The sequence below is a fragment of the Petromyzon marinus genome, chromosome 61 (genome assembly GCF_048934315.1).
Source record: "Petromyzon marinus isolate PM22_M1 ecotype Great Lakes invasive population chromosome 61, UKy_Petmar_22M1.pri1.0, whole genome shotgun sequence".
Lineage (NCBI taxonomy): Eukaryota > Metazoa > Chordata > Hyperoartia > Petromyzontiformes > Petromyzontidae > Petromyzon > Petromyzon marinus.
Genome location: NC_133727.1, coordinates 11,420,577 through 11,492,665, shown reverse-complemented (window position 1 = coordinate 11,492,665; position 72,089 = coordinate 11,420,577). Strand labels below are relative to the sequence as shown.

The following is a 72,089-nucleotide window of genomic DNA, read 5'->3' as shown; positions in this document are numbered from 1 at the left end:
TCCTGCATACCAGGCGAGCGAGTTAACATCTCACCACCGTGGCACCCACTGTGGCGCCCATTAGCACGGTTGGCTCTGTACGGTACAATAGAAGTTCAACGTACATATATACTGCCCATCGACTAACACGACCCATAGACTCAATGCTGCACATTGATTAGCATGGTTCGTTACGTACGGTGCAAAAGAAGTTAAACGTACATACTACGTGGAGAGTATTCCTTGGATGTGAACTGCGTGCGACGGTCAAGTGCTCATGCACTCAAAGCACAATGCACAGCACGGCCCACAGGTGGCATTCACCTCCTAAGTTTATGCTGATCTGGTAATCATAATACTTTCATTTTACACTAGTTAATTAAGCCTGTCTTCGCCAGGCAAATGTTTTCATAAAATATAATTAACCTGATATGATATATATATTATTTCAACAATTTTTTTTATCTACGATCAGACCACGAACAACTACTTCAAACAATTGGATTTTTCTTCGCAAAAAAACACTAATTGTTGACAACTTAACTCAACTTTAATTCTAGATTTAAAGCTTTCGTGACTGCAAGGATTCATACTCTTTGGTTTTTTCGGTAAAGTCACGTAGGTAAAATTAAAATAAAATAAATGAAAACAACTAAATTAAATCACGACGTTTCGGAGGCAACACAAGCTTCCGTCTTCAGGTGGAACAGTGACAGCAGAATAGCTGTATCGTGTCCACGATCAACTCCCCTACCTACAAGCTAGCCCGTTCTTTATCGGACACTCTGCTTCTCTTCACTGGCAAGACCACCTCAGCAGTACTTAACTCAACCCAATTGGTTTCTATGGTCAAGGACATTGTACTGTCTTCTGACGATATCCTCTTCAGCTTTGATGTGGTCTCTCTGTTCACCAAGGTCCCAGTGCCTGACACCATAACAATAATTGAAGATTTGGTCCAACATGACCTGAACCCTGATGTTCCTGCGCTGGTTAGGCACTGCCTCACCAACACTTACTTTACCTGGAATGGTACCGTCTACAAACAAAATGAGGGTACCCCTATGGGTTCCCCCCTGTCACAAGTGATAGCCAATGTTATCATGGAGAAATTTGAATCAGACGCCATCCAGACATCTACCCTTCGTCCTTCCCTATGGAAGAGATATGTGGATGACACTTTCGTCATTTGGCCACATGGCCTCCCAGCATTGAACCACATCAATTCCAGACACCCATCCATCAAAATCACCATGGAAGTGGAGAAAGATGGCAAGCTGCCATTCTTGGATGTTCTGTTTGAGAGGAGGACTGATGGCTCTTTGGGACATTCTGTTTACAGGAAGTCCACCCACACAGACTCCTACTTGAAGCCTGATTCCCACCACCACCAGTTCAAAAGAATTATCTCATCAAAACATTATGCCATAGGGCTCATTGCATTTCTGACCAACACCACCTGGCCAGTGAATTAAAACATGTACATCTGGCCCTCAAGATGAACGGATACTCTGACCGTACTATCCGCCAAGCTGTTTCTCCCACCATACAGAAACAACCACCTGATACTCCAATCAAAATCATCACGTTACCATACTTAGCAGGCGTTACCAAAAATATTTCCAAAATTCTAAACAAACACAAGATCCTGGTCCGGTTCAATACAGTACACAAAATCCGTGATCTGATCCCATCCGTAAAGGATGTCATTCCTGACTTACAGTACCCCGGTGTTTACAAATTGAGTTGTACCTGTGGTGACTGCTATATCGGGGAGACGAAGCGACATATCTCTGACCGAATTCGCGAGCACAAATCAGATTTGAAACATGGCAGAGCGAATTCTTCGGCCGTGGCTGATCATTGTTTCAACACAGCGGGTTCTCATGACATTGTTTTCTCCGATACCAAAGTACTATGCAAACCTCCCGGTTATTACCAAAGATTTGTTCATGAAGCCATCCAGATATCCAAACGTAGACACAACTTCAACCGAGAGGATGGTTTCAAATTGAGCAACCATTGGAAAGATGTTATAAACCAAGTCAAACTTTAGCTGTCTTATAATTGTACAGCCATTGCCATTTCTTCCAGTGGGTTGTGTGTACTCATGCATCTCTCCCCCCGAACCCCCTGCAGCATAACAAAAGACGGCTTAACTTAGCCCTCCCCCCCACCCATGTCCCTTCTTGGCTCCCCCCCCCCTTAACCTGTATATAATCTCGGTTGTCTCAGAGCTCTCCACTTGATACAGCTATTCTGCTGTGACTGTTCCACTTAACTCAACTTGTTATATGGAAAGACGTACCAAACGGAAACCGCTCAATTTAAAGATTCCGTTATGTTTTTACGATAAAGAACAAAAAATATGAACTTAATACTCTGAGAGGGGAAGCTCCTATCTTTGACCGTTTTCAGATTTGAACATCATAAAATGCGTATTTTTTTCGTTCAAAACCGCTTGAATCCGAAATATGTCAAAAAATAACCTAGAAGAATGGTTCCCGCTTTAATATTATTTGCTGTTTAACGCTCTATCAAACGAACCAAACTCAACCTTATATTTTGAACGGTTTTTGAATGACACGCACGCACATGTTTATGCGGCACTTAAAATCGAGATTAAGAGGCCTTAAAATGAAAAGTCTCGGATGTTTTTTTATTTCCCTGTTTGTGTCCTAAAAGCGTTTTACATACCAAATTTCAGTTTTCTGCCTTGTCGGGAATTACTATTGAGGTTTTTGAGAATACAGATTAAGGTATTTATTTGTACAGATTTATATTGATATCAGCGTCATTCATGCTTAAAGCATCCCACGACGCTGTACGTCAAAATTTTATAGAATGACCATAATCCCGTATACCCGGTTGGCTACGTACAGCGCGAAAGAAGCCCAACACACACAAACACACAAATTAATAAACGCCACCAAAACAAAAATCACAAACAACAACAAAAGTTATGACAACAAAGAAAGCCGAGGTGCCTTGTGTACAACATTACCCAGGGCGAAGGGCAACTTGCCCCAAGGAAAAACACTCACAATCAGAATATTTATTTAGACTGGAGGAATCCGATGAGCTATACAGCTCTTTTTCACAGATGTCCAGTAGGGGTAGGTCAGAAAGTACAACAACAAACAGTACAAAAACACGATAGGAGGTGCAAAATATCGGAAAGGTAAATAAATCACGTAAAAAATAAACAAATAGAAATAAAACTTATTTTGTTATTTTACCCACTGAGCTATTAGCTTCTTTTTCAGAAGCGACCTGGCCACAAATGATAGCTCAACAAAGTGACTTTTAACGTGGAAATTGATTGCAGCAAAATTATATAAATAATATTAACGCACTGACCCTGGCACTGCGTGAGAAATAGTTATCCAAAGTATATAAAACAACAAAATAATCACTTACAATGCCAGCCACTGTGGCGTCACGGTCAGCATGCTGGACCTGCAAGGTCGCTAGTTCGATTCGATGCCCTGGCCCATCAAAGCACTGTCCAGCAACAGCTTCCCACAGAGCCCTTAATGAGCACAACATCTATAGCTGTCAAAGAGCTCGCAGCATATTTTACCAGACTGGTGGTGAAACATGAGAGTGGAAATGTAATCGGCTACAGGAGGCCCACCATGATAATAAAACAGTATTAATACATGCGATGTGTGCCGTGTAAAAATAAACAGCGTGAGAGCTGCTAAGTGAGACATTTGATGACAGTCCAAACAAATGAAAGCCAATCGGATAAAAAAAAACACAAAGGAAATGTAAATGTGTGTGTACACTGTGAAATTGTATGCTCTTCTAGACGGTGTACGTATTTATGTAGAATTTATTTCGCACCGTACAGAGCCAACTGTGCTAATCGGAGGTGCAGTTTTGGGTCTGTGGGCACTGTTGAGTATATGGGTAGTGTTTGTCTATGATAAGTATGTATGAATGTTGAACTTATTTCGCATGGGACGTAGCCAACCGTGTTAACCGGGGGTGCAGTATTGAGTCTATGGGCAGTGTTGAGTCTGTGGGTCGTGTTAGTCTATGAGAAGTATGTTTGTGTAGTGGGTTCAACTGAGTCGCAGACATAGACTTTGGAGGCAACGCATTTTATTTAGTTCCAACACATGGGGTAACTTCCCCTTAACAGAATAACAACCTGAGGTGGTGAATACCCGGCTAACTACACTAGTTACTATGTAACTGTTACTACGGACCCGGGACCAACAACATCTGCCCGGGTCCACGTGCTGGAAGACTCGTTGAACGGAGATCATAGACGAAGGGTTTCTTTCCCGGGATGAACAACCCTGGTCCCTCTTGGGACCCAGCTGTGGCTCCGGCCTTGGCCACATCCACCTTCCAGAATCCTCGGGAAGGATCTGGGTCCCAATCACGTGACCCCCCTAGGCCCCTCTTGTGTCCTCCTGGGTCGGCCAGAGTGCCATTTCCTCACACAACCTTACCCTTCGGTCGACACCCACATACTATTTCCTGTAGGGCCGGCACTGGACTTACAGCCTGGTGCCATCCTGCGATATTATCCAGTGGACACCGTGCCTCTATAGGGCCGGTACTACACCCACGACATGGTGGTATCCAGCGATGTTGTTACATCGCACACCGTGCCCTTCTAGGGCTGGTACTGCACCCACAGGATGGTGACATCCAGCGATGTCACTACATCACGCCCCTCACCCTTCGTAAAACTCAGCCGTCCCGGCTTTCAACTCCCCCTCAACAAAGCAAAGCCCCCTAGCGTGCCTCAACAAAAAAATACCCCATCCCATATATACCATATTTACAATATATACAGTGACGGACGGGGGAATGGAACAGAGGTAGAGAACCCAACAATAGGCAACAACACAATGGAAGAGAGAAAAGGAGAGAGAGAGAAGAGTGAGAAAAAAATATGCGGTAAAACGCAAAACCTCAGGACCCCCTCCAAAACCAGCATCACCCATCCTCAAAGTGTAACAACACCCGCAAGCACAATAAAGGCCAGGTTCAGCCAATGGCCAGTACGACATGACGAGTGTGACAACCAACTGACGGCGTGGGAGTGTGTGTGTATGGGGGTCACGAAAACCGAACAGTCTTGGAACAAGTCCTTGTAGCCGGGCACCCAGGCTAGGTGGGCATAAGCTCCCTGGAGGTCCTGGGGGGAATTTGAAAATGTCCCGACGAGCCCGGCTCCTCACAAAGAGCAGTCGGAGGGGCAGGCGGGCCCTCCGCTCCCGATGCTTTCGGGGACGGCGCAGGCGGCGGCTTGGAGGAAGTTAAACACGCAGAACCTGAGGACGGGATCACATAACTCCCCTGAGGGCCAACCTCAGCGGGTACACACCTCAGCTCGCCGACACACCTGACACTCGGCCCCTGTATAGTGGAGATGAGATTAATTCACGCGGCACGATAAAATGTTTTAGGCGAGAGGGATGTACAAATCAACTCCGTCGACCCCAGCGAATTTGAACACACTGAGGCTGAACAGCCCGAATCACATTAACCGGCCCCCTCCAAGGTTCAAACAATTTGGGTAATACTCTTTGGTTCTATTCGGTAAAGTCACGTAGGTAAAAATAAAATAACAAAAATCACGACGTTTTGGCCACAACACAAGTGGCCTTCATCAGGTGAAGGGACTGGACTGTCCAGTACTGGACTGTCATCATCAGGTGAAGGGACTGGACTGTCCAGTACTGGACTGTCCAGTCTCTTCACCTGATGAAGGCCACTTGTGTTGTGGCCAAAACGTCGTGATTTTTGTTATTTTATTTTTACCTACGTGACTTTACCGAATAGAACCAAAGAGTATGGATCCTTGCAGTCACGAAAGCTTCAAATCTAGAATTTGGGTAATGTACCCACCGGTACCTGAGGACAGTGCAGCCAGGCTCTGTCACCTGGAGCCCACTTATGTCTGGACAGATGGAGACCCCTCAGCCGCTCATTTGCCAATTGGTGTGAATTCGAATTTTCTCTGGAAGCCTCACGCGCTTCCGAAAGCTTCTGAAGGGTAAGGCGCATGGGCTCAGAAATGTTAGATTTAATCCTGTTTCGCTCACTTTGTAATTGGACATCAATCGGGGGATCGTGTTCTCTCCCTGTACATAAAAAAAAAATGTTGAGTAGCCGGTGGACGCGTGAGGGGCCATTCTATAGGCAGCCAAGACCCTGGGAACATGCAAGTCCCAGTCAAGCTGGGAATCGCTGATCTGATGGCTCAACATGGAAGTCAGAGTCCCGTGCAACCGCTGCACAATCCCATCCGTCTGGGGATGGTAGGGCGACGTACGTACTTTATTTGTTTCCAACAAATCACACACCTCCCGCAGCAATTTAGAAGAAAATGTTTTACCCTGATTGGTCAAAAGATGCTCAGGGGCACCCTTGTCCATCACATAGCCATCGAGGAATGCCTCAGTGATGGCCACCGCCAACTGGTTGGGAAGCAGAAAGGCCATCGGCGATTGTGAAAAATATTTTACGCCCACCAGTAAATACTTATGCCCACAACGGGTGGTAGGAAATGGACCGAGCACATCAAGAGCGACCAACTCATTTATGCAGGAGACTCAAATGGATTGCAACCGTGGACAACAGGGTTTAGATGGGGGTTTCCGCCGAGCACACTGCACACACCCCTTCAATACATTAGCGACATCTTCTGCCATACTGGGCCAGAAGAAGTCGAGCTTAAGTGTGGTCAGCATATTAGGCACACCCAGGTGCAGCAGTCGCTCATGCACTGTCCAAATGATTTTACCCGGCAGGGCAGTGAGCATGACGATGTTTTCACGGCACAACCTTCCGTCCCAACGCATAAGCAACCCGCCTTTGAGGATGACAGAGGCTATTCACCATCGATCCCCACCCCTGTCCGCCCGCTTGATACGGCGTCGTAATTTTAACAGGGAAGCTTCCTCATCCTGGAGGCGTCCCCACTGCGCATGGTCCAAGCCAATAACAGCGTCACGCATCTCAGGACCGTCGGCTTCTTCAGGGGTATCAACCTTGACCGATGCCGCAAGGGGAGGCGGGCGAGACCTCGGCAGCTGCCTTACAGCGCCCCGAGTCCGAGGTAAAATAATAGTCCTGCAGGACTTCCAAACAACGTGAAAGTTGGCCAGACGGCTGTTCAATATGCAGCACGTACTGCAGGGCTGCATGATCAGAGTGCACCTCAAAGTGTCTGCCATAAAGATAGGGGCGATACTGTGGCACGAAAAAAGGTATAGCCAAAATTTCCCGGCGTGTGACACAATACCGTTGTTCGGCTGAAAACAGCACTTGGCTGCCATATGCTACGACACTCTCCACGCCATCCACGACTTGAGACAGAACAGTGCCAATTCCGGTGATGCTAGCGTCCATATCAAGGATGAACGGCAAGGAAAAGTCGGGGTATCGGAGGGGAGGGGCATTCACCAAGCCATCCCGGAGCGCAACAAATGAGGCCTCCTCCTCCTCCCCCCAATGGAACTTCTGACCCTTTGCTGTCAGGGCATGGAGATGTTTGGCAATAGTGGCGAACCTGGCGACAAAACGGCGGTAATAGGATGCAAAAACCAATGAAACTCCGCACCTCTCTCACCGACTTCGGGGTCGGCCAAGAACGCATGCACGTAGTTTTGTCTGGGTCCGTCACTATCCCTGACTTACTGGCTATATGGCCAAGGTACCTAACTGATTTTGGAGCAGGTGACACTTCTGTGGTTTAAATTTGAGGTTTGCCGCACACATTTTAATAAAGACAGCACGTAACCATTCCAGGTGATCTTTAAACGTACGGCTAAAAACAATAACATTGTCAATATATATCAGGCACGAATCCTACTGGAGGCCAGCCAGAACCAGTTCCATCAATTGCTGGAACGTAGCCGGAGCAAAGTGAAGACCCATCGGAAGCTGATTAAATTCAAATAAGCCTTGTGGTGTACGAAAGTCTGTCTTGGGCTTAGAAGACTCATCCAGGGGCAACTGCCAACATCCCGATAGGTCAAGTGTCGAAAAATAATGTGCTTCTGTCAGAGCATCCAGGGAATCGTCCATTCGAGGAAAGGGGTTTGCATCAGCCACAAAGATCTTATTAAGTTTGCAGAAGTCAACACAGAAGTGCAAACTACCCTCCTGCTTTTTAACAAGAACAATCAGGGCTCCCCATGGGCTGTTGGATGGTGAGATAATATCGGCAGCCAACTTCTCATCAACCGCCAGCCATACGTGGTCTTTTTCTGTGGGGCTCAGCTGGTAGGGGTTCTGCCCAATGGGAGCGGCGTCGCCCGTATCGATGTGGTGACTCACAAGGGTAGAGCGGCCAATGTCGAATTTGCCTATGCTAAACACGTCAGAGAATTCACGCAAAAGCATTCTCAACTCCCCCCTCTGAAACTCGGACAATTCAGAGTTTTTAGAACAAAGCGCATCCATCCACATCGGGAAACTGTTGCGGCTCTGCATTCGACGCGACCCCCACCAACGATGTTTCCCTCGCAAAGCGCAGGTGATGCGTGGGCTAGCACGGTGCCCTGCTGTATGACAGACGCAACCAACCCTGCATTGAGGACCTGAATGAACGGTTCCTGGTCATTGGACACCAGAGTCTTGGCCCCCACTAACGTTAACCCACGAATAGCTTTGTTTGAGGGTCCTAGAAGGATTCCGCCCGCAGTCGCCTCCTGGTCAAGCGGCTTCTGCAACATTTGCACGTCGGGAGTAATCTCTACGGTCTTACTCGCAAGCGCTTGTACAGTAGCGTTGGCCATGTGCAATTGAGTGGGAGGAGGCAAAAAGGCCATGCGTCGGCCCAATGGCGACTCGAGACAACCTTGGTCTACTCAATTTTCAATGGCATCTTCCCCAGGAAGTCAGTCCTGAGCAAGCAAGGAACAGCAAGGGACGTTGACACAAGAATTGGTCCCGTCAATTTGATATCTCCAATACACACCTCTGCCGTTATCTGTCCAATTATGCCCAATGAGCTGCCATTTGCGGCAAAGCACGGAACCCTGACAGGACATAGGGAACGACACTTATAGGGTTAGAATTAAAAAAATCTACTCAGAAATGATAGTCACTGATGCACCAGTTCGACGAGCATTCTAATTTCAACCCCCTCTATCATTCCGATAACAGCGGATGAACCCACGGCCACGACAACCACTCTATGGGCAACTCTGACCACTGACCCGGTCGGAGTGGCCAGCCAGCCCGAGCAAAATCTGAACCCTCATGCCCCCGACACACGACGGAAATGAAAACCATCTGAACGTGGTGAGTGAGGTGGATTCAAGGGCCGAGTGTGTGGTATGTCGCGACTTGCCTTGGGGTATAGTGGAGTTGAGGACGGTCGGGCGGATGACAGCGGTGGTCCGGGGAGGCGTTGTCATGGCACTTGTAGCACACGATGGGCCCACTCCCAGGACAAGGAAAGGTCTTCCGCCGTTGATGTTGTTCATCCCATCGCACCATGCCATCCCCCCACCAGCCTCCGCCTTGGGCCGAAGTGCAGGCTTGGACGAGCTCCACGTCTTCGGGTGTATCACACGTCTCAAGATGCGCAGTACACGCCGCCAAACCCTTATGTCGTTTCAAAATCAGGTGCGCCTGTATGCACCTTGTGACTTTGAGAGAAGATAACTCATCTTCCTCCATGGCTGGCAGGATGATGTTGAGGTCCTTCACCAGCATCAGCAATCTTTCGAGGACCAGCGAGTCGACTCCATCGTGGTCCATCTTCAGGAAGGCAGCCTTTGCTAGCGCCAATAGTGCACTGCAGAAGGCAAGGGGCATCTTGGCCTAACCCCTCCGCGCACCGAACTTATGGCAAACATTCGATGGCGGGTCGTAAATTGCCGCCATTTGGGCAAAGGCTTGATGAAGCGTGGCCCTCTGTGATGGTGGGATGCTGCAAAACGCCTCCGTCCATTATGCAAAGTCGCAGTTTGTCTGGAAACGGCACCTGAAGGCCACCCAGTCGCCTCCCGCGGCTGAAAATTATTTAACAAATGGTAGACGTCGCCTGAGGGATGGAATCTCGACAGGCGAACTCGGCGAACGTTCAGACTGGTGGGGTCTCCATCCTGCTCCGTGAACAAAATGGTGGCCGCGTGCGCGGGCTGGGCCACGGAGCGTTCCCGCTGGTATGTAGTCTACCTCGCGTAAGCATAACCTAACTTCGCCTATCTTCCTGAAAAAATAACGTTTGGCCACTCCTGATGCCAGTTGTAGTGGGTTCAACTGAGTCGCAGATGTAGACTTTGGAGGCAACGCATGTTATTTAGTTCTAACACACGGGGTAACTTCCCTTTAACAGAATAACAACCTGAGGTGGTGACCACCCGGCTAACTCCACTAGTTACTACGTAACTGTTACTATGAACCCGGGACCAACAACATCTGGCCGGGTCAACATGCTGGAAGACTTGTTGAACCGAGATCGTAGACGAAGGGTTTCTTTCCCGGGATGAACAACCCTGGTCCCTCTTGGGACCTGGCTTATATTCTCTGTGGCATGGCAGGCTCCGCCCTTGGCCACGTCCACCTTCCAGAATCCTTGGGAAGGTTCTGGGTCCCAATCACGTGACCCCTCCTCGCCCCCTCTTGGGGCTCCGCTGTCAACTTAACCGGTCTCGTGTCCTCCCGGGTCAACCAGAGTACCTTGGCTTTACACAACCTTACCCTTCGGTCGGCATCCACACACCCTGTCCTGTAGGGCCGGCACTGCACTTACAGCATGGTGCCATCCAGCGCTATTATCCAGCGCACACCGTGTCCCTCTAGGGCCGGTACTGCACCCAGAGCATGGTGACATCACTACATATGTATCTTGAACTTATTTTCGCACCATACGAAGCCAACCGTGCTGATCGGAAGTGCGGGAGGGGGGAAGGACGAGAACCATTTCATACTTGCCTGAGAGTCACCTCTGGAAGATCATATGCCTTACTTTATTGGCGCGTTTATAATCCGGGCCAGACGGCTCGAGTAGAAGAGCCATCGGCAACGCAATACGCAGAGGAAGGTTGGGTGTTCAAATCCCCTGGCTGAGGGATCATGGGTTGACGATTCAGGCCCATCATCCTTTCCAGTGGTAATACAACATAATAAGTATAGTCTCATGATCGCCAAGGAACCGCAGACCTAGCTGAAAGTCAGCAGCCAGGTGGTGAACCGGTGCTCCCAACAATTCTCCAAGCTCTGCGGTCCTCTATATATTAAGATGCCTTCAGTCAACCAATGAAGCATTTATACACGTTGGAGGAAACCGGGGCACTTGGAGAAAACTCCACGCGCGCAAGGGGGGGGGGGGGGTGGGGGGACGACGAAAACACTCTTATCCCATACAGAAGGGACAGGATACAGGGTGCTTCAAAAAATGTTAACCTTTCTGAGAATTTGCAACAATACCACATGAAATGTGCATCTGGGCTCTGGAGACCACCTGGAGTAGATTCCAGGCGTGTGTTGAAAATGATGGCGAACAAATGGAAACTCTTTGACTTTTAGAAGCTATTAACATTTTTTTGTTATAATCTAACAGTGTATTATCCGTTATTTTTCCATTCAATTTCGATAGTCCCATATAAGTGTTAACATTTTTTAAGCACCCTGCATATGTATTAGTCTGCACTTCGCTTTTTCCTGGTGGGCCAGGGGGGCACGGCACCTCCTCGACGCCCACGGGGAAGTTGAGTTTCATAATAACGTCTGTGTATGGTGATCCACCAACCCCTCTCTGCTGGTGCTGCTACTGCTGCCTCCATGGTGCCAGGCCGCCACCTGGCAATGTTTCTTTCACTATGGTTATTGTTATCCTTTTAGCTTGTTTGCTATGTCCCCACTTGTTATGTCAAATGAACCGCTGCCTTGTGACAATGCATTCTCTTGTCATAAGATATACTGTGCATAGTGTTTCGAGGAGAAATTCACACAGCTAAGGCCCATTCATTGTTGTGAAATGTCAATTGTCCAGACAGATGTAAGGTGAGGATTCAGCATTGTCATCATCAGCAGCATCAGCAGCAGCCATTCTCTATCCACTGCTGTATCCATGACTCCCCGTGCCATAGCCAACTCCGATTAGCATGGTTGGCTACGTATGGTGCAAAAGAAGTTCCACATACATACTGTCCCATAGACTAACACTACCCATGGACTCAACACTGCCATATACTCAACACTGCACCTCCGATTAGCGTGATTGGCTGCGTATGGTGCGAAATAAGTTCTAAACACATACCGGCAAATCTCATGGTCCATTTCTGGTGCCATCCATCCTAGCGACGAGGCCTAACAAATTATAACATAACAATCAACCGGCTCTTCGCCAATCCACTGCCGGATGAAGGCCTCCCCATGCATGCTACATCAGACATGGGGGTTGTTTAACCATACTTCACTGTGCTTTTCACTGCAGGTTTTGTGAGCCCACGGCCGTTATTTGTACTCGGGCCGTTGGGTTCAGTGGTGTGCGCGAAACCGCCGCTGCTCCCGCCACTCCACCCAAGCAAATAATAATTTAGCACAACGCTGAATAATTTAGAGCCCTTTTGTATCCATTAGAGGATGAAACAACACAGGGATACTTTATAACATTGCATTGGCACTGTATTAGAATATCTGTTGATTTACATAGGACAGGGGTCGGCAAACCTGCGGCTCCAGAGCCGCGTGTGGTCCTTTAAGGACGGCAGTGCGGATCTTGAAATTCGAAAAAATAGCTATTCTTGTTATTTTGGTTGCCGGCCCAGTTCACCGTGGAAGTCCAGTTTACCATGGAAATCCAGTTCACCATGGAAATCCAGTTCACCATGGAAATCCAGTTTACTGTGGGAATCCAGTTCACCATGGAAATCCAGTTCACCGTAGAAATCCAGTTCACCGTGGAAGTCCAGTTCACCATGGAAATCCAGTTCACCATGGAAATCCAGTTCACCATGGAAATCCAGTTCACCGTAGAAATCCAGTTCACCATGGAAGTCAGGTTCACCATGGAAATCCAGTTCACCATGGAAATCCAGTTCACCATGGAAGTCAAGTTCACCATGGAAATCCAGTTCACCATGGAAATCCAGTTCACCGTGGAAGTCCAGTTCACCATGGAAATCCAGTTCACCGTGGAAGTCCAGTTCACCATGGAAATCCAGTTCACCATGGAAATCCAGTTCACCATGGAAATCCAGTTCACCATGGGAATCCAGTTCACCATGGAAATCCAGTTCACCATGGGAATCCAGTTCACCATGGGAGCAGGGCTCGGCAACCCGCAGCTCCGGAGCCGCGTGTGGCTCATTGAGGACAGCTGCTTCGTGACGTCATGTGTTAAGGACCCACCGTCTCGTATTCACCACCACAGTGCATTGCGGCTCTTGAAATAGCGTGCTATTTAATTATTTATTTACCGAATAATTAAAAAAGGCTTAGAAGGAGATTACAAAAGAAATTGTCGTAAAAAAACAAATTGCATTAAAATTTTACTGACCAGGAGAAATCTTCAACAGGTCTTCTCTTGAAGTGCTGGAACTATTTTTCAGATTATTCATGACCCCTTCAACGATTTTCGCTGCCACAACCTATAAGGCAAAACGTCAGCTCGCATGAACGATACTAAAACAGCGCAACGCCATCAATATTACAGGGCGGTCCGTTTATAGATACCCCGCTGGTTCCTCTTGGTCCTACCCTTACTCTGTTCCCAACGGCTGATTGGATATTGCGAAAGCGACGGTTCACGTGTCTTACCGAGGAGGAGTGTTCAAAATATTCAACAAAACGAATTGAGAATCCGTGGGAGGCGCGTGCGGTCAATTCGATTTCAAATATCGTTCTCTCGATAACACTGCCGTTGTTTCAGTGGGGCATCTGTAAATGGGTCACCCTCGGACAATAACGAGACAACATTCTGCACTGCGTTACAATTCAAGCGATGGCGTTGTAGTTCATCATCTGTTGCTGCCAGGGCCGTCTCTGCAGTGACAATAATCGAAGGGACAGAGCTCGCACACTGCAACATAAATTGTAATTGAGGTCGGTCTCTCCGCCTCGATCATTCAACAGCTGATGCCTCCACCACCAAGTGTGTACCAATCAGGGCTGGACTTGGGAATAAATTACTGGTGGAACTCGTAAATGATTCCCCCCACCCCCCACTAGGTCTGAGGAGGACAGGGAGGAGCTTTGCTCCGTGTGTGGGTCTCTGTGCGTGTCTGTGGGTCTCTGAGCGTGCCTGTGGGTCTCTGAGCGTGTCTGTGGGTCTCTGTGCGTGTCTGTGGGTCTCTGTGCGTGTCTGTGGGTCTCTGAGCGTGCCTGTGGGTCTCTGAGCGTGCCTGTGGGTCTCTGAGCGTGTCTGTGGGTCTCTGTGCGTGTCTGTGGGTCTCTGTGCGTGTCTGTGGGTCTCTGAGCGTGCCTGTGGGTCTCTGAGCGTGTCTGTGGGTCTCTGTGCGTGTCTGTGGGTCTCTGTGCGTGTCTGTGGGTCTCTGAGCGTGTCTGTCGGTCTCTGAGCGTGTCTGTGGGTCTCTGTGCGTGTCTGTGGGTCTCTGAGCGTGCCTGTGGGTCTCTGAGCGTGTCTGTGGGTCTCTGAGCGTGTCTGTGGGTCTCTGGGCGTGTCTGTGGGTCTCTGAGTGTGTCTGTGGGTCTCTGGGCGTGTCTGTGGGTCTCTGAGCGTGTCTGTGGGTCTCTGAGCGTGTGTGTGGGTCTCTGGGCGTGTCTGTGGGCCTCTGAGCGTGCCTGTGGGTCTCTGGGCGTGTCTGTGGGTCTCTGTGCGTGTCTGTGGGTCTCTGAGCGTGTCTGTGGGTCTCTGAGCGTGTGGGTCTCTGGGCGTGTCTGTGGGCCTCTGAGCGTGCCTGTGGGTCTCTGGGCGTGTCTGTGGGTCTCTGTGCGTGTCTGTGGGTCTCTGAGCGTGTCTGTCGGTCTCTGGGCGTGTCTGTCGGTCTCTGGGCGTGTCTGTCGGTCTCTGGGCGTGTCTGTGGGTCTCCGAGCGTGTCTGTGGGTCTCTGTGCGTGTCTGTGGGTCTCTGTGCGTGTCTGTGGGTCTCTGTGCGTGTCTGTGGGTCTCTGAGCGTGTCTGTGGGTCTCTGAGCGTGTCTGTGGGTCTCTGTGCGTGTCTGTGGGTCTCTGTGCGTGTCTGTGGGTCTCTGAGCGTGTCTGTGGGCCTCTGAGCGTGTCTGTGGGTCTCTGAGCGTGTCTGTGGGCCTCTGAGCGTGTCTGTGGGTCTCTGTGCGTGTCTGTGGGTCTCTGAGCGTGTCTGTGGGTCTCTGTGCGTGTCTGTGGGTCTCTGTGCGTGTCTGTGGGTCTCTGTGCGTGTCTGTGGGTCTCTGTGCGTGTCTGTGGGCCTCTGAGCGTGTCTGTGGGTCTCTGTGCGTGTCTGTGGGTCTCTGTGCGTGTCTGTGGGCCTCTGAGCGTGTCTGTGGGTCTCTGTGCGTGTCTGTGGGCCTCTGAGCGTGCCTGTGCGTCTCTGTGCGTGTCTGTGGGTCTCTGTGCGTGTCTGTGGGCCTCTGAGCGTGCCTGTGCGTCTCTGTGCGTGTCTGTGGGTCTCTGTGCGTGTCTGTCGGTCTCTGTGCGTGTCTGTGGGCCTCTGAGCGTGCCTGTGCGTCTCTGTGCGTGTCTGTGGGTCTCTGTGCGTGTCTGTGGGTCTCTGTGCGTGTCTGTGGGTCTCTGTGCGTGTCTGTGGGTCTCTGTGCGTGTCTGTCGGTCTCTGTGCGTGTCTGTGGGCCTCTGAGCGTGCCTGTGCGTCTCTGTGCGTGTCTGTGGGTCTCTGTGCGTGTCTGTGGGTCTCTGTGCGTGTCTGTGGGTCTCTGTGCGTGTCTGTGGGTCTCTGTGCGTGTCTGTGGGTATTTTTTGCGTGTCTGTGGGCCTCTGAGCGTGCCTGTGGGTCTCTGTGCGTGTCTTTGGGTCTCTGTGCGTGTCTGTGGGTCTCTGAGCGTGCCTGTGGGCCTCTGAGCGTGTCTGTCGGTCTCTGGGCGTGTCTGTGGGTCTCTGTGCGTGTCTGTGGGTATTTTTTGCGTGTCTGTCGGTCTCTGAGCGTGTCTGTGGGTCTCTGAGCGTGTCTGTGGGTCTCTGAGCGTGTCTGTGGGTCTCTGAGCGTGTGGGTCTCTGGGCGTGTCTGTGGGCCTCTGAGCGTGCCTGTGGGTCTCTGGGCGTGTCTGTGGGTCTCTGTGCGTGTCTGTGGGTCTCTGAGCGTGTCTGTCGGTCTCTGGGCGTGTCTGTCGGTCTCTGGGCGTGTCTGTCGGTCTCTGGGCGTGTCTGTGGGTCTCCGAGCGTGTCTGTGGGTCTCTGTGCGTGTCTGTGGGTCTCTGTGCGTGTCTGTGGGTCTCTGTGCGTGTCTGTGGGTCTCTGAGCGTGTCTGTGGGTCTCTGAGCGTGTCTGTGGGTCTCTGTGCGTGTCTGTGGGTCTCTGTGCGTGTCTGTGGGTCTCTGAGCGTGCCTGTGGGTCTCTGGGCGTGTCTGTGGGTCTCTGTGCGTGTCTGTGGGTCTCTGAGCGTGTCTGTGGGCCTCTGAGCGTGCCTGTGGGTCTCTGGGCGTGTCTGTGGGTCTCTGTGCGTGTCTGTGGGTCTCTGAGCGTGTCTGTGGGCCTTTGAGCGTGTCTGTGGGTCTCTGTGCGTGTCTGTGGGTCTCTGAGCGTGTCTGTGGGTCTCTGTGCGTGTCTGTAGGTCTCTGTGCGTGTCTGTGGGTCTCTGTGCGTGTCTGTGGGTCTCTGTGCGTGTCTGTGGGCCTCTGAGCGTGTCTGTGGGTCTCTGTGCGTGTCTGTGGGTCTCTGTGCGTGTCTGTGGGTCTCTGTGCGTGTCTGTGGGCCTCTGAGCGTGCCTGTGCGTCTCTGTGCGTGTCTGTGGGTCCCTGTGCGTGTCTGTGGGTCTCTGTGCGTGTCTGTGGGCCTCTGAGCGTGCCTTGTGCGTCTCTGTGCGTGTCTGTGGGTCTCTGTGCGTGTCTGTCGGTCTCTGTGCGTGTCTGTGTGCCTCTGAGCGTGCCTGTGCGTCTCTGTGCGTGTCTGTGGGTCTCTGTGCGTGTCTGTGGGTCTCTGTGTGTGTCTGTGGGTCTCTGTGCGTGTCTGTGGGTCTCTGTGCGTGTCTGTGGGCCTCTGAGTGTGCCTGTGGGTCTCTGTGCGTGTCTGTGGGTCTCTGTGCGTGTCTGTGGGTCTCTGAGCGTGCCTGTGGGCCTCTGAGCGTGTCTGTCGGTCTCTGGGCGTGTCTGTGGGTCTCTGTGCGTGTCTGTGGGTATTTTTTGCGTGTCTGTCGGTCTCTGAGCGTGTCTGTGGGTCTCTGAGCGTGTCTGTGGGTCTCTGAGCGTGTCTGTGGGTCTCTGAGCGTGTCTGTGGGTCTCTGAGCGTGTCTGTGGGTCTCTGAGCGTGTCTGTGGGTCTCTGAGCGTGCCTGTGGGTCTCTGTTAGTCCACCACTGGTAGCTGTATAACTTGTATTGTCTGCGTCTGGCTTGGGATAAAATAGGAAGCCTCACGAGAGATTCGGTGCTCATTCACGCATTTTAACCAGCGACGATGTGAGATAGCTGGACGGCTCCGAGGTCAGAGCGCTGAGCCAGCACCGCTGAGCACTTGACGTTTGAACCCAGATGTCAGCCACTCGTGGTTAGAAACCAGCTTCTCAAGTATAGCTATTTATTATTTATTTATTTCACCAGGTATGGCCCAATGAGCTATATAGCGACGTGGCCACAAATTATATCTCAATGAAGTTGCATATCATGTGGAAATGTATAGGAGCCAAATACTCTAAATGCACGTTTAGTCTAAATGTGGAAGGAAAAACCGGCGGACTCGAAGAAAAATCCACATGGCCATGGAGAAAACACGCAAACTCCAAATATACAGCCATTAGGGTCGGGATATAACCCACGACCTCCTGTATAGCAGGCGAGGTAGTTAACATCAAAATGATTGCCTTAGCCCATTTACCAATTACGGCACAAAAAGCCATTACATTAACTCAGGTTTTTCACCTATTGGAACTGAGTCCCATCTCTGACACTAAGCAAAAAGAAAATCAATATGCGATGAGCAAACACTATTTTGCTGGCCAATTAAAATGCGTGCCTCTAGTGTGGCTAATGAAGCCCCTCGATGGGACTTCAGATGCACTTCTTCTTTCGTGCGGCTCATGCAGATGCAGATCAACGACTTTCAATTTCACATTCAGGCGGTCAGGCCAGATAACCGCGTCAGGAGCAGCGGAGTGTATAATCACTGTGATGTCTCCTTCATATTTGCGGATTGGGCATTGCATGGTTATAGGATTCTATTAGCATGAATGATGCTATATAAAATTATTAAAGTATTATTATTGTTGTACGGTCTGTTCTGGATGACCACAGTCGCACACTGGAGAGGTTTTTTTATTTTCCAGTTGTGCATGAGGTATCTGCATCTGCTGCTGGTTTGTACAGTGGATGCGGTTTAGGGCGGACCATGAGCTTCGTGGATGATCAAACCCAGGGATCTTCTGCGTTGGGTATTTCATAAGGTATTCAGACGTACTGTAGTTCTTTGACGTACTATTCCGTGATGCACCTCCAGTTACAGACACCTGAACGGAAATGCACATCTCCCTTGGCGACGTGAACACCGATAGCACAACCGCAATCGAGAGGGAACAAGCCAATGGAGAAGCGCCATACCTGTGAGTTCAGGTCAAGGTCCTGCTGGTCAGACGTCAAGTCGTGCACCGAATTTAAAACCTCAACGGCGTCGTTCGCCGTGTGGATCTGGGAGGAGGCGTTGTAGATCACTTGCAGCAAGGCGTATGTCATCTGCAAAAATAAAGACACGTAGACCCAGGCTCGGACTGCCCGTTCACAAACACAAGACAGCACTTTCGATTTAAAGCTTTCGTGACTGCAAGGATTCATCTGCTTTGGTTCTTTCGGTAAAGTCACGTAGAATGAGAATAAAATAATAAAATAAAATAAGACAATAAAATTCTCACGACGACAGTCGCCCCGACAGTTCTGTTCTTTCACCTGATGAAGGCTACTTGTGTTGTGGCCGAAACGTCGTGAGAATTTTATCGTCTTATTTTATTATTTTATTCTCATTCTACTTGTCTTTACCGAAAGAACCAAAGAACAAGAGAGCACCTCTACCGGTTACAGGGTGCTGCGGTGGTTAGGATATGTTATCTCCCTCGCCTTGTATGCAGGAGGTCGCCGGTTCGATCCCGACCCCTGGACGCCTGTGTATTTGGAGTTTGCGTGTTCTCACTCCGTGGTCGTCGCATGTTCCTTCGCCAAACGGAAGCCAATGCAGCTCGGCGAGCGGACCGGGCGGGATGCGGAATTGAAACGGCGACCTCTGCATCCGCAAATCGCATTGCGGTAGCATCCACACGCGAGACTTGAAACGTGAAAACATTATCCCATTGTCCTGTTTAATACGCCGGGGTGTGTGTTTGTCTATCTGCCTGCCCGTCTGTTTTTAACTCACTTGTTGCTTGTGTCCCGGTGAGACGTCCTGACTCAATGAGACGCCTGCCACACGCACCAGCTGCAGGGTCCTCTGGACGTCCTGATCGGCCACGAGCGTGTCTAGAGTCCCGCCCGGGGACACCAGCTCACGCAGAGTGACCTCTAGCTGATCTTGCGGCAGCGCTGACACCTAAAGCAATCACAAAACAAAGATTCCCCCGCATAGCCTTGAACAGACTGTTGGGGTAAGTGCTGTAAGCGAGTAGCGCCGATGAAGGCTGGCAACGGCACACGAGGGGGTGGGTAGCCAAACGCCACGCCCGGCCGCCTTTCTCTCCTTAAGTGGCGATGTTTACACACCGCACCAGGTTCTCATTTTAGGCTGAGTCGACCTAGGGAAGTAGGTCCAGGACCGGTTCAGACAATTGTCACTGGTGTTGGCCGTGAGTGGCCGGGTTCGTAGCGCAGCGTGGCGCCAACGATGCTACACTACCGCTCTAGTGGCAGAGCCACCACCTAAAGCGATCACACGCATGTGCGCACACGCGATTTGCATCGCGATGCAATCACGTGCCGATGTAAGATGCGGCTGCACCCGAGTCAAGAGCCGCATGGCTCACAGGGTTATCTCTCTATATAAGGGAAATTTGTGATTATGTGCGTATGTTCAAAATGTTTAGCGTACTTCCCGACATGCAACAAACTTGAAATTTGCCATGTGGGTACTTTCCAGACTGTACACCATGGGCCTCCCCTAGGTCGACTCAACCTCAAACGAGTAACTGGTGTGGTGCGTGAACATCGCCACTGGGGAGACAAAGGCGGCCGGGCGTGGTGAATCCAAGTCCCGGGCGAAGCCGGGTAGTCAAGCTCCCACCTAATAAATGAAACTGAAATGTGCCGGCTATCTGCGCGCGTTGCGGTTGCGCGTTACGGCTCTCCGGTGCGTTGTTTGGACCGGGCGGGGAGTTCAACTCGCGTGCGTCGCTCGGCCACGACGTCCGACGTTTTTCGCTTCCGAGTGCTGCGAGCTTCTTCAGCTGGGCCGCGCGATACGTGGCGGCGCGGCTCAAGGTCGGGCGCCGTGCCGTGCGAACCGGCATGGGGGCAACCCCGCGGAAAACGCCACCCCAGAGAATGCGACGCAGCGCTCTGCCATTGTTCTCGATCCGCTGCTGGACGGGGGCCTCTCTACACACGGCCCACGTCGTGCGGGGGCGGGGGGGGGGGTTATGTGGCCATACTTCGCCACGTTAGGTCAGTGCGGACCGGTGAATGCAGGGAGTGCAGCCCCACAGCAGCCTTTAACAATGTGCTATGAACGTCGGTCGCCTTACCAAACACCATCCGTGAGGCTAAGACGGGGTTTGTTAAACAATACGCAATGTTATAGTTCTCCAGCAGCGGTTCTTAACATTTTTTTGCAGCCTTGCACCCCTTTGGTTCATAAATACATAGGGGTTTGATGAAACAAAGTACGTTGTGATTACGTGCTGCGCGCTTAGGGGCCGTCCATAAATGACGTCACGCTATTTTTTACCCCCCCCCCCCATCGTCACACGGCGTCACAAAAAGTCAGACCCCCCCACAAATATGACGTCACAAAGCTCTGCCCCCCCCCCAAAAAAAAATAAAACATGCTTCAAATCGCTTTAAACTATTGTCATTGTAGTGCGTATTTAATGTGGCGCTGCACTCTGATGTAGTTGGAGAAAACATTTATTAAAAAGTATATTTTATTAAGTAGAACGTGTTTTCTATATTTATTTAAAGTTGCGCATTTTGATGTGACGTCACATTTATGAAACCCCCCCCCCCTCGTAACACATCGTCACAAAGGTCTGACCACCCCCCCCCAGGTGCGTGACGTCATTTATGGACGGCCCCTTAATTTGTTTTTCGGTGATTTGCCTTCTAAAAAAATCTGGCCATGTCTCGCATCCCCAGAAAGGGCATCTCGCATCCCCAGGGTATGCGTGCATCCTAGATTAAGAACCACTGCTCTAGAGGAATAACTTAATTCCCAGTTCTCACAGCCACAATGAAGCTCTGATCTCCAGATTGAGGACTATTATAATTATTTGTCATTCTGTTTGTCCCCAACATGAGACTGACACTCTTAGGGTTCTGGGTCAATGCCGGATGATGAAAGCGCTAGACTGATCTATAATTAGAAATTGCTTCAGTACATTGAAAAAAAAAACATCTTCCAGAGAGGAGTGATGTTATTGCTCACACAAATTTGCGGTTGTCTTGATGGATTGGCTGTCGGCTTGTGTTATACTCGGGACAATAGCAGCCGCTCAAGAGATGGATAAGAAGACATTGCCACCTAATTTCTAGTATAATAATATTAATCATAACAGTGGCCCTTATTTAAGCTAAACTATGTTTTATTTTACCAGGTAAGGCCCACTGAGCTGTACAGCTCTTTTTCAGAAGCAACCTGGCAGTCAGGAATGATAGCTCCACAATGTGGCTTATACTATGGAGATAAATAGAAACCAAACACTCTAAACGCTCGTTGATTCTAAATGTGGAGGAGAAAAACTGGAGGACGTGAATACAAATCCACACAACCACGAGGAGAACGCCAAATATACAGGCACCAGGGTCGGGATTGAACACACGTCCTCCTGTACACCAAGCGGGGTATTTAATATCTCGCCAGGGAAGTGCGTTTCGCAATTGTGTATCCATGTGTTCTGTGTTAGTAAGGCATGTGTTTCACAATTGTGTATCCGTGTGTTCTGTGTTAGTAAGGCATGTGTTTCACAATTGTGTATCCGTGTGTTCTGTGTTAGTAAGGCATGTGTTTCACAATTGTGTATCCGTGTGTTCTGTGCTAGTAAGGCATGTGTTTCACAATTGTGTATCCGTGTGTTCCGTGTTAGTAAGGCATGTGTTTCACAATTGTGTATCCGTGTGTTCTGTGTTAGTAAGGCATGTGTTTCACAATTGTGTATCCGTGTGTTCTGTGTTAGTAAGGCATGTGTTTCACAATTGTGTATCCGTGTGTTCTGTGTTAGTACGGCATGTGTTTCACAATTGTGTATGCGTGTGTTTCATCACGGCAGCGTGGCACGGACATTCCCGGTGCATACGCGCAATTTCTCCTGCACGATACCCATGCTGCAGCCTGCGCTTCCCTGACCCCCCCGCCACCCCCCCAATCCTGAAGGCTGCAAGCTGATAACCTCCTACGCAGTCGTAGCAGTGTTACAATGTATTTGACCAATCAAGCTGTTAAACCGCCGTTGACACCTCGATTGCCATGGGGAATTCACTGCAGCTGCCGATCGGGCTGCACACGAAAACGGAGACTTGGAGGATATCGCCGGCGCCACCACCACTGCCAGCACCGCCCCTCGCTTCTCCCGCCGGCAGCATCAGCGCCGCGCTCTCCCGGGTGCTGCTGCGAGAAACGACAAGTTGCCGCTCGCCGCTGTGCACCACGACGCGATAGAGCAGGTCCGAGGGCGCGGCCGCATCATCGCCGAGCCAGCCCTGGCACGAGAACTGGAACGCAGTGCTCAGAGCCACACCTGCAGGAACAATCGGGCCACGCGCAAGCAGCTGTGGTTAGTTCAACAAAGGCGGACAGAATCAGAATCTTTTACGCTTCGTACCGGAGGAATCCGATGAGCTACGAAGCTCTTCTTCGCAGATGTCCAGCGACGACGACGCGACGCGCTCGTGAACCAACGCCGTGGCCCCTTTTTACATCGCGCGTGAAAACAGAGACCGAGGCTGGAGGAATAGAGCTTGATAAAGAGAGTTGGAGACTGCGCTTCATGGTATGGGGGCCCTGGTGAGAATAACGTCTGAGATAAATGTTTCCGGATTGACATAATTTGGCATAGGATTGTATGTAGTACAGTTACAGCTGGTTTGTCAATCGGCCGACTGCTGGATCAGAGCTTCTCCCACATTGCGTGGGTTGTAGGGGTTATACGACCATACTTGACCGTGACGGTCCGAGTGGCAGCACGGACGAGGTAGCGTAGAAGTACAATACAACAATGCACTTTGCTTCTCCGACCTCTCGCCGTCCACCACGTAGCGCCGCAGCCACCTTCTGCAACCTGGCATCGACTAAGCAGCACCCGGGCTCAACCCTCCCTCGATTTTGCGATCTGACGAGGTTGGGTGCGTTCCGGTTGAGTCCGGTCACAGCCACGCGGTACATGGGTGATGTGCAACTTGGTTTAACAATGATACGGGCTCTTAATTCTCCTTCTCAGCAGGGCCCTGCGTCCACTGGGATGTCTGGCCAAACCCATGAATGAGTGTTTGGTACGTGAGAAGGGGTTTGCTGCACAGGGATAGCGCCCACTTGGGGGATCCCATTGGCTAGACCGCGGTAGGGCATTGCAATGCTTTGGTACCCAGAGAGAACCCACACATACAAGGGGGGGAAACAAGCACCGCACACTTAGAAACATGCATTGAGATTACTTAGATTATACTTGCTGCTATAAATGTCCAAATTATAAGCCACTTTGTTAAGCCATCATTTGTCACCAGGTGGCTTCTGAAAAATGAGTTAATACCTGAGTGGGCTTTACCTGGTAGGATGGTTTAGTTTTATTTATTTTGGTTGCTGATTTGGTTAGCTTTCTTGTACTTTGCACTGCTATCGTGTTTTTGTACTGTTTGTTGTTGTAGCGTTCTGACCCCGTGACCCTACAGGACATCTGTAAAAAAGAGCTTTATAGCTCACCGGATTCCTCCACTATAAATATATATTCTGATTCTTGATCCAAAAATATCAATGTCTGTACTGGCATCTCCTGGCCATACCTCGCAGCTCAAGCCTACATCACCCCGTGTATATGTGAGTAACACAGCCAGTTGTCCCATGCAAGTACAATCCAGCCTCCAGCCTGCTTAGCTTCTGATATCTGATTAAATCATGCGCATTCAGGGTCGGGATTGAACCCACGACCTCCTGCATATGAGGCGAGGTCGTTAACATTTCGCGACAGCGGCGTCCAATCAATGATGGAATTGATGGAAATGGCCGAAGATCCTAATGACGTGCCCTCCTGAAAAAAAGGCAACTTGAGACTCATTAATAAAGGGCATTATTATTATGACTACCATAGTGGTCCAGTTTATGAAATGGCTAAATTGACTTTTGGTCCCGATTGGATGATCTGTGTGTGTATTGAGATTGATTGTGAAGAGCACAGCAAAAATACTTTTCGATGAAACTACGGCTAGAATATGAAACTATGGCTGTTTGCTTTTGCGACGAAATTGGAGGATCCCAGGGCGCAGGGTAGGGACACTGTGAGGGCAGATCTTGTAGGTCGCGCTTTGGCGAGTTGTGGTGGAATCAAGAGCTTTCGCCACGGTGACGATATATTAACTACCTCACATGATAAAACAGGGCATCATGGGTTCGAGCCCCACCCTGATGCGCATTGTATATATGGAGTTTGTGTGTCTCTCTCCCCGTGGTCATGTTAAAAAAATTCTCCGCGTCCTCCGGGTTTTCCCTCCAGTTTAGAGTCAACGTCATGCGTTTAGAGTAGCGTCCTTGATTGCAAGGCCCGCGGGCCACTGGCGGCCTCTGGTGGGCTTTTAGAGAAACCCCTGACGTGCGCCCCCCCCCGATAATAGGCAAAGAGTTAAAATATCCCCCATCATCATCATCGTCATCATCGTCATCATCGTACTGTCACAAACCCACTGGTTTCAAATGTGTGGTGGCCCTCACCCTGATGATGTCTTATCGGTGAAAGTGCCCCCCACCCCCTCTTAAAATGAATGAAGAGTATTTGGCCGCTATAAATGATAAGCCACTTCGTTGAGCCTATCATTCGTGGCCAGGTCTCATCCAATAAAGAGCCACATAGCTCAGCGGGTCCTTACTTGGTAGGCAAAAAAAAAGTTTAACAAATAGTTTAATAGATTTGAAGCTTTCGTGACTGCAGGAATCCATACTCTTTGGTTCTTTCGGTAAAGTCACGTAGATAGAAAATTAATAGATCACGACGTTTCGATCGCAACATAAGCGACCGTCTTCAGGTGAGCTGAAAACGGTCGCCTGAAGACGGTCGCTTGTGCTGCGATCGAAACGTCGTGCTCTATTAATTTTCTATCTAAGTGACTTTACCGAAAGAACCAAAGAGTAGAGTTTAATAGATCTTTTGTATTTACCCGACGTGGGTTGAACAGCGCAGGTGCCACCGTAAGGAGGGCGCGTTGCTGATGTCCACATCTTCGATTGCCCCATTTGACCTCTCATCCCTGAAGCCTCGACCGTGAGCTCGTACCGCCCCCCTGCAGCCAAGCTGTCCGCGTTCACTTTGAGGCCGATGCCTTCAGAGATATACATAGACAGATGAAGAAGAATAAACGTTAGAAGCATTAAAACAACGAAGCCCTTTCCTCGCTTGATGTCGTAAAATGAGGGGAAACGGATTTATTTGACGTCGAAAATTATTGTTCACGATTGGTTTCTTATTGCGTTAGATCGCGGTGGAGTTATAATGTTAGTTTATTTATTTTTTACTTACGATAACTCTCCACCACCCAGCGGCAGAGTCAATGGACTCAAATTGTTCCACGTTCATGGGCAAATTCGTGCGGCCCCCCACAACATTTATTTGTTTTTTTAGCAAAAAACGCGAGGAGAAATGTTCGAAATGTGAAGCTGGCAGAGCCGACCTGCTGTTTGACACTAGAAGATGCTGGGCGTAACCTCGAACAAGACGTCCAATCAAAATTGTCAAAATGTTGCTCACTTTTCAACATTCCTCCTCTGGTTTTTCTGACAAACCAAATCAATTGGCACATTTACCCACGTGACAACCTGATGGTTATAGTTACATTTGATATCATACCCTATATGATCTCAACCAAAAAGAAACTAGTCATGAGTCATACTATTGGGTCGTGAAAGCTTGCACTGCAAAAGTAGTTCAAATATATCAAGTCGTTTAATCAGTGTTCACTTAGCAAAGCAATGGATGTCTCAATTCGAAGCGAATCTCGTACGCAAAACTCACAATGATTAATCGATTCATCCATGAAACATAAAATTATCTGGAGTTTGAATTCATTTCCAGCGTTGTGGGATGCAATTGCATGAATGACGCTATATAAAATGAAATTATTATTAAATATTATTGAGCATCGGAATACAGTCGCACCTCTCTGAACACTGCGTAAAACACTTTGGTGGTCACGCTATAACAGTACAATACGATACATGGCGATTATCGCAATACTATTCAATACGACATGGTGATGATCGCAATACTATTCGATATGACATGGTTATTATAATAATACAATTCGATATGACATGGTTATTATCATAATACTATTTGATACATGGTGATTATCGCAAAACTATTAGCGACAAAGTGATTATCGCAATACTATTCGACATGACATGGTGATTATCGCAATGCAATTCGATAAGACACGGTGATTATCCCATTACCCCGTCATGTGACACGGATGCAAGACACGATGGGAGCTGTGTGCCCTGCCCACTGTTTTGTGAGCGGCACACTGTGGCGCGTGGAGTCTATTGCTGTACTTCTATAGCGTGAATAAGCATTACCTACAGACACATTCAATATCCCGTGTAAACATTACTGAACGTTTGCACAGAAACGAAACGCCTCAATTGTAAAACGACGCCTCGATCTTTATAATTCAACAAAGGAGATGAAGCCAATTTGTAAAATTGCTGAGGCTCATTATCCTCCTATTACAAGCATATATAAACTGTCGATGAAGATCGCAGACAAATTAATGATGGTCAATTGAGAGATGAACCAACAACCAGGGCAAGTTGGTTTTATATATTGTTGCTATCTTTAGCCCCACACTTGGTATCATATTATTGCAAGGAAAACATAATTTGAAAACGCTGCGCCCATTATGCCTAAATGCCGTAGACTGCTGAAAGGCATTTAACTTGGTGGAAACCGATGGAGTAACTCATCGAAGCCCTCACAAAACCAGGCCTTCGTTCAATGTACATCGCATGCACGCATGCACATCATCAAATCCATTTATGAAGACGACCAAAAGGCTGTTCAAAAGAGGAGTTCGGCAAGGAGATATCATGTACTCACCAAGGATATTCAGAGCAGCACTTGATGACATATTTATATCTAAACAAGCTCAAGCCTCCTGTAAACCACGTGACTTCTGTGCGTAGCCACCCCCACTCTGAACCCTTCCCCTCTTTCCGCCGCCACCCGCTGTGAGAAACGACGCCGCTCCTCCTCGTGTTAAGGCTCTGATTCAGCCTCTTCCTCCCTCTTATCTCTCCTGCACCCTCTGCTTCTCCGTTCCTATCCCATACATATATTTGTCACGCGAATTCCGGTGGTTATCCTCGCAGCAGCACAGACTTTTGACAAAGCCAACGCGTGCCGTCTGGAACGCTCTTCCTTCTGATATGAGGAAGCCACAAGGAACTCTGCACTTTTAAATCATCTAGATTGAATACACATTTATTTAGAACTGATTTTTGTGTTTAGTTTGTTGTCCTTCCCCTCGCACCTCTGATTAGCATGGTTGGCTACTTACGGTGCGAAAGAAGTTCAACAATATATGTATTCATTGATATATATATGAAATTTATATTTTTACGTTTAAACATACTCTATATTTATGACCCCAATCCCTATTATCCTCATAAGCTGAAAGTGTTAATTTTCGAGGATTTAATATTCGCGTTGTTCTCCAGTAACTTATCCCACGCAAATATTAAGGCTTTACTGTATTGGATAAATTATGAAAAGAAACAGAAGATCGACCCAAGCTATAAGTATTCTGATACTTGAATTGGCTTTGTACTGTTCACCTTTTGGCGTTCTCTGGTCTGACACTGATGAGACTAGGCCATAAAGAAGGCTGCTGTCTCTGGTGTAAGCCAATAACTTTCAAAGACAATGCTCCCATACATTATTACAAGACCATGTTTGTTTACGTGTTTTGCCACAAGTATGTGTGGTTAATACACTTTACGCCTTGCAAAAGGTATCTATTAGATTCTTGAACATCTGAACACTGCCTGTTTTATTGCCAGAAAGGGTAAAACCTATTCTTATTTTTGAAATAATTTTTAAGACTGGCAAAACAGTCCCATAGATGTATTGGAGAAGTCAAATAATAATAATAACATGATACACAGTAATGCCGTGGAGGAAAATATAAACACCCGAAGGATAAAGTCTCCTACCACTTTGTCGAACAAGGGAGCCCTGGTCAATGTCGTACGCCGTGGTGTCCGTGTTGAACTGCCTCAGTGACCACGAGTAGGAGATGTCTTCACCTCTGGTGCAGTTGGAGCACTGGGCCACCGCATAGAACGTCGACGTTGGATCAATCTTCTCGTTGCAGTTTTCCAAACATCTATGCATGCACACACACAGAAACGCAGGAATGAGGACAATCGCACGGTAGTTAGAGAGCTGCTGTAATTCTTCTTTAAAGTCAGCAATTGACAGCATCTCGGGAACTTGGTGTGTCCGATGAGTGCGGTTGGCCACGTATGGCGTGAAATAAGTTCAAAGCACATCTATCACGGACTCATTTAGCGACACCCACACTCGACCCTACCACACTGCTGGGTTGGGCAGGTGGTGGGAGATCTAAGAACCTTGCAACGTCATTTCAATTGCAGCGCCAGGAGATGGAATCGAACCGGCGCCCTCTGGATTGCAAGTCCAGCGCACTGAACATCAACACCACAGTGGAAGCATTCTGCCGCCTCTGTATTTCAATGCAAAATAAACTCACTTAATACATAAACTAATATCGCATTGAGCACAAATCAAAAAACCCTCAACCACATCCATAATTCGTGGTAGCCTAGGGGTTAAACATATATAGTTGGCCGATGTTTCAGGCAAAGTATCCTTCTTCAGACATCGATTGATTTGTCGTTGGATGATCGTCGCGTCGCGGCACTCGCTGTGTCGAGTGCGTGAAGTGCATGAGTGAGCATCCCCCCCCGGTCACCTGATGGTGATCTCCAGAGGTGTCCCTTTGGTCACATTGATCGTCTGCTCGGATGTCACCACTCTGCTGCCCGACGACGCCACGAGCCGCACGTAGAATATGGAGCTCGCCACGACGGAGGCCCCCGGCAGCCGAAAGACTCTGCGCCCAACGACCTTCGCCCCGGCACAGGCCGAGGCGTTGGCCATGGCGAATTCGAGCATGGCGTTCGTCTTGCAGAACCAGTCATAGGCGACGCCGCTCACGGCTGCGGCATCTCCTGAACTTGACACCGCCTCCACCAGGATGTCTCTCCCCTCGCCCACCAACCTGTAGTGGCCTCCAGACAGCTGGACATCCAGCAGAGGCTCCTCGAACCTGAGGAAAACGGGCTCGCTCACGCTCTGGATACCGGCGAGGGAAATGATGGCGGTGACCGTCAGCTGGTAAGTGCCCAGAGGGAACTGGTTTGGCGCGAACACGATGGTGAGCGTGTTGGAATTCCCAGAGTAGGACCGGGTGTGATTGATCTGCTGCGCCGTCCACTTGAGACTCATGCGCATGCCCGACACCACACAACTCCTTTGCACGTCCACCGGCAGGCTGAGGCCGTCCGTGATGCGCACGACCTTGGGCGCATCTGCAGCCTTTGCGTCGTCCTGAATGGTCACTGCACCGAGCTTGCAGCCGAATCTGTTCACGGTCACGTTCATGCTCTGGCTGGCACTGGATATTACGTTGGTCGCGTTAACCGTGGCAGTGAACATCCGCATTTGCTTGTAGGTGAACTGGAAAGAGCCGGACTTGTAGTCCAGCGTTACGTATTGACACGATGGGCAACCGTCCTTGCAAAACATGGGCCCTAGGATCAGGTTTTCTCCGTTTCCCATGTCCCATCGGAAACAGACGGGACCACCCGGCAAGTTGGCGACGGTAATTTTGACCTTGCCGTTCACGCTCGTCGGATCATAATCTATCTCGGGCGTTTTCAGCGCCTTTGAGCACGCGAGAAGTTCCAGCCGCAGGGAAATCCGACCGTGCCACGCCACTGGCATGACTCGTATGCCGGAGGCCGGCACGGTCGTGTTGAAGAGCAGACTCCGCTCCGTCGTCCCGTCAACATTCCCGGCAAAAACCTACAGGCGTGGGAGGCGGTGGGTACAATGATATCACGGCGGGAAAATGCTTTGTCAGTCTCTGCTTGTCATTCCAATCCAATCCGCTGTGTCAACAATGAGGAACCTCCATCACGACTGTGAGATGTGTGCGGGCTGGAATAGAAAGAGAAATAACAACGCGGCAGGGTGTCCTCTCTCTTAGTTGGTGGTCTAAATGATAAATAATTAAAAATAACATGACCACACGGTACAGCTCTTTTGAGCTCATGGTCTGGACAAGGCCGAGAGCATTGTACATTTAGTCCTCACACATCATGGCAGCCGTCTGTGGTTAAACCGGGATCTCTCAGTTGCAGTGAGTCGATGGTCTGAGCACCGTCACCAATGACTGCAAAAAAACCCATTCCCTTTGGTGCCCTACTTTGTTTGGTCAAATTGAGGATACTTCATTTGACTAAATTTTAGATCTTGAGAATGATATATCAGCATGGGTTGGAGGTTAAGTGCCGCTCCTGTACCATTCCTGTTCTGCTGAAATGTGCACTGATGCGATATTAGCACGTAAAATATAGTTTGATGGATTGATTGCCCTGTAATGTGCAAACCAGAGGTCAAGTGAAGTGATATCAGCGGTAGCTCTGCGGTATCCACATCCCATTGGCCCGGTCTGGAACACAAAGGGTTGTAGCACTGCCATGTGAGGTTAAGAAGAGCCTCATGGCTCATCGGATACCTCCAGCCTAAAATATTCTGATTCTGAAATGGATTCTTAGTCTCGTGCCACGACACCAATCGCACAATCGACATAACAATTGCGCAAAACAAAATATCACAAGCATATTCTGACAAAGCCGTTCATTCTCGCCCCTCTCATCGGCAAGCAGCACCAACTGTCCATTACCTGATTTTCACCTTTGGCGTCAAGAGGCTTCCATTCTTTTCCATCTGCCCTCAAGACAACCACCTGGAAATCCGTGACCCACGTGTTGTTACCGGGCGCACCCTGCAGGACCAAGCCACTGATGGGAAACGACACGCCAAGGTCGACCTGTAGGTACTCGCCGGTCCGGTCGTGCCGGGGACTCCAGCTCCCCGCAGCGTTGTTCAGCCTCGCCGATGTCGCCCCGAGCCCTGCTGCCGAATCTTCTGAAGTGGCCGTGAAGGCCGAATCTGGAATAAACCCCGACTGGAGTCCAACGGAAATCAAGCAATCTGAGAAAGATGAAATGGAGCAAACGGTCGCGTTGTTAGGGCTGGACGTACGTACGTACTGCATGTACGTTGAACCTTTTTCGCACCGTACATAGCCAACCGTGCTCATTAGAGGTGTGGATGGTGTTATAATCGACATATCGCACACCAGGGTAAGATGTTCACGAAGTCACCACGGGCAATGCCACTGACAATGTCACAGCTTCCCATCTCTCCATTCCTTCCACCAAATCACGGAGTTGTTGAGTGCTTTCCTCTTGCAGCAACCACGCCGTCTATGTATGTATCTAGAACTTCTTTCACCCCATACGTAGACAACCGTGCTAATCGGAGGTGTGGATGGTGTTATGATCGGCAGGAGCGGAAACGGTGCCAGGGTCATTGCCGGGCGGTGGCGGTGGTGGTGGCTACACTGCTTCTGCTGCACATGGCTGCCCTGTGTGCCAGTGCCGTGGAGGCAGCAGCGAGGGTTGGTGGATCACACAGATAAGTTGCAAAACTCCCTTCCCGTGGGCGTCAGGGAGATGCCATGCCCTGGAGCATTGCCCCTTCGCGCGGCGGGTTTTCTCCGGGCGCTCCGGTTTCCTGCCCACGTGCAAACACTCATTTACTGGCCGATAACGCCTTAATTTGTAGGGGACCGCGGAGCTTTGGGCAACTGTTGGTAATGCCGGCTCCTCACCACCTGGCTGCTGCCCTCCCACGTGTCTGCGGTTCCTCGGCGACTGCGAGAGATGCAATTTTGCACGAACGACGACGCGATGTTCCAAACGAACTAAACAACAATTAATTTGGTACGTCACATGACCACAAAACACTTTACCTGTGCTGGACGTACTACGTAAACTTAATAACACGACCAGTTGTGTGCAAAAGTAAGCGTGTTTTAATTAATTAATTACAATCGAAGTTATTTTAAAGAATCTTCTTAGAATGACCAGTTGAAAATATATTCTTGGTTCTTTCGGTAAAGTCACGTGACTTTACCGAAATAACCAAGAATATGAATCCCTGCAGTCACGAAAGCTTTAAATAAAAATTCAGTTGAAAATAATTATAATTAGGATCAGCTATATTTTCTTCACCGTATGAATCTGGGGGGCGGCCTTCAGCGACTTGGGGGCCCGATGTTTGTTTTTGAGCCTTGCCTCTGCCTAGCATCGCAGACGCGTAGTGTTCAGCAAACTCTGCAATGGGGCAGTTTCTATATAGAGACGAATGGTCTGTCTGCTCTATGGAGTTGGCTGGTGAGTTCATGAAGTCTGCTTCAAAGCACTCTGTTGCGATCGAAGAGGACGTTTATAGACACCGTGACTTTCAGTAGCGGTGGGGACACTGCTTTTTGTGTTTAGTTGTCCTTCACCAGTTATCCGATCATTTATCTTGTGAGTTTTAATTTACGAAACTGTGCGATGGCAAAGAAACAGAAGCGTAGTGTTTGTTTTACTTTAAATCAGGATTTTTCAAACCTCTTTAAGTGAATGCGTTTTTTGTATGGACTTTTGTAACACAACAAGATCAATACATTCTTTACTACAAATGTTTGTTTTGTTCATTAACAAACAACATTTTGTTAACTTAAATATAATTTATACCTATAGTGATTTCTGGCATAGAGATCCACAGAAAATGGTTATGTTTTTTTATTATCTGCGATTTTTTATTATCCGCAGCCGTCCTCCCCATCATTGGCACGGAAAATCGAGAATCTAATCGAGAGTCCCTCGTGGCCTTGTAGGACCCTTGGTTCGTCTTCAAGTCAGAAGACGAATCGATGAAGTTTTTCTTTCTAATAGAAAGGAAAACTGATGATGTACACGTACGTCATCGAAATGCCAAAGGGTTAACAAACCATTAAATTGAGGTAGTCATGGCGTTCAGATGTCAGAGTGCTGAGCTAGCACCGCTGAGAACCTGGCTTTGAATAATCAAAATCACTTAATTGGGGAAAAAAAATACTTTGTAACATCACCCATACTTGCAAGCTAATGTCCAAGTGCAAGGCCAAAGCTTGCTGCATCGGGACAGCTGCCTTCCCACGTCTCTCCCCCAGTAATGGAGATCATGACTCTCAATGTGGGTCTCATCTACATCGCTACGTTCTGATCGAGTAAAACATGTGGCGTCATGACTTATTTAGCTGGCGTGCAAAATGCACGCGAGTGCACTGACTGCGCGGGTCGAAACCGAGACACGTTAACAAACAAGGGAAGAAAAATCACGCGTACGGATGGATTCTGTAATGCTTATCTCCCGAAGAGCAACGCAACTTCGTACCACAGTGTCATGTTTATTGGACCATCATCCTGAGGCGTTACAGGCAGACAGAGAAACCCAAATGGGCAGACTGAGAGAACACGACCGCGCTTTGAACCTGCGTCGAAACTTTGGTAATGTTACTCACCTGACAGGGTCCAACCTTCGCCCGCTGTGCTCCACCACTGGTCATTGGTTGTTGAATTCCGACTACCGTTTGATCCTTGAACGTTGATTTGTCCATCGTTACCCACATTCCCTTGCCCTTGCCCTTTCCCATTCCCATTCCCAAAGGCATTGCCGCTCTTCCTCCTCATGCGTCTCGAGCCAGGTCTTCCGCCGCCTCGACAATTCCGGCACCTGGCCCCAGGTGACTGTTGCTCGTCATCGTGGCCCAAACGGCCCACTAACCGTGGCTGATGGGCAGTGGGTACATTTTTTGGTTTGTCGGCCGATACATTCTGTGGGTCGTTGCTCTCTAACCCCAGAAGTGGCGCTTTGCCATTTCCCGGTGATTCTTGTCGGATGGCTTCCGATGAAGTCTGCTTCTGGTCACCAAGGAAACCTTGGCCGATGGACTCTGTTGAGCGTTTCTCGCGGCCTTCCGGTAGATGTTGACTGAGGGGCCTTGGCGAAGAGGACTCCGTGGGATTATTGTCTGAGCCATGTTTTCCAATGTCACTTGCCAGGAGTAAACAACCTAAAATTGAGAAATGAGTGATCAAAATCAACATCGTTGTCTCTCCCGTGTGCACTACATGTGATAAACTCACCATGCGTGGAGAATGTGAGATTTGTCTGGTGAGTGTCTGGTTAGCTGTGGAGTGCCTGCCGAGCAATGAATGTCTCTGAGGCATCACGTGAGTGGTGAGGGTTATATGAGCAGTGAATGCACGGTGAGTCATGTAAATTCAATGGTGATTATCTGCTGAGGAACGGGTGAGTGGGGTCAGTTGAACGGTGAGCCTTTGTTCAGTGGTGAGTCTGTCTGGTGAGTAATTGGTCAGGGTTTGGTGACCGGTGAGTACATGGTAAGTCAAGTAAATTGTATATGTGTATTGCTTGTGAATGCGCGGGCATGCTTATTTAAATACACATCTATAGTTGTGAGTGTGCGAGTGCGTTCAGGCTATACGGGGGATCTTAGTCTTTGTTGTGTGTGGGGAGTGATGGTGCAGCGGTTGGCGCGCTGTGCTACGAACTCAACAACTCGAGTTGCGATTCCAGCACGCGACCAACACCAGTGACGATTATCGTCGACAGCCTCAAATGAGTACCTGGTCCGGTCTGTAAACATCGCCACTGGGGAGACAACAGCAACTGGGCGTGGTATTGGCCACCCCCCCCCCCCGTCGTGCGCTACAGTGCCGGCCATCTTAGGTGCTACTTGCTAACAGCACTTGCACCAACAGTCAGTTCTGTCTATACGGGGGACCTTTGTTGTCGGGAGCGGTAGTGCTTCGGGTAGCGTGATGCACTTCGAACCCGGCGAACCGAGTTCGAATCCAGCTCATGGCCATCAACAGTGACGATTATCTAAACCATTCCTGGGCGTCCCGTAGGTTGACTCAAATGAGTACCTGGTGTGTGGTGTGTAAACATCGCCACTAAGGAAACAAAGGCGGCTGGGTGTGGTGCTGGCCTTCATAGGTCGCGGCATTCATAGGTGCCACTCGCTAACAGCACTTGCCCCAAAAGTATGTTAGGCTATACGGGGGGTCTTAGTCTTGTGTTTAAAAGACGTGGGCGGTCCATAAAAAAATAATCGTCGCAAGAACACAAACCTGGTTTTGGGCTGAGGTAGGAGCCAATCAAAGGCAAGGGAAAACACACCATGGCAGCGTGCCACACCTATGGCTCACATCAATGAGGCCCTGGGTTCGATTCCCGACTCGGGCACTGTGTGGCGTTTGTAAGTTGCTCCCCCTGTTCTGCATGGGTTTTCTCCCAAACATCCCGATGCTTAAAACAATGTCTGCAAATTACTTAATTGGGATCACACATTATCACCCCAACTCCTTTGAAACCAGGTAAAGCCAACTGAGCTTTCCAGCTCTTTCTCAGAAGCAACCTGGCCACACACGTGATATAATTTATCATGTCGAAATTTACAGCAGCCAAATGCTCCACACGCAGGTTTCCTGGCCAAGCAAGTATAATAACAGTCTCGTCCCCTTCACCTGATGAAGGCCGCTTGTGTTGTGGCCGAAATGTCGTGAGAATATTATTGTGTTATTTTATTTTATCAATTTATTATTTTATTCTCATTCTACGTGACTTTACCGAAAGAACCAAAGAAGATGAATCCTTGAAGTCACGAAAGCTTTAAATCGAAAAGTATAATAACGTCACGATAACTGCTGCAGACCACGTGTCAAATGTATCCATATTATTCTACGCCCATGGACAATTACAAAGGGGGGCTCTGAACACACGTCCTTGACAATCGCCCGACGTGAAGTTAAGCTTCCCCGCTCTCTTTCGTACAACTCCCTGCCCCAGTCTCCGGGCTCGCTGATACTCACCAGAACCGGAGGAACGCCCTCGTGCAATGCCAGACTGAGCAGCTGCTATCAGTCGATCGGGCGGCGCCAGAGACACTGCCAGTGATGCTGAAGTCAGCAGTAGGCCCTGAAGCCACGCGTATTTCACAGCCTGCTGGCGAAAGGGGTTTGCGAAACAAAATAAGCAGACAATACGCCTTCTTCCCATCCCTCCATAGAAACAATACAACATTTGTTTTACTTTACGCATCCCATCAAGCCACACGGCCCTCTGGGAGTGCACAATTAAAAAAGATTGGTTCAAATGAAAGAAAAGTTCAGACCGGCTTCAACGTTCTGTGTCTCATCAAGCTGAGGGCAGACTTTGGTTGGTCGAACCAATGCTGGTAAACTGCCCGATGTTTTTTTTTTTAAACCGAGGACCAGAGAGAGTGGGTCCAGAGAATGAACCGCAAATACACACACACGTGGAAGGGGTTACATCACGCGACCTGTGCCGATGATGGACTATCCGTGGTGGCAGGGAGGCGGGTGGATTTAAAAAACGTGCCCCAATTTGATCAACCGCCCCATTACACCATGGCAGCAGTGTGTGAGCATGATAGCTTAGAGCAGTGGTTCTTTTCAACTTGGTGTGCACGCACCCCCTGGGGGGTGTGAGATGCCCTCTCTGGGGTGCGAGACATGGCCAGATTGTTTTAGAAGTTAAATAATGAAAAACACAGATTAAGCACGGGCACGTAAGTAACAACTACTTTAGATTTGAAGTTTTCGTGATTGCAGGGATCCATACTCTTTGGTTCTTTCGGTAAAGTCACGTAGGTATGAAATAAATTAAATCACGACGTTTCGGGCGCAACACATGCGTCCGTCATCAGGTGGGACAACCACAGCAAGAAACAATTGCTGAAGTGGGCAAGAGGGCTGCAGTACCAAAGAGTAACAACTACTTTGTTTCTTCGAACCTATTTATTTATTAACATTATGTGTATATATATTTACGATTGAGAAAAAAAGCGGTGCAAGGCTGCAGTAAAGGTTAAGAAGTACTGGCTAAAAATGTAAATGCCCAGAAAACAAATCTGTTGAAAATTTACATTTCCCCCCAAAAATATTTTACGTGATGCATTGCTGTCACGGTGTCTGCGAGGTTATATTTAGACGTCATGCAAATATCTTTGTGCTAAATCTAGTTTAATGCCTATGATGTACACTTGTGCAGGGCCGGCCGAGCTGGCCAAATCACATTGCAAGCAAACGTGCTTTTTGGTTATTTCAGGCGTGGCCAGGGCACGCTCATAATCAGATTGCGTAACGTAATCAACTGAGCCATTCACGGCGACATCGCCGAGAATCTAATTTGTCTGCATGAGCCATGCCGTGACCTTTTATACCAGCTTCCTTTGGACCGAATCTCGAATCATTAATCTTCCCCCACGACATGCATTTTAAAACAAAACCCATAAACATTCGCCTAATTTGTGATTCGAAGTGGTCGCCGTGAGAGTTCCGGCTTGCGGTGGCAGAACAAATTGATTATAATTCGCAGCTCTTAGTCATTTCACCGCGCGTCACGTCTAGCGGTAGCCTTGATCTCACTTCGCTGCGCTGGTCAGTGTTGGCGAGGTCGGGCCTCGGGACAGGTTCACGTGTGGCTTACCGCTGACATTGACCACGGCCGGGAATTAAACTCAGATCCCCGGTGTTCCCGTGTGACCGTGGTGGCAAGCCACGGGGAGGAAAGAGGGTTACTGGCGCAATGCGACGACCAGTCCAGGGGCAGTTGCCAAACGAATACATTATTTTGGCGAATTTATATATTATGAGGACGTACTCATTGCACACAAAGCGCTCGCCGCAAATAAACCACAATGCTTTGCTGATCTCATCATGGAGCAAAAACCATCACGTGAACTCCGGTCATCCTCGCAGTAGCGGATTTTGGATAACCGTCGAACAAAGACGGTCACCGCATCGAGCACTTTCGGGCGCGCTTCTGCGGCTGTCTCAAACGCTCTTCCTTCCGATGTTACGGTGCGAAAGAAGCTCAACATACATACATACCAGGCGTTCTACTAAATACAACATTTTAGAATATACAGTTGGTTTATTCAAGATGTGAGATTGCAAATGTTGGTTTGATTGGCCATGGGACGAACGTTTTAAAATTACCTTTTGTTTGCCAATTTCAGCCATAATTGGGTGGGGAATGCTGGGTATTACCCACAGATTTTCATTTGAATTGCACCCACAAACAATGGCCGAAAGTGAACGCAAGCAGAATCCAGTTCTGATTCCACGTGTGAATAGAAATCTATGAAGTTCATCCAATTGATTGGCTTTCCAGACCCGATATTATCGAGCAGAATTTGTCTAATCAAATTCTGGGCTCTGTGATGGAAAGGTTTGATGAAATTAAGAGAATGAAAATAACAAATCAAAAGTAGGTTCCTGGAAAAAACTTAACTATTTAAATTTTTACCAGGTAAGCCCCACTGAGCTGTATAGGTATTATTTTTTAAAAGCGACCTGGCCACAAATGATAGTCCAATGAAGCGGCTTTTCACGTGCAAATTTACAGCAGCCAAATACTCTAAACGCATGTTGATTCTAAATGTGGAGGGAAAACCCGGAGGACCCAGACAAAAATCCACACAACTACGGGGAGATAGACACGCAAACTCCAAATATACAGCAGGCATCGTCAGGGTCAGGATCGAACCCACGACCTCCTCCATGCCAGGCAAGAGAGATAACACCTCGCCACCGCGACGCCCCTCCATTGTTGCCGGCCACCATTCATCCTGGTTGCATGTCTGAATTATTTCAATTTCCTGAATTAGAAGCCTTGCATCGTTTTCTTTCCGGGACTTCCTCATTCCATGTTCTTTGATGATAAATGTTAGGTATTCACTGCAATGCTTTAATTTCGCAGGCATTGCTTCTCCTGCGACATCGTGCTTATGACTTAAGTGACCCTGAATGCACCGGCTAAACGAGGGTCGGGATCGAACCCACGCCCTCCTGTATACCGGGTGAGGTAGTTAACATTTACCAGCCACCGTGATGCATGTAGATTTTGCCAAGCCGCTGATTCGTATGTAATGGGTGGTGGTGGTGGTTGGGACGAGGCGTTTACAGGAGGAAGGATGGCACGTAACCGAGGCAGGCCATGTACTGGCATCCAGAGGTCCGCGATCGATAGAGAGATCTACAAGCCAGACCTTTGATTAGCACAGCTGGCCACGTACGGTGCGAAAGAAGTTAATCATACATAGCGTATGCACATACGTATATCCAGACGGTGTGGTTACTGCAAGGGGAGAGCACTCAACGACTCGGTGATTTGGTGGAAGGAATGGAGAGATGGGAAGCCGTGACGGTGGCAGTGGCGTTGCCCGTGATGACTTCGTGAACGTCTTACCGTGGCGTGCGACATGTCAGAGGTGTCACTTTCCCGTTGACCTTCAACTCCCCTGTTTGATAAAGTCAAGCAACAGCATCATCATTTGTAATTTTACACGTACAGGTTTTTTTAATTAATTTCGCGATTAAAACTTACTAAAAATGTTTTAGTCCTACGGCAATCAACTGATGGATGAGGGTTTTTCCATGCCACTTTGGCCATGGGGGGTTGTTTGACCATACTTCACCGTGCTGATAATTGCGGTTTGGTGAGTAGAGGACTCAGTTATCACTCGCCACTGATGTTAACCATGGCTGGGAATTGAACTGAGGCGCCTGATTTGAAAACGGAGCGTGAGAACCGCTACACCACCCTTCCAAGCCTTTATTTTAAAATTATAATAACCTGCAAATACTATTTGTAAAAGCCTGGGATTTTTGTTCCGAAGCGACAACAGTTGTGACTGTGTTTCCCCGATCTCAGCCTCCTATCAGATGCCTCGTAAGGGGTTTCTTCCTCTGCTGTGCAGCTCCCAAAGCCTGGGAAGCCCCCACCCGCACGACCCCCCCCCCCCCCTCTCCTTGCTATCTGTGCATCAACGGACTAAAACCAGATATCTCCTCTTTAAATATTTATTTCAATCGATCTTTGTTTTGGCCCAACTTCCCACTTACGTGTAACGTGTACATTATAATTCACAACGACTCTTGCCAGCGTGCGTCACAGTAGCTGCATAAAACAATGTGCGTATGTGCGTTGAGCTTTTTTTTTCCGTCGTGCTAGCCAACCGTGCTCATCAGATGTGCTGGGGAGAAGCACAACAAGTGCAATAATATAAAGCGTCATGACGCACTATCGACTCGTAATTTGCACGTTATATTAATTCGCTCACTCTCGATGGGAGACGACTACTTAGACAGACGCGAGGAGGAACCACAGGCGAGCGGGAAGGCTGCAGCCAGGCGTTGAGATGACACCAAATCCCATCCCCTCCAAGATCTGCAGTCCTCTATATATTAAGGTGTTAGCGGCCAATTAATGCGTGTCTGGGCGAGGGGGCAACACTCGATCCTGTACAAATAAACAGGTGGAGTCCACATCTGTCGTACAGCCTTCTCCTGGCGAGCCCGGGTACGGGCTCCTCCTCGATGCCCATGGGAGGTTTCGCAACAGCTGCGCAAACCACCAACCCTCGCCTCCACAGTGCCGGAGGCATAGTCACTACCGTCCGGCCTAATTAAGCGTGCGTTCACTGCAAAGACAACGCGCTCTGCACGCGTGCCATTCAGATGAGGTAATTCTAAGAGGCGGTCGCGGCGTTGATTCGGCCCCTCAATTGGCATTTCTAAGGGTTATGATAAAGTAGGTACCACTCTGTTCGGAATCACCTATGGCCAAACCGGTCCCGTCATAGGAATGTGGAATTCACACCACTGGCTCCGCACCGCCGACTGAGGTGAGTGCCGCCCGAACGCTCGCTGGGAGCGTGGGGGGACGCTGGTGATGGCCTTCGCGATTAACCTCCGCCCGCTCTGCATTGGCTTTGGTGTCACACTCCTCGAAAATACATTGGGAGATTCAATTTGACAAAATACGACGTCGCTTTTGGGATTCATCACCCGACAAAACATCCAGGCGCAGGCGTTTGTAAACCTGTGCTTACAGACAAGGTACTAAAAGAAAAGTAGCCTCAACATTTTTGGATATATAAAATCTAACATTTCATTTTCCCAATGTTTATGGTTTCAAGTGTAGCCTTGACTCCATCTGTATGGATTATAAACTAAAACTAAACATTTTTATTTTATTTTGCCCGGTAAGGCCCACTGAGCTGTATAGCTCTTTTTTAGAAGCGACCAGGCCCCAAATGATAACCCAACGAAGTGGCTTATCGCGTGGAAATGTACAGCAGCCATATACTCTAAACGCGTGACGTCGATTCTAAAAGTAGAGGGGAAAACTGGAGGACCCGGAGACAAATCCACGCGAACACAGGGAGAGAAACACGCAAACTCCAAATATACAGCAGGCGTCAGGTACGGGATTGAACCCATGTATTCCTGTAAACTAGGTGAGGAAGTTAACATTTCGCCACCGCGAAATTTTCCAAGCCCTACCAGAATTTGTATTAGTCCACATGTTCTTTGCTACACCAGTGAGTTGATGGACTCAGCCTTGGATAGCCAATGACTGCAACAAACACTATAAGTCAGAAAAGAAAGGCGTCCACATACTTTGGCTAAATTCCAGCTCCGCCAATTAAAAGAATAAAAAACGTTTGACATGCGATGAACAATCTTTGCAGAACACTATAAGGTGTACCATCTGGTGTGGCTACGAATATACCGTATGTGCGTCGAGTAACGTCGGAAGCGTTTCTCTTCAGCGATCGTCTGAGATGCATCACCCTGCAGTCGCAGAGTAATGCAGTCGCCCGTAGTGCTTCGGCGCAGACGTAAAATTCCCAGCTCCTTGCAAATTGACGAAATGGAGGAGCTCACTGATCCAAAGCTTGGCCACGCAACCATCGAATTACATTTAAAAAATAAAGTCGCAGCCCCGCAATTGCGTGCTTTACAGCACTATTGGCGGAAGGCCCTCGACTTAAATTACCTCTAAAGAGCGCCATCCAGAGGGTATTTGGCCTACTCTTCCATGGTGGCTATACATCTTGAAGGAGGTGGGCTGGGGGGTACCCACAGTTTACCCCACCACACCCGACTTGGCAATCAATTGTGGTGAACCCATTATATTTGCGTGCCGCGGTGGCGAGATGTTGACTGCTTCGCCTGGCATACAGAAGGTCGTTGGTTCGATCCCAACCCTGACGGCTGATGCATATTTGGAGTTTGCGTATCTCACTCCCCGTGGTCGGGTGGATTTTCTCCAAGTCTTTTGGGGTTTTCCCCCTACATTTTTAATTAATGTGCGTTTAGAGTATTGGGCTGCTATACATTTTCACGTGATAATCCACTTCGTTGGGCTATCATTTGTGGCCACTTGGCTTCTGAAATAAGAGCTGTATTGTTCAGTGGGCCTTATTTGGTAAATAAAAAAAATAATTTAGTAAAAAAATAGGTTTTACCCTTTCTGGCAATAAAATACGGGTTAAGATGTTCAAACACCAAATATATACCTTTTGCAAGGAATATTTTTTTAATACTTTGATATTGGCAAAAAGGTCCCAACAGTTGAGTTCGTAGGTTCGCCCGGGAGATCGCAACGGCCACCTCTGCAACCGCAACCCAAGTGCGCGAGGCCGTCGCCAAACCATCGCAGATTCAAGTCCACGGCGCGCCGTTATCGGCTCCGCATCTACTCACCAGGGCACTCCGCTCAACTCCGCCCGTTGCCTTTAACGACGCCGCCGTTGAAGGTCCTGACCGGTGGGAGCCGCAACGCTTGGGCGGCGTGGCGCGGGCGTGTTGGTATATATGTAGGCGGCCTTCGCGTTTTTGTTGACACTCGCACGGCTCTGGGCACACACTCTAACACCCGGGCGACTGCCCATTCATCATCATCGTCGTCATCATACAAGTGCGCGTTAATTAATGAGGACGCGTTTGAGAAATGTTGTGTGTGTGCTTTCTCTCTCTCGCTGCCCGAGTGTCAGGTTCACGGCGCTGTTGGCAAAGAGCCCGGCGGCTTTTGTTTACTCCGCGGGACGAGCGGAACCAACGAGTCCCAGCGGCGTCAGTGGCCGCGTTCCACATCGCGCCCCCCGCCGCCGTCATCGCTGTTCACGGACAAAGGGGGGCAGGTGCGGAGGATTCAGTTCACGGTCATCGCCTTTTGGGCCAGATTTATGTACTTCAAATATTGCTTCGAAAGGGACCCACTAAGTCCCGGTTATATTGAGGCAGCTGGTTAAACAGCCCGCGAGCGATCGGATGCCAGACCGCCCTGCCCTGCAGCGTGAAAGGGGCTAATAGCAGTTGTGCGGTCGCCGCTCATGAATTTCTTGAGTTGCTGAATCGCGCAAAGCGATGCCACCCCGTCGCATTACCTGCCTCTTCGTGTCCCTTGGCCCTTTGCGGACACCCTTGGAACCTGACAGTTTCCTTCACCGGCAGCTCACCGCGGTGTTTTCTCCGCTTCTGTGTCCGACGCTGTGGCGTCTGACGTCCACTCAGATCGATTTATTCCCCCTGCACCTTCGTAAAAAAAACTGAACCTTAAGACTATATATACTGTATATTTTTCATCAGGTAAAGCCCACTGAGCTATATATAGCTCTTTTCAGAAGGGACCTGGCCACAAATGATAATTAAACAAAGTATGCATGTATGTATATTACACTTATTTTGCACCGTCCGTAGCCAACCGTGCTAATCAGAGGTACGGGGGAAGGACAACAAACTAAACACAAAAATCAGTTCTTAAAGAAGTTAGTTTTCAATCTATAGCAGCCAACTACTGTGAAATGCAGTTCGATTCTAAATGTGACGGGAGAAACCGGAGGACCGAGAGAAAAATCCACGTGACCACGGGAAGAGAGACACGCAGACTCCAAATTTACAGGTGACGGAGTGGGGATTGAACCCACATATCACCACCGCGGCGTCCCTCCATTCATCCTGCTTGCATGCCTGAATTATTTCAGTTTTCCTGAATTCGAAGCCTTGAGTCGACTGTGTACGTCGCTTCTATCCAGGACTTCTTCATTGCCTGTTCCTTAATAATAAAATTCAAGGTACTCATTGCAATGTTTTCATTTCGAAGGCAGTGATTCTCCCGTAACATCGTACATATGACTAGATGACATTGAATGCACAAAGCTAACAAGGGTTTAGCATTGGTTACGTATGTACATATGTTAAACTTCTTTCACACCTTTACATAGCCAACCGTGCTGTTGGAGGTGCGGGGGTGGGGGTGACAACAAACTAAACACAATATGAAAAATACAAATAGTTTTTACCTTTTCTGGAAATAAAACAGGAGGTATTAAGATGTTCAAAAACCAAATAGAAACCTTTTGCAAGGAATCAAGTCTGTATTTGCCTCACGTACTTGTGGTACACCGCAGTTAATTGGGAGTGCCACGGTGGCGAGATGTTAACTACCTCGCCTGGTATACAGGAGGACGTGGGATCGAGCCGAAGTCTGACGCTCGCAGTATATTTGGAGTTTGCACGTTCTTCTCGGATTCTCCGGGTTTTCCCTCCACATTTAGAGACATGCATTTAGAGTATTTGGCGGCTATACATTCCCGCATGATAAGCCACTTTGTTGAGTTATTATTTGCGAAAGAGAGGTTGCTTCTGAAAAGAGCTCTATAGCTCAGTGTGTCTGAACTGGGGAAAAAAATATGTTACGTTTTTAATTGAATTGATAGCGCTAAGGTCGTGTTTGATGAGGTAAAGTGTGGGTACTATCACCTCTTCCAATACTTGTGGCCAATGTAGAACTGTAGGCAAAATACCCTCTCTAGCGCTGCCAACAGTGGAGGCCCTTCTGCCAGCAAGTGGCGTGAGCAAGGAATTGCAGGGCTGCGCCTTTACCTCGCGTGCACGTTCCTAGTCGTGGCTTCACTGAGCCCTGTCAATCAGCCACTCATAAGATAACCTGCAACCCTATGAAGGCAACATTTGTATTTTTACCTTTCTGAAGTGGCGTTTGTGTTTACCTTAAGACCGTGCGTGTTCAGTAACAGCTTTGTGTGCCTGCGACACTTGGACATTGAACAAGACTGACAGGAGTAAGATGTTGGCACTCGAAATGTATCGCCAAAAAAGAATGCCGCATCTAATCTGGACCCAAAGAGTGACCAACGGAGAAGTGAGAAAAAGGTTGCACGTTGAAGAAGACAGCCTGATGATGATGCAGGCAGTGATGAGAAGGAAACTGGCACTATTTGGACTCTCATGTCGGATGGACAACAGGAAAATTAAAAGTTTGTTGTTGATCGGAAAAAATGAAAGGAACTGGAAAGAGAGGAAGACCTCAACAGAGAATGACTTGACGACATCAAATAGATTGGTGACAACAAGATGTGGTCACTACTTGAGCCATATTGGCACAGGACAGATGACATTCGAAACAAATGTCGAAATGTGCAGTGGATACGTGCTATCTGCCCATGGATCGTGATGATGACGATGAATTGCACTATACACTACGCTATACACTACAGTATTATACACTACTATACACTACACTACTATACACAACATTATACACATCACTACTATACACTATACAATACAATACACTACTTTGCTGTGCACTGCTTGAGCCATATTGGCACTACAAGACAGAGAAGAAAGTGTAAACAACAAATGACGAAATGTGCAGTGGACGACTATGGGGTATCTACCCATGGATCGTGATGATGATGATGATGCAGTGGTGTATGCCTTTTAAGCCTTCGCGAAGTGTCCATTAAGGGTGAAGAGAAAATAAAAAAATAACATTTTAAAAGCTCCAGAAGGTTTTTAAACCACGCTTTTATGGAAGTTGAAAGACAGTTCAGGGTTACATTTTGGAACGCAGATTGATTGCGTGGCTGCATTTCGAAATCAACGAAGATTCACTCACCTCGTGCGTCCACGAGACAACCTCCACATCGTGCACGATTGACGGCAATACACAAAACAGATGAGAAACAGTTTTCGGCTAAATAAAATGTCGCGCTGAACGGATGAGTCCATACGAACGTCTGCCACATTATACAAAGTGCTCTCGCATTTTCCACATTCGCGACTCAAATGCATTCCGAGCGAGAACAAAAAAAATATTTTTTTTGCGGTGAATCAAACAAAGTGAATAGACGTGGGCCTTCGTGATGCGTGCTTCGCGCATTTCTATACTTTGTGAGTGCAGTTTTATGTTTATACGTACAGGGTGGCCCAGATGTATTGTGACCCCGCCAACTAATTGACACCTAATAATATTTGTGCGTTCGCTCGTTTCTCAATCCGCATGTCCTGGTGAAGGTCGCAGCGGTCCAGACCTCCCTTTCCCTGGGGACGGACTCTATTTCTACATTACTATACCCTACTATACACTACTACACTATACACTACACTACTATACACTACATTACTATACACTACTACACTATACACTACACTACTATACACTACACTACTATACACTATACACTACTATACACTACACTACTATACACTACACTACTATACACTACACTACTATACACTACACTATACACTACACTACTATACACTATACACTACTATACACTACACTATACACTACACTACTATACACTATACACACACTACTATACACTACACTATACACTACACTATGCACTACACTACTATACACTACACTATACACTACACTACTATACACTACACTACTATACACTACATTACTATACACTACACTACTATAAACTACTACACTACTATACACTACACGGCTATAAACTACTACACACTATACACTACTATACACAGCTTGTCCTGGGCCGGCCCCGGGGTCTTCGCCTTTTGCATATTCATTTCTGTTTTAAATAACTCTTACTTAATAACCCTTACTTAAAAATATATACATTAAGTTTTAGATTATTAAATGGGGGTCACAAGACATCTGGACCAACCTGTAAAGCGTTTTGAGACACTTCAACGTGAAATGCGCTTTGTAAAATCGAGGTTGTTATTTTTGTTGTTGTTATTTGTGCAGAATGAAGTTCGACGTTTCCAATGGACGTACCTAGGTGGCAGCTTCCAATCAAATGAAGCTGAGCAGAAACTCCCGCAATGTAGGGTAAGGTGATGGTTTTGAATGGCTCCTCAAGAAGATAATTGGATACAATATTATACAATGTAGTATAGATGGAAGGTATAATATTGTAATGTATAGTAGTCTAGTTTATAGCATAGTTATAACGCAACACAGGACAGAGCAGAGCATCGTGGCTGTTTCCTCCTCTTCCCCCCCCCCCCCTCCTCCGTACCGAACATAGATGGACTCGTCCGTCTGAACAAAGCTCGTCGCTTTCCGTGGTATTAATCCCTCATAATAACATCATGCTAATCCCCCAGTTACATGCTAATTTATATGTAAACTCCTCTCCCCCCTCCTCCGTTCCGACACCAACATCATGCTAATCCCCCAGTTACATGCTAATTTATATGTAAACTCCTTTGTCAAGGCGCTCTGTTCCTCCCACACAGCTTAAAAGACGCTGCCAAGCTTGGCAGGGTTCACTCAAGCGTTGTCTTCCGGACAGTCCTGTTTCTTCACCTGAGGAAGGCTACTTGTGTTGTGGCCGAAACGTCGTGAGAATTTTATTCTGTTATTATTATTATTATTTTTATCATTTTATCTCCATTATACGTGACTTTACCAAAAGAACCCAGAAGATCTATTTTATTTTGTTATTTTAATTTGTTATCTGTTTTCTGATTGTATCTCGGCATCAAGCCACAAGACGAAGAACCCATTTGGAAACTTTCACCGACCAATGCAATGATTTTATTTGCTCGAGAATGGCTCACAGAGGTAGCTCTGCAGGAGCAGTGGGCTACCTTTTCCCGCACGCTCTGCGGTTGAGAGTAATGTTTGCGGCATGACGGTCAAACCGATGTTTTTAATTCTCAGGAGACCGGTTGCGAGGAATTAATCGGGGAGTCCAGTTCCACCGTCTGGGCCCTGCCTCTGGGACAAGTGCATGGCCTATTGCTTGTATGGTCAATTGGAATATGCATTTAACATACCAAATTTCTACACAGCAAAGACAAAGATCCCCCGTGTAACCTTAACATACTGTTAGGGCAAGTGCTATTTGTGAGCACCTATGAAGGTCGGCACGGCACATGAGGGGGTGGGTGGCCAGCACCACGCCCGGCCGCCTTTGTCTCCCCAGTGGCGATGTTTACACACCGCACCAGGTACTCGATTGAGGCTGAGTCGATCTAGGGTGCCGAGGACCGGTTCAGATATTCGCCACTGGTTTTGGCCGTGAGCGGGAATCGTACCCGGGTGGCCGAACTCGGGTCACACACATGCAGAATAAAAAATATACAGCCACACTCAATGCATACAGTGCCACTTTACTTATACTGTATTTTTACATTTAAGAAATATGCATCTGGGTCACCCCCATATATCACCCCAAAGATGCAGTAAAATGTAAATTCACATATACTATGTCCACATTTACACTGGCTCAGAGAGCCGAAACACCCCGAGTAAAATAATTGCATTCATATCTACGGTGTGACCTTTGGGGGTCATTCTGTCCCTGTAATCTCTTAAGGGTTTACCGCAGAGGCTTAGCACCTGTGCGGTTACTGGAATATGAAGTGAACCGATTTCTGCAGCCCTGCACTATTGGATATTCCTCCGCTTTTACAGCAACGCGATCTAGAGGAGATATGTCGTCAGTGGACAGCAGCATTGAGAGCAGCACTGTTAATATACATATATATTTATACTAGCAGGAAGTACCCGGCGATGCCCGGGCGAAAACACACACACATCGACTTAGACACACACACAGACATCGACCCACACACACAAACACATCAACTTACACACACACAGATATGGACTCACACACACAGACATCCACTTTAGATACACACACATGGAGTTACACACACAAATCGACGTACACACATACAGCGACTCACAAACACACACATACATAGACTCACACACAACAACAACCGCCTTCGCCACTAAGTGGCGGTGACGTCACCACGACGCTTGTGCCAGGCTATGTGCACCCTGAGACCACGCGAAGTGTCGAACGCCCGCTAGCAGGAGGTCACGGGCAGACCCAGGTGCCACGGGTCGACTGACTGAGATGACTGAGATGACTGGCTGATGCACCACCTGTGCCCCCTACTTTGCCAACTTGCTGTGCTTTAGCCAGCCGGCGCTCCGCTCGTTGTTGTGAGCATCGCTCCTCCGCCCTCCGTTGTTGTTGGAGGGCGACTGCCTCCAACTGCCAAGCAGCGCCTTCACGAGCCTCCTCCACAGAGGCCGATCTTTATACCGCTGGTACCAGTCATCGGCAAGTCCACTCAGCTCCACGTCCTCCTGTACCACATCACTCCATCTCTCTCTAGCCCGTGCCGCGCCCGTTTAGCCCCCTCGATCCGGCCGAACATAAGCTGTTTAGGCATGCGGTGACTGGGCATGCGGTCTACATGACCCAGCCAACGCAGCCTTGCCTGCCAGAGGAGCTCACCGATGGGACTTTACCCAGATCTTTCAAGGATTTCTGAGTTCCTCACACAATCCAGCCTGGTTAAACCCAGGATGGATCGTAGGCAGGCCAGCCTAAATGTTTCCAATTGGCGAAGGTGCTCCATTAGGGGGGTCCAAGTTTCGCGAGCGTAGAGAAGGGAGGGAATGACCGTGGCCGAGAAGACTTGAAGCTTCGTGCAGAGCGACAGACCAGGTAGCTTCCACACAGCGTCACGCAACCGATGAAAAGATAATGCCGCACGACTGCTTCTGAGTGAGACCTCTGCTGTCAAACAGGAGCCGGTCATGAGCACACTGCTCAGGTATGGGAAAGTCTCCACTCTCTCCACAACTGCCCCATCACCGATTGGGAGTTGTGGGGGTGGGTTGCCCGATGGTAAAATATACCCAGGCAGGTGCTTAGTTTTGGTGGTGCTGATGGTAAGGGCCCACCTCTTAGTGGCACGCTCCAGTTTCAGCAGCAGCGCCTCCAACTCCTCATCTGAGTGAGCGGAAATTACCAGATCATCGGCATACATAACATGGTTGACCAATAGAGAGCCATCCCTTGACCACACCCGGGCATCGATCAGCCTCCCATTGTATCTATACCAGATGTAAATTCCTCTGGTACAGCCATCAAAGGCTTCACGAACTACGTGGTCGAAATAGATGTTAAATAATGTGGGAGACATACATAGACACACACACATTGTCCTACACACACATACACATATGGACTCACACACACAGACATGGACTTTAGATGCATACACATGGAGTTACACACACATATCGACTCACGCACACACATTGACTTACACAAACACATATGGACTTACACACACATATGGACTCACACACACAACACACATCGACGTAGACACACACATCGAATGACTCACATAGACACGCTCACACAGTGACTTACACACTCACATGGAGCCATGCACACACATCGAATAACACACACACATCGACTTACACACACACAGCGACTGACACACACATGGACTGACACGCACACTTGGACTTCTATATACACACACATCGACGTACCCACACAGGCATCTGGCGTTGCCCAGGCAAAAAAGACACAGACACACATCGACTTACACACATGGACCTAAACGCACACACATATGGACTCAAACACACACACATCGACTCACACACACACATCGACTTACACAGCAATCCCCAATGATGCCACAGCTAGATCAATTTTCTCTCTCTGGCGAGCCTTAGCGAGGAGCAGTTTGAAAACAAAGGTCTTCCCAGTACTGGCAGGTGCATCAAGGAAAAAAAGAGATGGAATTGTAGTCTCAATGTCTTTCAAGATTTTCGTGTAGGATTCTATTTGTGCATCCATGAGCTTTGGTTAATTTTCCTAAATAAATTTAAGAAGCTGTAAAGCATAATAGCATTTATAACTTAGGATCTCTGGAGCAAGGGCATGCAGGTTGTCCCTGTAGGGTGTTGGTAGTCCCATAGACGTGAGGTATTTCCCACCAATGGAGTGCAGTTTGTCCTGAAGAAGGATGAGGGCCTGTTTTAAGATGGCATCAGAAAAGTTGACGTCGAGGTTTGTATATTCTCATTGAGCTCCGTGGAGGATGACATTCACTGTCACCACGGTCTCTAGGATTCACACTTGGGGGGTGATCGGCAACTAAACTCTGGGAACTTATTTCCTCCTTCAAAGCCAGGGGACTTCCGAAACTTACACAACTTCGAATCTTGACTAAAAACGCATCTGTTTAAAATGGCTTTCTCTCCTCTTTAGTTATTCTCAAACGTCTCTCTCACTTCTTCTTTCCTTGGTTGATGTTAAACTATTTTCCACTTTTTCACGTGTAGCCACCCTGATAACTTTTGTTTAAGGGTGTGCTTTATAAGTTTTAATCGTTGTTATTATTATTGGCACGGAACGTGTTGAGTTGAGGGCCCCTGGCATCATCTCTCCTCCATCGTCTCCACAGATGATGCAGGTGGCTGACAATTGCTACGCAGGCAATCAACGAATTCACCGGTATGATGCCGCTTTACGGCCATGGTGTTTGGGCGAAGAGCCGATCGTGGTCACGGTCAAACAACCTCAGGATCACAATCGGCATGAACACCCGTCGGCAGCGTGGTGCGGCACAATGACCAGACCAATCTGAACGCATCCTTCACAAATGGTTCAGATGAGCTACTACTTCAGACGGTACACATACAGGTGCGTGTGTGTGTGTGCGAGCGTTATAGCCCGCGGTGCGGTGTGTAAACATCGCCACTGTGGAGACAAAGGTGGCCGGGCGTGGTTGCTGGCCGCCCACCCCCTCCTGTGCCACAGTGCCGGCACTTCATAGGTGCTGCTACTCGCTAACAGCACTTGCCCTGAACAGTCTGCTGCAGGCTATACGAGGGGATCTTTGTTATTGCAATGTGGTTCTGTCGTTTTGTTTAAACAAAAGGTTGTCATCGCTGCGGTCTCTCTTGGTAATTGATGTGTATTGACTTAAAGAGACCCACAGGGCAACAGTGATGATACGCGTGATCTTGGTATTGGCAAGCCGCGTTCGCCTGTTAGCGGTACGCGTGCACGTGTAGCCTGTGCTGCTGATCCACTGCTGGATGGGGGGGGGGGGGGGGTATTCCCTGCACTGCGCAGGTCGTGGGGGTTACTTGACCATACCTCTCCAACGCACCTTGGCTGGTGTGCGGGTCAGTAGACCGTGGGCAGCAGGGACACGGGAGCAATAGAAGTGCAGCGCAACGATTGCCATCGCTGCACTGCTGTCCGCCACGATACGCAAGCCCTACCGGCTGCCCATGGCAACCTGATGTACATAGGTGGTCACCCGTCGGGAGCACTGCCCAGGCTCAAAATCCTGCTGGAGCCTCTGAGATCCGACGAGATCGGATGCCCGCTGTACCGCACGGACAATGTCCCCGTGTGTCGTTGGTGACTGCCCACCGAGTTCGGCGGAGGGCGACGCGTAGGCCACCAAGGCTCGTCCAAGCGGATTAGTTGAAACGTATATCTACACCACGAACACCCTCCACGCTGCACCATGGACACCCTACACCAGCAACACCCTACAAGCCGTACAATGAACACCTTACACGTTGGGTCTATGGGCAGTGTTGAGTCTATAGCGCAGTGGTGCGTCTTTGGTGCAGTGTTAGATCTATGTTGTAGTGTTGGGTCTATAGGCAGTGTTGAGTCTACAGTATATGAAATTGGCATAGATAAGCATACAAATAGACACACATAAATATCCGATTTTTAAAAGTAACTATTTACTGTACCGTACTTGCTACTCCAATCTCGAAGACTCACGACTTTTTTGCGTGAACTAAGTAGAGGTTGTCCTCACCATGGAATAATGCCCGCCATAGAAACGTGGAATTGCCAGCACAGACGCAAAGCCCCCCACCCCACCCACTCACAAATGACGAAGCGCGCTAACTGACACGTGTGTTTTTCCACGACGAAGATTGCGCAATTATTTACTTATTCATTTTACGGCACAACAGGCTGGCCCCGAGGGTTATATAAGATCATCAGGTGACAAAGCCAACCGCTCTATCATCCCGTGCAGCTGGCCAATTTATAACTATTTCGAGATCTGTCACTTGCCGTCATTTTATTCCCTCGATGACGTTATTCGGCAAACCAAAAAAACACACAACCCCTGAGATTAATGTGTGTGTGGAATCGCGCCCGAAGAACGCAGGCTTGGGAGAAATTTCCGCTCGCCCGGAGAGCGTGGATCAGTGCTGCGACGAGGCAATCGGGCCGATCGATTCCAATATCCAAGCTCACGATCATAACGCGTGCGTCAGAATCAGCGTTTTCCAAATTTTCCGTATTATTTTTTTCTGGTGCGGTTAGATCGCGTAAATATAAATGTGTTGTTAAACCCGCCACCACCTGACACGGCCAATTAGTAAGGTCTGTCGCGTCAACAAAATGTCCATAATAAAGGTTTTGTTGGGTTAGATCGCGTAAGTATGAATGTGTCGCGATCTAACACAACGTGCCAACTAGTTACTACTTCAGCTCACCGGCGTATTGGAGAGCAAATCCACAACATTTACAATTTGAGTACCGTGATCTTTTCCACTGGCAATTACAACCAGCATCATCGGACGATTTAGCCAGAATTGTGGCGAAAAGCCTGCGTGTTGAATTGCCGATCTGCATACCATCTTGAGATAAAGGCGCAGCCCTGCAAATATCTTTGTACGCGAAACAGTGCTAGCGAAAGGGCCTCCACTCGGAGGGAGATCTATAGAGCCTCTCCTACTCTTCCACGCTGGCCAATTGTCTTGGAAGAAGTCGGAGTACCCACGACTTTACTAAATGCGGTGTTACCATTTTATACCGCTGGGTGGAGCGAGGTGGGGGAATTTAAGAAACCTGCTCAATTGTTTTAATATACTGTAGGTGTTTAAGTCTTTTTAATTATTGTTTATGTTCAATATGGCCTTCCTAAGAGCACTACAGTCTCTGGTAACGCTGCTCCATTCAGACTCGGGTTCATCTCATCATCAGGACTCGAGTTCACCTCATCCTCCAGACTCTAGTTAACCTCATCATCCGGACTTAAGTTCAGCTCGTCATCCAGAATCGAGTTAACCTCATTATCCGGACTCTAGTTCACCTCGTCACCATACGTCATTACAACTCGAGTAGCTACGATACGTTGAATCAGTCAATCCCTAGTGGCTATGTTTTTTGTATAAGTTTATTCTGCAGTGAGGTATTTAGTTGGATGGTGGTTATATTATCTGCATCCCTGTCTCTGACATCCACACATTGATTGCAAACATGAGGCTTACATTAATCGACATCTCCTGACACCCAATTTTGACATATACATGGACGTTCAAATCACTAACAACACATCATCGTCATCGCCGTCAGCTGTGGTCAATCCACTGCTGGATGAAGGGCACCCGAAGCAATTGCCATCTCTCACAACCCTGCGATGCAATAAATCTCGATTGAATGCTAATTTCTTTAGAACTGCTTTTTTGTGTTTAGTTTGTTGTACTTCCCCCGCACCTCTGATTTGCACGGTTGGCTACGTACGGTGCGAAATAAGTTCAACATACATACGTGCATACAATAATCCACCGAGCACCTGCACACGAGCTGTGTTTCATAATCGCTCCAGTTGAAAACAACAACGCCAGTGCTGAAATTCCCATCTGTCTTTGCAAGAGCAAGATAGGTGAAGGCATCTGTTGGTTGTGCAATGGTGACTGCATGTGTAGTGAGTCATTTCAGAGACACTAATAGTAGGAGGCATACACGTTTATTTTACACTTTCCAAAGTATAGGGGATAACTATATATGGGTCAGGACAGCCGCACACTGCCTGACCCAACACCGACCGGAATGTGAAGATGGGGACGTAGATTTGTGAAGATGACGGGTTCCATTCCCAAACTGCAGCAGCCCCGACTCAGCGTCAGGGCCTCCCTTTTATCCTCCCCAGCGTGGCCTGGCTCTGCCCTCGGCCACGCCCCCTTCTGGAACCTACCAGAAGGTTCTGGGCTCTGCCCCACGTGTCCCCTCTGTCACCTTTACCCTACATTCGTGCCTATCACGTGCCCTACTGGCAGACTGGCCGCTGTATCCTTAAATGCCCTTCACTGCCAGCAACCGGTACTACGCGCTCCAGGGCACACTTCACTAGCCCTGCTGGTAGACCAGGCTATTACACCCACAATCCCACTCTCTACCAGTAACCAGCGCTACGTGCCGTAGTGACCCATTCTATGTCACTACATCACCCCACCTGTGGAGAAAAAGACCTCCATACCTCACGTAGCGGGATAACAACAACAACAACCAAAAACAACACCAACAGCAACAACCACAACAACCGTCATCCCACTCACGAGCCAATTAACAAGAACACCAATAACATAATACAAATGCGCAACATATAATCCAGCCCCCAGAGTATATATACAACCCCAATGACCAACAGCACACCACAGCCCACGAGCACAGGAAGGACCCAGTTCAACTGGCAAACACAGCCCGGATCGCGTCTGTGACTACCCACCAGACGGCATTGGGAAAAATAGGGCGTCTGAGGGCGGGTCATTTAAAACAGACACTTTAGGAATGGGTCCTCATAGCCGGGACCCCAGGCGGGACAAGAGCAGGTTTCCCGGGGATCCCGGGGACGACTTGAAGATGGCCTAATGGGCGCGGCCCCTCCCGGGAAGTTTGGGGGGAAGAAGAAGAAGCGGGTGCCAGTCGTTCTGCTCTCCCCGGCCAGCATGTCGATGGCGCGACCGGTGGTTCCGCTGGTGTCAGGAGCTGGGGTCCTTTGGGCCCGGAGGAGCGGAGGGCAGCAGGGTGGGAGACGGCGCCAGCTTGAAGAGCTGTCCAGGATCAGCTCAGCATCCTTTAGAGATGTGGCCCCACAGACCACACATGTGACAGGGGCACTCCATGGTGGAGGGAAGGTTCCGCTGTGCTGTTCCCGCTCCCTTCTCCATCCTGTGTCGACTCTCTCGCACGAACTCCTGGCGAGCGAAGCACAAACTTGAGGGGGTTCCTGACGCTCCGGTTCTTCCACTTCCCAGAGGGTCCTGTACAAGTGGCCACCCCAGCTCGCCGTCGTAGGTGACAATTGGCCTGGATGCATCAAGCTACCTTCATTGAAGACAAGTCGTCCTCTTCCGTGGCAGAACAGAAAAACATTCATCTTCTGGGCCAAAGTCAGCAGTCTCTTAAGCACCAGGGAGTCCAAACCTGCCTGCTTCATCTTTAGGTACGCAGCTTGGGCTAGCGACATCAGTGCGCTCCGGAAGGTTGGGGACGTCTCGACCTCCCCCCGTCTCCGCATCACAAACTTTTGGCGCGCATTGGATGGTGGATCAAAAATTGCCACCATCTGCGCATACGCCTGTGACAGCGTCGCCCTATCCACTGGGGGAAAAGCATAAAATGGCGCCAAGGCATCATCGTCCAGGGTAGTGGGAAGAGCTTGTAGCGCTTTGGCATCTGTCCATCCTGCCAGCACATACGTAGCAGCAAAACGGCGCTTGAAGGCCGCTTCTTGAGGGAAGGCATCTACTGCTGCGAAGTCGGTGGCAGGTCGAATTTGGCGGGAAGAGTTTCCCGCCCAGTCGACAAAATGGCGGCCGCCCGCACAGGCTGGCGCTCCGCCGTTTCCTGCTCTCGGTCGACAGCAGCGGCAAGGCTGGCCACCCGCTGCCCCTGAGTCACTATATCATCCTCCGGCTCCTCCACCTCCAGCTGCCCAACCAGCGCTGCTGCCGCGGACAACAGGTCCGCGAGGTGCGTGTTGCGACTACGCCGTCCTGCTCTGGACGGCGGCAGCGCGGAGTCGTCGTTTTCCTCCTGCTGCTCCGCCGGGAGCACCTCCTCGGGACCATTCTCCGGAGTCCCGGATTCCGGGGCTGTCTGGGGGATCACCTCCCCACCGTCTTCTTCGTCTGAAGATATGGGTTAGAGCGTCACATTGGGACATTAGTTGCATAACCGAGGGTGAATTCGTGCACGTGATACACGTGGTTAACAGTCAAAAGCGTAGCCAGGCCTGTAAAACCATTCTAATTATTATGGGTGCCACGGCGGCTAGATATGAACTCCCTCGTCTGGTATGCAGGAGGTCGTTGGTTTCATTCCAACTCAGACGCCATGGTCACGTGGATTTTCTCCAGGCCCTGCGTATTTTCCCTCTACATTTATTATAATCAATGTCACGCGTTTAGAGTATTTGGCCGTTATAAATGTCCATGTGATCAGCTTCTTCGTCGAGTGATCATTTGTGACCAGGTCACTTCTGAAAAAGGGCTATATAGCCGCGTGCTCAAGTTTACGCATGTACGAAAAATGCGGATGAGGGAGAGACGAGAGCTGTAATTATTCGGGTGCTTCGGAAATTCGATGAAACGTCGTGATCGAGAGAGAGAGTCACGATTCGAGCCAAGAGACGGTTGTATATTTTTTTCCAACCACACGTTCATTGTTTCACGAACGTTACAGGAGAACCGAATGATGGACAAATAAACTCCTTTAAAAATATATATTTTTAAAACAACGGTTTTATTAACAACTTCGTTTAACTCACGTTCGAGAAGTCCGTCAATGATGCCTGAGACACGTGGCACCTGCATTTTGTGCGAGCCGATTCCACAATTTAGGGACCGCGGCGTTTTTGACCTATACAAATATATCAATAATAAGGCGTCCATACAAAATGTACATTGCTTAAAAGTAGCGAATTAATTGATTAATTGATGCCGCTTTTGATACAGGCATGCATTGTCACTGGATCGGAGTACGTGTGCAAAATGTGGAATTGATTGGACAACGGAAAGTGGACGAAATTTTTATTATAAGATTTGACCACGACAAACAGAGGAATCAAGTTAAGTAAAACCGTTGAAAAAGGTAAAGATTCTGATTCCGATGCTCGTCTTACCAGGGTTTAGCTGGGAGGAGGCCACAGTGAAGTGATTTCTAAATTACATCATACATAAGGGTCATTGGTGAACAATCATGTTGTATGAATCTGCCAACATAAAATCTAACCGATAAATGTCATTGTTTGTCTGTCTGTGTGTGGACGCAACTTGCGAAGGAATTGGCTCGCAAACTGTGGAGTTTATGTTTAAAAAAGTAGCCAGGTACCACGCCATAAGCACCGTAGTGATTCCATTTTCCCATCTGTCAACTGTAAAGTAGTTAAATTAACAATTTAGTGATATTTTTATTTATTTATTTTCTTAAGCCGCTCAGCGCACGACACAGCATGCATTTGTACATGCGCAAAATGCTGACCGGGGGTTGCTCCGAGCATCGCACACACAATCGGGAAAAAAATCTCATTCGCATTCAAAATGCAATAAAAATACACAAAACGCTGAGGTAAATTCTTCACAGTGTGATGTCCTCTCCTCCCCACCCCAATGTGTGCAGTTACAACTATAGAGTAGGTAGATGTTACTACTATAGGCCGTAGATATTACTGCAGAGTGGGCGGGGGGATCGTGGGTGGCAGGGGGGGAGTGGTAGCAGCCCAGCCCCAGCCTGCCAAGGTGCCACCTCGGCCAGCTGGGCAATCTAGGCGAGGCCGGGGGCTCTGCACGGGACTAGGCCTCACCACGACAATGTTAAGTATGTACTATTTTCTTGCTTCTTTCGCTAAACTCACGTAAATAGTAAACTAATATTTAAAAAATCAGTTTGGAAACATTACAATAATAATGTTTGTGTTTAGATAACTGAAATATCAAAAATGAAGTCCGGAAATATTAAAATAACGTGTGTCTAAGTTCTTGTGTGCATGTGAGTCGATGTGCATCTCTGCGACGATGTGTGTGTGTAGACGTCCGTCTGTGTGTATAAGTCGATGTGTGTGTGTGTTAGTCGATATGTGTGTGTGTGTCAGTCGATGTGTGTGTGTTAGTCAATATGTGTGTGTCAGTCGATGTGTGTGTGTTAGTCAATATGTGTGTGTCAGTCGATGTGTGTGGGTTAGTCAATATGTGTGTGCGGTATGTGTGTAGACAATTAATATTTAAAAATTAAGTTAGTAAATTTTAAAATGATAATGTGTGCATCTAAGTCTATGTGTGCGTGTGAGTCGATGTGCGTGACTGCGTCAATGTGTGTGTGTAAGTTGATGTGTCTGTGTGTGTGAGTCGATGTGTGTGTGTGATAGTCGATGTGTGTGTGTGAGAGTCGATATGTGTGTGTGTCAGTGGATGTGTGTCTGTGTTAGTCGATGTGTGTTCATGGCTCCATGTGTGTGGGAGTCGATGTGTGTGTGTAACTAAATAAAAAAAAACAAATTGTGTGTGCGTGTAAATCGATGTGTGTGAGCCAATGTATGTGTGTGTGTGTAAGACCATGTGTGTGTGTGAGTCGCTGTGTGTTTGTAAGTCGATGTGTGTGTGTATGGGTCGATGTGTGTGTGTGTGTTGTCCGGCAATAACAATCCCCTACCTCTTGGTGCCGGAAGGCAACGCTGTGGTGGGCAGTGCCGTGGGGGTATGGCCAATTTTGATTGGCCATTCCCCTCATGGCGTTTGTAACCACCACAGCAGCCAAATAGGGGCTCTGGATGGGTGCGAGGGGCTGGTAACCCCTCTACCTTCAATTAATTACCACAAAACCGCGTTTAAAATATATAATTAATAAGCTTGCGCCGGAGGCCCCGGGGTGACAGGCGTCTATGACGTCTCCTGGCCAAACCCCATGTGGCGGAGCCAGGAGATTGAATATTTACCCTCGGGGCTCCTCCAGAAACAAAAAAAACCCATTGCGGATGGCCATGTGGAATGTTCGAATGCTCACTGCGGAGGAGAGGCTGCCACTCCTCTTTCGGGAGCTGGAACGGTACCGCCTGGATCTCTATGGAATTCAGGAGGTCTGGTGGACTGGCTCTGGCTGCCACCATGAGGGGTGGATAGTCCTCTCCTCGAGGCAGGAAACCACCAAACAAAAGAGAGTGGCTCTTCTTTTGAACAAAAGAATGAAGGGGCACGGGAACATGGCGGTGAGGTGTGGGAAGCGGTAAGCACCAAACTACTTTGGGCTTACCTTCCCATCAACCGGAAGCGAGGAGTGGTGGTCGTGGTTACTTATGCCCCCACCAAAGACGAACATCCGTGGAGGGATGCAGGCAAGGCCGATGAGTCAGATGGCTTCTATGACCTGTCACAGGTGTTAGCTAAAGTGGCCCCTCGGGATAGAGTCATCCTGTTAGGCGACTTCAATGCCCGAGTTGGTCATGATACTGGCACCTGGTCTGGAGTGATTGGAAGGCATGGGCCAGATCAGCTCAATAACAACAGTAGGAGGCTGCTAGATTTTTGTGCAGCCCATGGGCTTTTAATTACCAACACGCTATTCCGGCATCAGCGCAGCCACTCAACATCATGGATGCATGCCGGGTCCAAGCAATAACATCTGCTGGACTACATAGTGACAGATCAGCGGATGCAGGCCCATGTCCTTGACACCAGGACCTAACGTGGAGCTGATCTGCCCACTGACCATAATATGCGCCTGCCATTCTTTCACTACGGTGGTGGGTGTACACCCAGGACCCCATTCAAACCCAAGGTGGCCTAGTCTCAGCTAGCTGATGAAAGTTGCAAGCGACAATTTAATTTAATCATCACTTGCGGCTGGGGTTGGCATCATCCCCCACGCTTCCAGATGTTGAGGGGAAATGGGCGACGTTCATGACTATGGCTCATGCAGCTGCAATGGCTGCTTTGGATACACGGTCCAGACCTCCCCAGATACCCTGGCTGGCAGAGGAGGTGTTCAGACTGGCTGAGAAAAAGCAACAGGCCCACTCTCATCGTCTACAGCATCCCACGTCAGAGAATGAGGAGGCTTACCACAGACTTTGCTCGGAGGTTCGTAGAGCCGTGAGGCGCTGCAAGGATGAGTGGTGGTCGCGGGTTGCTGAGGAGATGGAGTCTGCCTCAATGGCCCGCGATCACAAATCTCTATTTAACTCCATCAAAAAAGTAATCTGCAGCGCCACACCTATTTACCATCATTAGCGGAAAAAACGGTGATCCAATCTCCGACCCCCAGGAACAGGTTTGCAGATTTGCTGAGCATTGCTGTGAAGTCCTGGGGGAGGGGAAATCCCTCGGCATGGAAAACATCATGGGACAAAGTAGGGATGACCCTGCCGAGGCTGCAATATCTCAAATATTGGAAGAAGTCACCCCCTGTGAGTGGCTGGCTGAGGTGCCATCTGTTAAGGAAGTGCTAAAGGCGATGCAGAGTCTGAGACCAGGAAAGGCGCTGGGCAGAGATGATCTCCCAAGCGTAATGCTGAGGGAGGGTGGCGTTTGTGCACAGACTGCCCTACATGACATCATAACAACAGTCTGGACCACTGGATGGGTTCCACAGGATTGGAAGGATGCCCTGGTGGTCCCCCTCTTTAAGAAGGGGGACCGCACAGACTGTAACAACTACAGGGGCATCTCACTCCTCAGTGTACTGGGAAAGGTACTGGCAAGGATTATTCAACATCGCCTTGCCTGGCATGCTGAGGAGAGGCTTGCGGAGCCCCAATGCAGTTTCAGGAAAGGGCAGTCCTGCACAGATGCCATATTTTCTGTCCGTCTGCTACAGCAGAGGTGTAGGGAATTCCAACAAAACCTACATCTCTGCTTTATTGACCTGGTCAAAGCCTATGATACTATCAGTAGGCCTAGGCTCTGGGGTATTGTTCATGCTTTCTGAGTCTCTGACCCTCTGCTCACGATCATTAAGGACCTTCATGATGGTGAGCAGGCTCGGGTAAAACTACGTGGCCGGGAATCAGAAGCCATTCTCTGTTCACCTTGGGGTGCGACAGGGATGTCCTCTGGCTCCCACATTATTTAACAGCTTTTTCGACCACGTAGTTGGTGAAGCTTTCGATAGCTGTACTGGAGGAATTTCAATCTGGTGCAGATACAATTGGAGGCTGATCGATGCCTGGGTGCGGTCAAGGGATGGCTCCTTATTGGTCAACCATGTTATGTATGCCGATGATCTGGTAATTGCCGCTCACTCAGAGGAGGTGTTGGAAGCGCTGCTGCTGAAGCTGGAGTGTGCCACAAAGAGGTGGGGCCTTACCTTCAGCCTCACCAAAACTAAGCACCTGCCTGGGTATTTTGTACCATCGGACACTCCACCCCCAAAACTCCCAATTGGTGATGGGGCACTTGTGGAGAGAGTGGAGAGTTTCCCATACCTGGGCAGTGTGCTCATGACCGGCTCCGGTTTGACAGCAGAAGTTTCACTCCGAATCAGTCGAGCAGCATTATCTTTTCATCATTTGCATAATGCTGTGTGGAAGCTACCTGATCTGTCACTCTGCACGAAGCTTCAGGTCTTCTCGGCCATGGTCATTCCCTCTCTTATCTACGCTTGCGAAACGTGGACTCCTCTAATGGAACATCTTCACCAGTTAGAAACATAAAGGCTGGCCGGCCTATGAGCCATCCTGGGTTTAACCAGGCTGGATTGTGTGAGGAGCTCACAAATCATTGAAAGATCAGGACAAAGTCCAATCGGTGAGCTCCTCCGGTGGGGAAGGCTGCGATGGCTGGGTCATGTAGCCCGCATGCCCAGTGACCGCATGCCGAATCAGCTTTTGTTCGGCCGGATTGAGGGGGCTAAGCGGGCGCGGCACGGGCTAGAGAAGAGATGGAGTGATGTGGTACAGGAGGACATGGAACTGAGTGGACTTGCCGATGACTGGTACCAGCGGTGTCAAGATCGGCCTCTGTGGCGGAGGCTCGTGAAGGACGCTACTGGGCAGTTGGAGGCAGTCGCCCTCCAACAACAACGGAGGGCGGAGGAGCGACGCTCACAACAACGAGCGGAGCGCCGGGTGGCTAAAGCACAGCAGGTAGGCACAGTAGGGGGCACAGGTGGTGCATCAGCCAGTCATCTCAGTCATCTCAGTCAGTCGACTCGTGGCACCTGGGTCTGCCCCGTGACCTCCTGCCAGCGGGCGTTCGACACTTCACGTGGCCTCAGGGTGCACATAGCCTGGCACAAGCGTCGTGGTGACGTGACCGCCACTTAGTGGCGAATGGCGGTTGTTGTTGTGTATATAAGTCGCTGTGTGTGTGTGCAAGTCGATGTGTGTGTGCGTTAGTCGATATATGTGTGTGTCAGTCGATGTGTATGTGTGTGTGTTAGTCAATGTGTGTGCGTGGTGTGTGCGTGTAGACAACTAATATTTAAAAATTAAGTTCGTAAATTTTTAAATAATAATAAAGTGTATCTCTAAGTCCATGTGTGCGTGTGAGTCGATGTGCGTGTCTGCATCAATGTGTGTGTGTAAGTCGATGTGTCTGTGTGTGTGAGTCGATATGTGTGTGTCAGTGGATGTGTGTGTTAGTCGATGTGTGTGCGCGGCTCCATGTGAGTGTGTAAGTCTATTTGTTTGAGTCGATAAGTCAATGTGTCTGTGTGCGTCTATGTATGTGTGCGTAAGTAAATGTGTGTGTGTGTGCGTCTATATATATGTGTGTGCGTGTGAATCGATGTGTGTCTCTGCGACGATGTGTGTGTGTATACGTCCGTGTGTGTATAAGTCGATGTGTGTGTATGTGTAAGTCGATGTGTGTGTGTTTGTCGATATATGTGTGTGTCAGTCGATGTGTTTATGCAAGTCGTTGTGTTTGTGTGTGCGTCGATGTGTGTGTGTCTGTGTGTACGTCCGTGTGTGTGTCTGTATACGTCACTGTGTGTGTGTGCAGGTCGATGTGTGTGTGCATGAGTCGATATGTGTGTGTGTGTCAGTCGATGTGTGTGTCTAAGTCCATGTGTGCGCGTCCATGTGTGTGTAAGTTGATGTGTCTGTGTGTGTGAGAGCCGATGTGTGTGCGTGAGTCGATATGTGTGTGTATCAGTCGATGTGGGTGTATTAGTCGATGTGTGTGCGTGGCTCCATGTGAGTGTGTAAGTACATTTCTTCGTGTGTGTGTGTAGGTCCATGTGTGTGTGTGAGTGGATGTATGCGTGTGTAAGTCTATGTGTGTGTGTGAGTCGATCTGTATGTGTGAGAGTCACTATGCATGTGTGTGTAAGTCGATGTGTGCGTGTTTAAGTCGATGTTTGTGTGTGAGTCTGTGTGTGTAAGTCCATGTATGTGTGTGTATAAGTCGTGGTGTGTGTGTGTACGTCGATATGTCTGTGCGTAAGTCGATGTGTGTATGGGTCGATGTGTGTGAGTCAATGTGTGTGTGTGATTCTGTGTGTGTAAGTCCATGTATGTGTGTGTATAAGTCATGGTGTGTGTGTGTGTGTAAATCGATGTGTGTATATTAGTCGATATTTATGTGTGTGTGTCGATGTGTGTGTGTAAATCGATGTGTGTGCGTGGGTTCATGTGTGTGTGTAAGTCGATGTCTGTGTTTGTGAGTCGATATTATTGTGTGAGTCGCTGTGTGTGTGTGTGTGCAAGTCGATGTGCGTGTGTGTGGGTTGATGTATGTGCGTGTGTAAGTCCATGTGTGTGTAAGTCGATGTGTTTGTGTGTGTGTACATCGATGTGTGTGTGTGTGGAAAGCGATTGTGTTGCGGTTAGCGCGCTGCGCTATGAAAGCAGCGACACGGGTTCGATTCCCGCTCACGGCCAATACCAGTGACAATTATCTGAACCGGTCCTGGGCCTCCCCTAGGTCGACTATGCCTCAAATGAGTACCTCGTGCGGTGTTTAAACATCGCCACTGGGGAGACAAAGGCGGCCGGGCGTGGTGCTGGCCACCCACCCCCTTGTGTGCCTTCATAGGTGCTCGCTAACAGCACTTGCCCCTACAGTCTGTTAAGGCTATATGGGTGATCTTTGTGTGTAAGTCCATGTGTGTGTGTAAGTCCATGTGTGTGTGTCAGTCTATGTGTGTGTGAGTCGCTTTTTGTGTGTGTACGTCGATATGTCTGCGTGTAAGTGGATGTGTGTGTGGCTCTATGTGCGTGTGTGAGTCGATGTTTGTGTGTAAGTCGATGTGTGTGCGTGGGTCCATGTGTGTGTGCGTGGGTCGATGTGTTTGTGTGTGTGGGTCGATGTCTGCGTGTGTGTAAGTCAATGTGAGTGTCTTTTTCGCCCGGGTAATGCCGGGTACTTCCCGCTAGTAACTTCGATAAAATTTCAATCCCAATGGTAACCTAGAACAATATAAAATACCTTTCTAGACTCATTGATCGTAAACAATGTCGTTTTCCAAGAGTAGCCAGCGAGCGTGGACAAATTATGTCACGCATGCAAATCGTTCGGTGAATTATTTGTATTTGCTTGCAGTTACTGCAGTTAATATAATATTTTCCTTCATTATTCGTACATTTATTTCTCAGATCCATGTTGGGCCAGGCAAGGAGGGTTCCTCGGTTGAAACTAAATTCAACAAGGGGGCAATGTAGCCACAAAGAGGTTGAGAACCACTGGGATAGAGCCACGCAATGAAAGTGATGAAGCAGTTTGATTTCTACAGACCCTATATATATCAAAATACCCATTAACCGTAACGTGATCCCCTCAAAATGATTTAATACTCCGACTCCTGCTGCTACCATTGTGCTTGACTGGGAAAGGATCGTAGCCAGCACTTGCATTTCTCATAGACTTACATTGCCTATAGTCTTGCATTTCCCATATACTTACATTACCCATAAACTAACATTTCCCATACACTTATATTGCCCATTGGCTTGCATTGCCCATAGACTTATATTGCCTAGAGACTTGCGTTGCCCATAGACTTACATTGCCTAGAGACTTGCATTGCCCATAGACTTACATTGCCTATACTCTTTCATTGCCCATATACTTATGTAGTGACTGGCAACGTCACTACTGTGTACGCACACACACGTGTGACGTCACTAGGCGGGGGAGCGTCATGACCCCGTGTGACCCCGCGTGTCCAAACAGGGCCGGTTTAGGGACCTGGAGGTTGGGTGAGGCCGTGGCACGCTGAGTGAACCCGGCTGGACACATGACCTATCAAGGTGGGGGCCGGGGGGACCTTGGGTGGCCAGGTGGACAGCCGAGGAGCTTTGAGAGGGTTCTCGAAGGGAGGCGTGACCGGGGTGGGGCCCGGTCTTGCCGAGGCCAATATAAGCAGCCAACTCACGGGGCTCAAGGTTGCCCGTGTCAAGAATGAAGATGGATCGTGAAGAAGCCTCCTAAGAAGAAGAGCCAAGCCTCCAGTCAGCGGACCCGCCAGTAGCCCACCTGGCTGGGTCATGCTAGTGTATCCGAGAGTCTGAAATAGACAGCAACAGTGTGTGTTAGTCAGAGCAGGTCGGTGGTTACCACCCTATGTTAGTGTAACATGTTTGGTGTTAATAAACGGTGTTGCCTCCCAAGAAGTGTGCGCGCCTATCTGAGCCCATTACATTTGGTGCCAGAAGTGGCTATCAGAAGGTTAAACTTACCTTGAGGCGCTATGGCAACACGTCGTAGACAATCTGCGAAGCACTCCTCTGGAGAAGAAGAGGACGATGGAGGTTCCGTCTCGCCGACAGCCCTGGGGACAGCTGCCCCGGAGAGCCCCGCCGACGTGACATCGGCGGCAGACCCGTCTCCAGCTGATGATTGCCAGACGACGAGCACCAGCATCGGAGGGATGCTGTGAGCCGTGGCAGAGTTGGTCGCCAAGTTGGACGTCGGCCAGCCGCTGACGGCCGACCTGGGACCATGTGGGAACACGCGGCATGGAGGCCGCCATTTCCCCTCACTTGCCAGCTGCGCAGCGGGACATCCCTGCATTGCATCGCCGACTCCCCTTCGTGCGAGAGTTCACGGCGGCTGGCGGGGACTGGGAGGTGTTCAAACGCCGCTTCTCTGCGAGCTGCTCCTTGGCGGGGTGGACAGATGAGGAAGCATTGAAGGCACTCCCCACGTGTCTGGACGACGACACATTGGGGGCGTTTAACGCCATTCTGCCTGAGCGGTGCTCCTCGCTGGTGTTGGCCTTCAAAGAGATGGCCACCATCTATGATCCGCCGTCCACCATCCTCTACAGATTCGACGAACGACGGCGGGGGGAAACCGAGGCGCCCCTCGCCTTCAGGAGTGCCCTCTTGTCGCTGGCACAGGCGCCATTTCCGAATCTGGGACCATCAGGGGTCGACTCACTGGTGTGGCACCGGTTTTTGGGTGTGGCTAAGGAGCTGTACATCACGCTGCCTGCGTCTGAGGACGACAACCCGGACGTCCCTTGTGATAGCGCAATGCATCCAGACCCATCTTAGGTTGAGAAACCGCTCGGCCCTCATGGCCAGTGTTACGCTTGCAGGCGAGATGTCCGAGAAAGACGAGCCCGCTCCTGCTTGCGCCGCTGTGGCCGGCGCTGGAGGCCAGCGGCGAGCTGCCGAGCACCGGGGGTTGCACGACTGGCCTCCACGGGTCCTTCCTCGTCCAGGCTCCACTCGCGACGTCTGCTTCAACTGCGGATGGCCGGGACATGTCGCTGTGGACGCTACGTCGGGGATGTCCCGGGCCGCCGTCTTCATCTCTTCATCCGTTTTCGACGTCTAAGGGTTCCCAGGCAAGTCGCAGTGCACCACACATGCGGCCCTCGTTCCCACCTCACTCATCTTACGGTCATGCGAATCCATGTACGGTCGTCGTTCCGTCGCGTCGGGTTGCGCCGTGTGGTGGTTCCGTCGAGTCGGAGGTGCATTGGGCCTTGGAGCACGCTCAGTGGTCACAGTTGGCCCGTCGTGTTGTGGCTGCGGCCGTCGCGTTGTCCACGGTCATCGGCACTATGCAGGGTGTTGACGTTCGGATCCTTGTTGACACCGGCGCCTCCGTCACCATTATCTCTGAGTTATTTTTTTACATATTGCCGGCTCATTCCCGTCTGTTGCGGCCCATTGGGGATTTTGGGTCAAATTGTTGCTGAAATTTCCATCAGCAGTATTTCGCTGCGGGGGCCCATCCTTGTGTCTGAATCCCTGGCAGTGCCGTGTCTGTTGGGGACAGACTTCCCCGGAAAGATGCCCCTAAAAATCCTGACAGACCACAGGTGTCTGGAGTTGCTTTCAGGACGCTGAATAGCGTTTTTGTCGTCACCTAGTGACACGGCCAAGGGCTGTGCGTCGGTGCAGGCCCTGGTGACGGAGCCTGTTACAATTCCCCCAGGGGGACAAATGCTCGTCCCCCTCCGGTTGCGCAAATCGCTTGATCAGGGTGCCACCGAGGGGGGTATCGTGCTGGCGCCCGTAAATAAAGCGGCCTGAGCGATGACGTTTGTGGGGGCGTAGATGTTGGTGTCTCGGGACCGTCAGCCCTTTATCCAGGTTTTAAATGTGGGCTCCGACTTGTCAGTCATTCAGGCGGGCACGGTACTCACGCATGCGTCGGTCGTGGGTGTGGGGACTGACTGTGTTGCGGCTGTTGATGGTTCGCGGGGTGACGTGCACATGCGGCCTCGGGATACAGAGTGGGTGGACACCATTTGTGACGAGGATCGGGACCTTTCCCACGGCCAGAGGTCCGCGTTGTGGGCTTTGTTACTTGAATTTGGGGACGTGTTCAGTCACGGGAAGTTTAATTTGGGCCGTACCACCCTCTTGAGCCACCACATTGATACCAGGGACTCCCCCCCTATTCGACAGAACCCCTACCGGCTGAGCCCGGCTGAGAAGTAACACATTTTGGTTGCTGTTGAGGAAATGTTGGCGGCTGACGTGATATCTCCATCCACAAGTCCCTGGGGTGCCCCGATAGGGCTTGTGAAAAAGCACGACGGGAGTCTGCGCTTTTGCATGGACTTCCGCAAGCTTAATAAAGTATCGGTGGATGACTCGTTGGACGCATTGGCTGGGGCCAAATTATTTTATATGCTGGATCTCCTCTCCGAGTTCTGGCAGCTGCCTCTTGATGATTCGTCCAGGCCTAAAATGGCTTTCCGAACGCCGCAAGGCCTGTTCAAATTTAACAAACTTCGGATGGGCTTACATTCCGCCCCGGCCACCTTCCAGTGGCTAATGGAATTGGTCTTGGCAGGACCCCAGTGGGACTCCTGCCTAATTTACCTAGATGATGTAATTGTCTTCGGACGCACGTTTGAGGAACACCTCGGTAGATTGCGCGCTGTTTGTCTCAAAATGAGACAGGCCAAATCTCAAGGTCAAACCCCAAAAATGCCATTTGTTGCGACTGATCCCGATAAAACTGCATGTGTGCACACATGGCCCACCCCCACGTCACTTGGGTCAGGTCCGCAGTTTTATCGGGTTCGCTTCGTATTACCGTCGATTCGTGCCGGGGTTCGCCACCATTGCCAAGCCTCTCCACGCGCTCACGGCTAAGGGGCAGAAATTTCACTGGGGCAGGGAGAAGGAGGCCGCCTTTGGTGCACTCCGTGATGGCTTGGTGAGCGCCCCTCCCCTGCGGTACCCTGAATTCAACCTACCCTTCATCCTGGACACCGATGCCAGTAAAACGGGCATTGGGGCTGTACTGTCCCAGGTGATTGACGGCGTCGAGAGGGTGGTGGCGTACGGGAGCAGGGTGCTCTCGCCGGCCGAGCAGCGTTATTGTGTAACACGGAGGGAGCTGCTGTGGCTTGTGTCTTTAATTGTCCATTCATGAAGGAGACGTTTAGCATTGGCCTAACGATGTTCCCGGTGTCAAAGCCATGAGGAGGCGCGGTGTTATAACATCTTCTTTATTTTCCATGCATATGTTATAGACATTATAATGATGAATTGTGATTCAAAGTCACTGTGCTATTTCTCCGACTCTGTTAATGGAAACCCCGGTGACTGGCTCAATTGCCATGAGGCAGCAGCCTTCAAAGAAGATAGTGACGCAAGATGACGATGCTTTGGCTGGAAAGTTGTTAAAGCCACAGCGCATTTCAAATCTCACCCAGCGACCAAGCACTGAAATTGAATCATTGGCACTTAGACGCTGCGGAAACAAATTAGGGTTTAGAGAGGCATATCACGCGTATTGAACCACCAGTCTGTTCAATATTGATCGCATTGCTTAAACAGTTTGTAAGAACGTGCCCGGCTGCTTAGCAAAGATGTTAATAATAGCAGATTCTGTGCCACGCGTGGAAGGACTAAGGTGCGGCCACAGCGGTGTTAGTGATCTGGGCATGAGGTCAGCCAAGTTTCTGAAATACCCCCCCCCCCCCCCCCCCTGCCAACACTGCCTTTGTCCACCCAAAAACAAAAATGGGAACACCATAGTGAATCGATCACACACCACGGTGGCGAGATGTTAACTACCTCGCCTAGTATACAGAAAGTCGTGGGGTCGATCCCATCCCTGATGCCTGCTGTATATTTGGAGTTTGTGTGTTTTCTGCGTGGTCGTATAGATTTTTCTCCCGGTCCTCCAGATTGTCCCTCCACATTTAGAAACACGCTTTCAGATGATTTGGCTGCTTTAAATTTCCACGTGATAAGCAACTTGGTTGAGCAATAATCTGTGTTTCAGGTCTCTTCTGAAAAAGAGCTATACAGCTAAGCGGACCTTACCTGGTCACACATAAAAAATAATAATAGTTTAGTTTAGGTCGCGTATGGTGGGGTAAGGCGTGGATGTATCCCTCCACTTCCAACAAAGTCTGGCCAGTGTGGAACAGTCGGACAAAATACCCTCTCCCACCAGGAGCGGCACGAGCCATGGCAAGGGGGGGGGGGGCGCACCTTTACCTTGTGTACACAAATGGTGTGCAAATATTATATTTAGCACCCCCCCCCCTCCCTGTCAAATTCCGGCCAACTCTAGCCTGGAGTTAATGGTTCTACAGTCCTGGACACGCCTTTGACTGTGAACAGCATTGTAGCACATGTACAAACTCACCCCCCCCCCCCACCTCGGTTATGCAATGCATTGCCTGTATTTTCCAACTGACGCTCGAACCCATTTAGTATTTTTTTCATATTGGACTTGCAGGCATCACAGGTGCAGTGAGCACTAAGAATGCAAAAATATTATTTTGATTTTCCCTCGCTGGTTTGTGGCGGATGCGTTGAAACGCATCGCACAAACCGAACCCGCAAAGAGCGAGGGAAACTCGTATACTACTGCATGCCAGAGCTAGGAAAACTGCCGTGATATGCAAGGTCCGACCCTACAAGGTCCGACTGTGCACGTTCGGTGCTCGCCGAGCTGCTGCATTGGCTGTCGAACGAAAACATTATAAGGTCGCGCTCATTAAACACAACTTGCTTGCCACAAATGAACCACAATACCTCGCTGATCTCGTCAGGGAGCATAAACCGCCATCACGCGAACTCCGGTCATCCTTGCAGCAGGAGCGGCTTTTGGCTGACCGTCAAACAAAGAAGGAGGTCACCGCATCGTGCACTTACAGATGCGTTTCAGCAGCCATCTGGAACGCTCTTCCTTCCGATATTTGGAAGCCACTGGAGCGATGCCCTTTCAATTTAAGATTGAAAACTCATTTGTTTAGAAGTACTTTTTGGGTTTAGTTGTTTTTCCTCCCCCGCACATCCGATTGGCTACGTACGGTGCGAAAGAAGTTCAACATACATACATG

The 72,089-nt window shown here is 49.2% G+C and overlaps 1 protein-coding gene and 1 long non-coding RNA gene across 2 annotated transcripts; one reads left to right on the top strand and one right to left on the bottom strand.

Moving 5' to 3' along the window:
* Positions 1 to 21,267: 21,267 nt before the first annotated feature.
* Positions 21,268 to 43,290, bottom strand: LOC142906091 (uncharacterized). Its single transcript, XM_076053560.1, has 9 exons — positions 43,192 to 43,290; positions 39,887 to 39,938; positions 36,484 to 36,613; positions 34,107 to 34,658; positions 31,392 to 31,702; positions 29,394 to 30,508; positions 28,612 to 28,784; positions 25,563 to 25,724; positions 21,268 to 22,939 (listed from the first exon to the last, which is right to left on the bottom strand). Exons 2-9 carry the CDS (start codon positions 39,899 to 39,901, stop codon positions 22,641 to 22,643), a joined length of 2,757 nt encoding a protein of 918 aa, XP_075909675.1. The 5' UTR covers positions 39,902 to 39,938; positions 43,192 to 43,290; the 3' UTR covers positions 21,268 to 22,640.
* Positions 43,291 to 43,337: 47 nt separating this feature from the next.
* On the top strand, positions 43,338 to 49,792 carry LOC142906092 (uncharacterized). Its single transcript, XR_012930061.1, has 3 exons — positions 43,338 to 43,628; positions 47,522 to 47,605; positions 48,443 to 49,792. It is a non-coding gene; the product is annotated as an uncharacterized LOC142906092 (long non-coding RNA).
* Positions 49,793 to 72,089: the final 22,297 nt, after the last annotated feature.

Coding starts and splice junctions, on each gene's coding strand:
- LOC142906091 (XM_076053560.1), bottom strand. Junction 31,703..34,106: donor CGAAGGTTGGACCCTGTCAG/GTGAGTAACATT, acceptor CATCTTTCTCAG/ATTGCTTGATTTCCGTTGGA. Junction 25,725..28,611: donor CTCCCTTGTTCGACAAAGTG/GTAGGAGACTTT, acceptor ATATCTCTGAAG/GCATCGGCCTCAAAGTGAAC.